Source organism: Falco biarmicus, chromosome 2 (assembly GCF_023638135.1).
Source record: "Falco biarmicus isolate bFalBia1 chromosome 2, bFalBia1.pri, whole genome shotgun sequence".
Classification (NCBI taxonomy): domain Eukaryota; kingdom Metazoa; phylum Chordata; class Aves; order Falconiformes; family Falconidae; genus Falco; species Falco biarmicus.
Genome location: NC_079289.1, coordinates 67840169 through 67912257, shown reverse-complemented (window position 1 = coordinate 67912257; position 72089 = coordinate 67840169). Strand labels below are relative to the sequence as shown.

Below are 72089 nucleotides of genomic sequence, written 5' to 3'. Positions count from 1 at the left end.
TAGGATCATAGCCCAACTTTTGCATCTTGTCAAATGTAACTGCAGGTGATTAAATATGCATAAAATATGGAAAAGTGGAAAAGATGATGTTAAGGTCATACATGTGATTTGTATTGACCGCCCTTTTCATGATAACCCCGTCAAACTGGATCTCTAAGTTGAAATTACATATTTGCAACCAATTTTTAGCCCTCTATTGTACAATCAGAAGTCTTGGATTAATACTGTCAGGTGATTTATAAGAGAGGAGATCTTGGCAGTTTTTAATTTTCCTTTTTTTTCCCCCTTTTATACTCATTTGTTTTAGTCAAGACAAAAATCTCAGAGAAAACACTGTGTAAACTTCACTGAGAAAATTTCAGAAGAGACATCATGTATTTTCGATTTTTGTCCTATCAGCGGAGTAGTCCTTTAAGGCAGTGTTCTTTGGGAAAAGAGAAGAAACCCTTATACCACCAAAGGGTCACACAGCAAGTCAAAACACACCTCTTTTGTGTCTTAGCTGAAGTAGAGCAACCCAAGAACCTTGCAGCGTTTCAAGGCTGATGCTCTTGTGTGTGTGTTATAGCAACCACACTGGGTCGAGCCAGAGAGAGAGAGAGAAAGGGTGTGGGGGTGAAGGCAGTGGGAAGGGGAGAGAAGGGGGAGCTGTGGGTGCCTTCCCTCAGGAGCCTGCTGGTCAGAGGACTGTATCTTGGCATCCACAGTCATGTATAAACCTGGATTTGATATAGTCTGTGCAGACTTTGAACGTGCCAGGCAGGGAAGCTTGCCCTTCACAGTACGGGTGCGCTTTCAGCAGCAGTGATTGGGCTGCGCCTATTCTGATTTGCTCGGAACAGCCTTTTCAGTGCTAACCAAAACCAGAATGAGGATGGGAAGGAATGATGTTGATTGCAAAGTTCACATCTCTGCTGTGTGCCGGTGCTAATGGGAGTTTCTCCTGTGATGGGTAGGACATAAAACACACAGCTGTAGAGACTGTGCAGGGTGAACAAATCAAAGAACTTAGTAATAAAAATGATGTGTGTGCCGATATTATTTAATATTAACTTGTGAAAACTGTTGAAGAAACACATCTTTGTCATATATCAGAATTGGCTCTAAAGCTGAATCAACGGATTAATAAGGTTATTTGTAATGATATTGTCCATGTAAAGGCTTTATTATTTAGGAATCAGTGTTGGAAATTGTAATTTCTTTAATGATTTTTCATCACATAAATTAGCCTGCCTCAACTCCTCCGTCTAGAAGGCAAGAGGAGAGGTTGAGCTGGTCCCCTTCTTCATTCTTACACAAAATCTGCTCATTTGGATGGATCCCAAATTTTAAAGAAACAAGTTCCTGGAAGAAATGCAGAATGCCAAAGCGCACAAGACTTTCACAGGGCATCTCGTTTCAACACTGACTGCCTGCATTTTATCGGAGTACTAAAGGACACATTGAAATTATTTTGTTCTGGCACCGGCACGCGTTGTGATGTGTATGCATTCAATTGCACTTGACAAATCTTTGGGGCAAACAAAATGGTCTAATGTAAGGAAATATCTTAGCATATTCCAAAATGACATTTTTAGACCAAACATGTGTTCGATTGATTTGCCTTCTCCAGAGATCACTTTTGAATCCAGGCCAGTGATAAGTAGGGGGGCAGGCTCTCGCTGAAGGCCAGGCGGGTCAGCCGTGCTTCCGCTGGTATTTCCTGCGCCGCAGAGTCCTGTACCTAACTGTACAAATAGCTCCACATGGCATCCTGAGAGCGTGCCAGGGAATTTTATGATCACTCGCCAAGTATGGTTGTCAGGTTCCACTCCACTGCTGTGTGTGTATGTGTGTGCTCATATGTGTGTGTGGCTGGAGCTAACTTCAGACTGAGTAATTACCATAATCCAAACAGGGCCTTTACCATCTTATTTGCATTCAGCCAGCAGTGCTGTTTTTATCAGCACCACTACTGAATTGTTGCAAAGTTTTAATTATCTTGACAACTCTCCTTTCTTTTTTTTTTTTATTCAGGGTTTGGTGGTGGGTTTTTTCCCTCCCCCCTTGGGTTGTGTTTGAATTTCAGCAGTCAGCCCCCTACGGCAGCAATCAGATTTCTGCAATAGGAAGCTTTCCCACTTTTTCTTCGTCTAGTAGTAATTTATAGTACCCCACCTCAAAGGCTGCTCAGAGTGGGGACAGAGGCAGAGGGAGGTTGTCTTAATTAACTAATGCTTAATATTTTTCACAGCAAAAGCCCCGCCGAATGCCTCTCTTCAAATCGCATTTGAAGCCCTGGTGTAACTTTACACGTGTGTAGGCTTGCTGAACTGAGAGAAACCATTTCCTATGCAGCAAGCTACCCCCTTGCATAAACATTTGCCAGACTAGAGCTTTCGTTGTCATGTTTTCTGTATTTCCATAATCTTTTGATTTAGGATTAGTATAAAATGTATCATGTCACTTATATTTGCTCTTTCTCAAAAACTCCGCGTTTCAGTGTTGCAATGCTAAGTTAGACAAATTCAGCCTTGAAATAAGACACCATTTCCTAGCAGGATGGGTAATTAAGCACTGGAAGACCTTACCGAGGGAGGAGGTGGACTCACCATAGCTTGGAGTCTTTAAAATGAGAAGGATTAGATATCTTTCTAAAAGACATGATTTAATCCAGCTTCTGGGGAAAGATTCTAGCGTACGTCTACTGGAGGTCAGATGAGATGATTGCCAAAGACCCTTTCAACTTCTGAGCCTGTTGGCCTAGAAATCTGAGGTCAGAGATGTTTTGGTTCACGTGTTAAAAGATCAGTTATAACATTTACATACAGAAATTGTCTTTGGGGAATATTAAGATGAAATATTTTTTTTTACTTGTACTGTGTGCTGCAAACAATAAGGTTGTGCTTCTGTTGTGATTTAACCCTGGCCAGTGACTAAGCGCAAACCAGCCACTCACTCACTCCCCCCACAGTGGGATGGGGGAGAGAATCAGAACAGTAAAAGTGAGAAAACTCAGGGGTTGAGATAAAGACAGTTTAATAGGTAAAGCAAAAGCCGTGCACACAAGCAAAGCAAAACAAGGGATTCATTCACCACTTCCCATGGGCAGGCAGGTGTTCACTGCCTCCAGGCTCCATCACACATAACAGTGAATTGGGAAGACAAACACCATAACGCCAAATGTCCCCCGCTTCCTTCTTTCCTCAGCTTATATACTCAGCATGATGCCATATGGTATGGAATATCCCTTTGGCTAGTTCAGGTCACCTGTCCTGGCTGTGTCCCCTCCCAATTTCTTATGCCCCTCCAGCCCTCTTCCTGGCAAGGTCTGAGAAACCAAAAAGTCCCTGACTTAGTATAAACATCACCCAGCAACAATTAAAAACATCAGTGTGCTACCAGCACTGTTCTCACACCAAATCCAAAACACAGCACTGCACCAGCTTCTAAGAAGAAAATTAACTCCGTCCCAGCCGAAACCAGGACAGCTTCCCAAGTTTTGCATTGCCTTTTGTTTTGCTTTCATAAGTAGTCAAAAATCACAAAGCTTAATACCCCAATATAATCTCGTTACGGAGGAATAAGAATAGAAGGCTTTAAAGCCTACAGATTCACGAACTGAACAAATGCAAAAATGATTTCTAGTTTGTTAGTTTCTCAGGTGCAATAAATGTTTTAAAAATAAGCACAAATAATATTTTTCCAGCCACAAAATACTATGATTGTATTTATCTTCCCATCTTTTATGAAGTTTATGCATCAGGTTGCACGTAATTGCTATTAAACAGTATGGTAGTATTCTATTTGTCTGAGAGGTAAACAAATTCTGTTTAACAGCTGTTAGACATTTGTCTTGCTGCAGTTTGGACTTTTGAGCACCTTATCCTTGTTTTCCCTTTAAAAAGAAAAAAATTAAACATAAGAACCATTAGGGATTTCTCTTTAAATCCAGCAATCTATGCATACTACTAAGAATCAATGCTCTGTAAACTGTCTGGTGCTCTGCAATAAATTCTAGCTTTTATAGACTTTTTCTGGGCCAGGTAGCTGCTAATGCCATAGAAATTGATTATTTGTGGTGTTCTTATCACTGCTTAAAATATCTAATTGCTTTTTCTCCACAGATTTGGATTTGGCTTGCTTGATGCTGGACGATTAATGAAGGAAGCCCTAACTGGACAAATGTTGGTCTCCTGAGACAATGTGTTGTTGATAATAAGTCTGATTTGAGCAAGTCTAGTCAAATTCTATTTTAATAGTATTTAAAGGCACATGCAGGTCACATATCACTGAGTTTTGGGCTGATTTGTTTGGTTTTTAAGTCTGTTGCACTACCAGAGTTTATTCCCCTTAAGTATTAAGCTTTGCAAAGCAGCAAAGACACGTCTGTCAGCTGCAGAGACATGTGTTTTGCTTCAGTGTAGCAAGTTTTGTTCAAAATTTGCCTTTATTCTTTCACACTTAGGCAGACTGGGGTATGTAATTCAACACTGTATGATTGTTCCTGCGGAGGAATTACTGAACTCTGATTATTTTGAACCCTAAAAATTATTGACAGGAAGAGACAAGAAGGTATTGCAATCAGTTCTCAATCTAGTGAGGGCAGCCTTCTTTAAAGGCAGCTAATCCTTAGCCTAAAAGCTGTACACAGTTTCTGCTGCTCCCACAGGATTTTTCACGTAGCTATGCCAGTGTCATTTATGTGAAGTTAAGTACGAATCGTTCTCCACTGCACTACCAAATCAAGATAACCACCAAACATCAAGTCACTGTCTTACTGGATTGCTGCTTTGAGTGTGAAATTCAGCTCACAGCTCAGTCACAGCTCCAGCTGAGGAGGAAAAAGATCTCTCATCCCACCAGAATACTGGACTCGAGGATGTTTCCCTTCTGCATCAAGATGAAGCAATGACATCTAGAGTCAGTAGGGTCTAGAGTACTTTCCTTCTTCCAAGAGCTCCCATTTTGTAGAGAGAAGTAGAGGGAAGAGGGACTTAAATCCACGCACCTTGCACCCCTGCTAACCATGGTGCCAGTCTTTCTTTGTCCCCAGAAGGGGTTATTTGAAGAGATACTAACAGCTACCTCCCTGAAGGCCTAGGCACAGCACTGCACATCATTTTTGAGCACCAGTTTGCAGAAGCAACTGCAGAAACTTGTGTTTCTTGTCTTTTCAACACTGTGTAGGGAAAGGTAGAAATCTGAGTGGGAACCAAAACGGCTGGACAGGGAAAGGTTCAAGCATGAGGACCATGCTCCAGCATGTATCTGTAATCATGGCCCTTTTCAGCAATGTGGCCCCCAGCCAGCTTGGAGCCTGGAGTTCTCTTCTTAGGCTGACACTAGCAATATCTGATTCAAATAAATTAATAACCCCGTTTTTGCCTTTTGCAGCATTATCACAGTCATAGCAGTGATGCTGTAAACTAATCTTTTACTAACAGCCTAGTAATGGTTTAGGCAATGTTTCACATATGAGGACACCCCAGGTCACTTCTCTTTCCAGCCCCAGGACAGTCAGCCTTGTCACTGCCACCTTGCAGAGACTCCCCTTAGCCACAATCCTTTGAATCAGGGTGTTCAGTCCCTGTTGGAAACGCGACACACTTTAAGAAAAATTTTAAGGTTTATTGGTCTGGAGAGAAAAAAAAAGAGGTACCATAATCTATTGGGTTTTTACCTACTGTGTAGGCAGAGAGAAGTTACCTAGGAGGAATTCATCCCATAAGCCAAGGCATGTTATTGCTTGTCTGGTTTAGGCAGTAATGTTAATATAGGCTATACAAAGAGTTGTATCCATGGCTTCTGCATGTTTTTCAAGCATCTCCATAGAAAGGGCAGGACTGCACTAGAAACATGCGGTCCTGTGGGACGGTTACTTCCAAAAGGTGTCTCCTCCATGCGATGGCTGGGAGTCACACCCCTGAGGGCTGGGAGCACTCTCCCTTTTCTCTGGATCAATGTTATTGTGTAAAAGGCACAGCCAGAAAGTTTGTTTCTCAATATTATATCTACTAGAGGCTTCTGAAAGTGTGATTAATTAGGTGTGAATAATTAAACCACAAGTCATGACCTTTTTTTTTTTCCTGTCACATTACTTATAAACAAGAGGGCAGTCAGTGAAGTTAAATGGTATAGGCTAGTAAATTTAGAGGAAATAAAATGAAATTAGTTGTGTTGTATGTGGTCAACCTATGGGATTTGCTGGTACAGGTGGCCATCTGATAAACAGGGCTCCTGTGCTGGAAAGATTAGTTGTTAATGCTATTACCATAATAGATGGGACCAATCCGGTATTCCAGGAACTTCTGGGTGCACTGGGAAGGCAGAAGTGAGCCCTGCTTGACTAATAAAATAAGAGCAAGTGCTCCATGTGCTGGGAAGTCAGGCAGGAATGTTGTTCTCCACGGACAACAGCACTGCACTATTAGCTTGATCTATGACTTGCCATTTCGTGGTTTCGTTGTTTGTTTATTTGTCTGTCTTTTTAATTCCTCTGGAAAACACTCTACTGGCTCTCTCTGTTGACTGAATGTCCAGGCTTGGGCAGAAGATATAGCATTCTTCTTCTCTGACCTTTATATCAAAATTGATTAACAATAATGCTTTTGCAGAAAAAGATTGACAATAAGATGTGGATGTTCATCTTTAATGAACTCTAGTTACCAAAGTGGAAACCAGATAACTTTGATGGTGTGACTGACCACCTTCTCAGCAATAGCTGAGTATTTGCTCCTTCTTGAAATGGTAAAGTAGTGCTGTATCCATAGATAAGGTGAAGAACCACCTGTTGCTCTAGTACTTTTTCTTTCTCTCCCTCATATCATTGATTTCTTGGGACCTTTCTCATTACTGGCAATAGCAGGATGTGCTGGCTAGTATTTGTGCAGTCAGAAATGGCATAACTTAGAATTAGAGCCTGTGTAATCCTGTCAAGTACTCAAAATTATTATGTTTATGTATTTTAATCTTTGTAAAGTAAGGAGTCCACTCACAATCTAATTGTTTTTGTTTATTATCAAGTTTGCCATTTTACAGAATAGCTCACTGGAAGGTGCCTACTTTATATTGTTTTCACTTCCTAATAAAAGATCTTATTTAAAAGTATCTTTCTTTTCAATTATGAAAATACTTTCCTGATCTCATTAAGCCCAAAAAAACTGAAGTGTTATTTTTCCTTTTTATTTGTGACAATACAAATTAAACACACCTATGGCAACTAATTACTATGATTATTTTTTTTTATACAGAGCAAGCCTGTTAACTGTGGACGTGAAGAGATGAAGCAAGCAAAAAACAAAGAGAAGTGTGAAGAGCTTTGCTGCCATACCGTCTATGACACTGTATCAACTCCTAGTTTTAGGATCGATGAGTGAATAGGTACGTAAGAGAGACACTGTTATTCTACAAAGAAGGGTTATTTCAAAGGAAATAAAGAAAAAAAATTTAAAAGGCATGTAAATACATTCTTAGACACTATATGATGGCAATATTAGAGAAGGAGCTTCATCTGGTTTTCTTTTAATTTCAGATCTTTACAGTGGAACAGTATTGCACAGAGGTCTAGGTAATAATGTCCTTGATCTTATCAAGCATTGCCATAGTACTAGATTGCCATTTTCCTGTTGAGGTTACTCATGTGAGTGAAACCACTCTGTTGCACAAGTTAAAGGTTCACATTCTGTCCTTCATTTTTGTACTTAAACCAGACCTGGGTATTTCGATGTTCATGCAAATTGCAGCATCTTTCAGAGTTGTACACTTTACATTATAAGACACTTTGTTAATTGTAGAGGTAATAGATATCTTCACCTTTGTTTAACCATGAAAGTGCTGATTTTCAAATTACTTGAAGTTTTAATTATTGTGATTAAAACTCAGTACTGCCTCCATGACATTTCATATCCAGCAGTTACATCAGTGTAAACCACTTGGGGTAACAGACAGAAATAAATAGCTTTTTCTCTGTATATTCATAGTGTACTGGAAATTGAGAGGCCAGGACTTCTTACAGAGAAAACCATTCATTGCTGTTGTTTCCCTCCATGGACATCTATGCTACCTACATTCCCCTCCTCCCCTACACACCAGAGTGAGTAAACCAATTCCCTCACTAGCAGGGATTCAGTGGTCTTCTTTATCAGGCATAAGCTTTAGAGCTGGACAAAACCGCTACCTTGGAGAAGATATGAGGGATGTCTGAAATAGCTGCTTTATCTTCCATTCCTTCATTTACCCAAGGCAAGGGAACACACTTGACCCAGGAGCCATCACCTTGCCTTTCTTCAGGCCTGGCCCTGACGGCCAGAAGTAGACATAAGCTGGAGAGTTCGGTCTGCATGATATTGAGTCCGTTCACATAAAATGGCCTTTGTCAGCTTTAGGTGCTGGCACTAAATGCCAGCAGTGGAGGAGTTTTGGAATGAGCAGGAAAAAAACAGTAGATGAATTTGCACTTCACAGAATTTTCTGTTAAAAAGAGACAAAAAGGAACTAAGTGAGTCAGGAGGAGAAGCAAACACAGAGGGGAAGACATGGCAAAAATCAAACATTAAATATTTCCTTTAACTGCAGTCAGAGATGGAGATTATATTTGACCAAACAACCAAATCCTCCCGAACCCGTCAGGACTAAGGCTGACTTCATTTTTTATTTCAATGCTCTCCATAGAAAGGAGCCAGTCAGTTATTCTCTGGGCGTTGAACAGTGTACTAGCATCATAGAATCAAAGAGTCATTTAGGTTGAAAAGGACCTTTAAGATCATCGAGTCCAACCAATGGTCATTTTTGAAGGCTGAGGACTTCACATTTCCTTCAAACACCAAAATAACCACAGCCACCTTCCAGGCCATTTGGAGAAGCTTGACCTCTTAAATGTTGTGCCACAGCAGTCTCTGTAACTCTGTGACATCCAGTGTCCCATGAAATCTGGATTACCACCTTAGGGAAAGGGTTTTTAGAATCGGGATCTGTGGACCCCGGAAGGCATACGGAATACACACAGGAGAACTGCTGTAGAAGGTAACTAGGAAAAGCAAGCCTAACAGCCAACAAACTGCCATTTCCTATAGAGGGTACACCAAGCAGATGGTTTTGTTTTATTGTCTGAATGCTGTAATATTTTACTGTAAATATATAAATAGGGTATTCACTTGCCTTATACAAGTTCCCAATGTACTTTATAATAAAGCAAGTAATTTTGACAGAAAAATGTTGACCAACCCTAGCCTAACACCATTCAGACAATGAGCTCAAAGCTGGCACAAATCCCATCCATTAAAAAAAGTCAGTGGCATTACATTTACTTTTACAATTTGAAGGATAAAGATAGAAATGTAAGAGATGGAACAATAAGAACCATGTGGTCCCTCCTCTTCAAGGGTCTCATCCAGAGCCTATTAAGTTAATGTACATACTCCCTTTGATTTTAATAGGCTTTGCATAAGTCAGAAATTATTGAAAATGAATAGCAGGAAAAAGAATTACCCTGTTTACATTTGTTGGGTTATATCCGCAATAAACTTGTAAAAAATGAAAACAGTAGAAAACATTAAAACAGATGCAAATACTAACTGTATTTTAGTAGTCAAGATGACCTCATTTCCTGCTCCAACATAAGCATGTGATGTCACAAACATCACAAGATTTTTTCAAAACCTTTACTGCAAACATTCCTCTTCCCATCATCAAATACTTCATCTTGCCTTCTTCTGTCAGCTGTTCCTTCTAGAGACATGTATCTTTGGGCAAGCAGTTATGAATATGAGAGTAGTCTGGAGCACACCACCACCTGGGACACCAAAGGATTACAGATTGCTCTCATTGGGACTGCTGGGTGGGAGGTGGTGATGGGTCATAAAAGTGTCCAGCCAGAGCAGAGTGCCCAGGAGCGCCCCAGGGATCAGAAGCAGGGCCAGACACCAATCTTCCAAACAGATTTCTAAAACTAACTTAAATTTTTCATTTCTTGCTAGAGCAGACAGATTTTATTCTTATAGTGGATTTTTAACACAGATAAAATCAAGCATGCAAAAGGACTGTAAGATTAGATCCTAATTCTCTGTTTCACCAAAGGAGAACTGAGGAAAAGACAGATGGAGTGATTTAGAAGGCAAGTGATCAGGCAAGCAGAGCCCTAGGTGGAACCAGATCCCCTGTCCTCTTCAAACACTGCCCTTTGCTGCCTGTGATGTGGAAGAAACATAGCCATTAACAGGCACCTGCAAAAGCCCTCCACCTGTTTTTGCTCGGAGTGACAGAGCCCAGAGGATGATGTGCATGTTCCCCACTCGTCTGTAGGGAGCATTGTCTAGCTGATGCAATTGCCGGCTCGAGCATACCTGCAAGGTCTCATTGATCTGCTACTCAGTGCTCTAAAAACTCAGAAATCTATTATCAGTGTGAGCATGGTCTTATTGATCAGATTACCTGCTTCTGATCCCTGTGTTTACCTTATTGTACCGGTGTACTCACACACAGAGATGTAAATATGCACACATGTATGCATATATACAGGCATGCACACAGAGGTTATTAGGATGTGTGTATGTTAAAGGCTTTACATATTTTTTTTGTTTTACAAAACTGTACATAAATAAAAAGAACGGACCTTCTCCATGAAACGTGAGTGCAGCAACACTCACAAGTGGCCAAGAGCTGCTAAATAATTAATCAATAGAGCAGCGTGGCAGTTTGAAATGTAAATGTGATGGATGAAGGTGTGATGCTTGTCATCAAGCAGAAAATGATGTGACTGGAATGGATAACCCACAGTACCTGCTGACTGGCAAAAGCTTGGACACAAAGATAAAGTAAAGCCATCAGAAAGCAGCCCTGGCAACCCCTAATTCTTGCCTTTGACCCACAATTCACTTTCATGTCCCTGTCCCAGAAGAGATGTTTAAAAAAATGATGAAGAGAGATCTTGGGGTGGGAAACGGGAGAGAAAAAAAACATCTGAAGAAATGCTACCTGACAAGGCTGCGGGCTACATTCTTGAGAACACCTTTCTTTTCTTTATGTTCTCCTTCTCCTGTTAAATAAAAATGCGGCTCCTTTTTTCCCTTTCCTTTCTTCCAAAACTCTCCTGAGCCGTTCCTGCAAGTGGTTCTGTGACTCGGGAGCTGACAACAGCCTCATGCAAAGGAACAAAGAATGAGAGTGACAATTCAGAGTGCATGCAGGTGAGAAAGACACCTTTTACTTATCAAACTAGGCTGCAAAAAATGCTCTTTTTACTCAGCGAGCTAGAAATAGTGGTGATCTAACAAGGCACTGATCCAGATTCTTCATTTGTGCTGAGATGTAACGCTAACAGGATTTTTAGGTTGACTAGTAGTCTGTGGCCCCTCCATTCAAGTAAGGAAGCATTCCTGTGATTTGGAAAGAGGAAAATCCATATAATTACCGTATATTATATGACAGGAAAATGTAGGCTGTGAAGGCAAAAGGTGACAGAAAATGTCCATCAAAAACTTGGTTTTCAGGGACTTACTACACCAGTCATTGCATTCTCTCTGTGGGGAAACTCAGCTTGATGGGACTCAACTCAATTCTCCAAATTTGAGAGAAATTAACTTTTGTAAAAAAGGGGATTTTTTAATCCTTTTGTTTTCCCCTATAAAATCGCAGGCCTGCAAGTAGGATTTAGAAGTTTGATGGCTCTCTCTCACTGGAAGAGAGAATCCTATTTCTCAGTAAGTACCATTTAACAGGTTGTCTTTTTTTGCCTCTTTTGTTATCAAAAGCCCATTCTTTTCAGCAAGTGAAAAATACCACGGTTTAACATTAGATTTCCAAACTCCCTGAAATATACATTAGCAGATAACACCCACCAAAAGTGAAAGCTAAATATAGATATATAATAGTGCTTTGGCATACAAAATAGATGTTTTACCATTTCTTAGACATAAACCATACATACAAATATTCTCTTAAAATCTTCTGGGGTTTTTTTAAGACCTCTATACGCGTGAAGTGGTGTAAAGAAGCAGTAGATCTCTGGGTGAACTGGCCAGTGTTTTCATGCTTCCTCAACTGATTATTTTCACTTGTATTTTGTTGGTTTGTTTTTGGGTTTTTTTTTTAATATTTATATTACTGCTATACAAGAGACAGTGAGAAAACACTTAAGTATTTATACAAAAATAAATATGCCAAAATGCATTTTAGAAGTCAGAATTAGAGCTTACATTAAAGTAGAATCCTAGTTGGCCCAGCTTCATAGTACATAACCTGCTTCTAGTCTGGGACAGGTTACTGGTGTAATTCCATTGAAGGGAAATCTTTCCCGAAAGTTGGCTACATGGATGAGCTTTAAGCAGAGTGCCAACTGTCTATGTATACAGGGAATCACCACACTCCACAGAAATATTTCCCATTTAGAATGACAAAACTGTGGGCTGATAGGTAATTCAGTGTGAATTTCATTTCTGGGGAGTTTTAAGTTGTGTTTTCAGATTTGTGCTTTGGGAGCTTTCTCCTAGCTCATGCCAAAGCCACTCAGCTGTATATGTTTACCTACATTCCTATGTATTCATTTTTAGTCCTTTTACACAGCTTCAGGAATCTTCGTAAGTAGGAGTCAGACCCCAGAATTTGGAGCAATCTAAGTACACTAGTCTGTGGGATGGGAGAATGACCCTACACCTTACATCTGATATGTTTCTGGTAGGAGATGTTCATAGATCTTGCAGCAGTAAAAGGGAATTTGGTCTAATGGTTGGCAGACACTGAGGCTGTGTAAGCAATTGTTGGATTGCAGTAGCGTAGCAGGACTTCTATTCCCCCATAAACTGCTGCAGAAGTTGAAAAGCACCATCTCATGACTTGTGAGTTGTCACTAAGCTCATAGAAGGCCATTTCTGTACCTTCAGTCTGTCTCAGCTAGAGGGGAACTTGTAATAGAAGAATGACAGATCAGGCTGCAAATGTGGAACAGTCATCCCCAGCCTCTGGAAAGGGGACCCACCTGCTCAAGCCAGAGAGAGCTGTGATGCACCCTGTGCTGTGTCCAGTCTGGAGGACCAGCTTGCTAGGACTGTGGGACATACTGCCACATGAGCTGTGCTATATAGCTGCCCACAGGTGACATAAAGGTGCCTGCCAGCCTAGGAGTGGGAGCAGTGGTTCACTGTGTTAGGGATTGTACAAACACACTAGCAACTACCCACTAGTTACTAATACCATAGAAATATAGAAGCGCCAGCATGACTTTCTTCCCCTTTTAAATGTGCTGGGTGCATAGAGGAAAGGAACATAAAAATTGCCCTGGCAAAGGAAAATCTAAGAACCTGTGTCTTAACCCCAATGGCGGCCACCAGCAGCTGACTACAGAAGAGGAAAAGAGGGCAACCTCATAGCAGAGTGCCCCAGATCACTCTCCCAGCCTTCAGCAATTTGCAGCTCAAGGACTCCCCACACTAGAAAAATTTGCCTACCTTGCTGTAATGATGGTTGGTAAAATATGCAGCAATGACTCTCCTGTACCAGCAGGCTTTGCTTCACCCCAAGTGTTATGGCAAACTAGTTGTATATCATCATGAAGAATAACTGCATTTCCCCAGAGTTGATTTCCTATGGCACATTTTACTTAGATTCTTTCTCAACACCCTTGCAAATATGCCATAGATCTAACGCACAATCTCCTTTTCAAAATGAATGGGTCTGATTACAGGCGTATTCATTTTGTAAAAGGTACAAAAGGATACAAATGTGCCTTTCCATCTCATATAATGTCAAAGTAAGACCCTCTTGCCCTTTTATTTCAATGCCCGCAATCTGAAAATAAAAAAAAATGACTTGATTATATGTTTTTTACCATTAAGTGTATAATTGCTTTTGTGTTTTGACATTTAATTCCTCTTACCAAAATACACAGTAGGAATTAAAAGTCAAAACTTTTATGTATTTGATGTACAGTGCCTTCCATGTATTTCAATGAGAGAAACAGAACAGTGAAACTTTACAGCAGGTACAGCAAAGCCACCTGAAAATGAAGTCACTTTTATACTGGAAATCTGACTCTGGCCCTGGTTCTGCCCTCCCTTATCTAGGTCGATGGCTTTTTGAGATTGCTAGAAGGCCTGAATGAGTCAAAACCGAGCAAAACCTGCAGGACTTGACCTTTAAAATAGAGCTGGGATTATACTGTGCCCTGTCAGGCAGATTTCTGGATTATAGACCAGTCTTGAAATTACTTTTGAAAGCTATAAGACAGAAGCTGTCCAAGCACCCGAGTGTACTGGCCTGGCATGGTACAACAGCAGAGAGGAACAGAGGTGCCAGCAGAGAGGGCCAGGAGCAGCCAGGGCACCAGCCTGGTGTCCGGGCTGGCCCAAGACCAGGAGGGGGGCTCTGGCATTGAGAAAGAAGTTGCACTCTGTGGTCCAGCAAGATGTGGATGTATGCGAAGGGAGTTGGATGGTTGCTTGTGGATGTGTCATGTGGGTTTTGTCTCGCCTTCATCTCAACTTTCCCCATAAAGTTTTTCCTACATCATGCACTGGAGCAGCATCCCTTTTTCCCTTCTACTGCTCTGTCACTCCTTTTCCTCTCCCTCTTGCGTTCTGCCACAGGAACTTTTCTCCTTCCCTCTACTACGTTCTTCCCCTCCTTCTCATATTTTTCATGTTTCTGCTTTTCCTGTTAATCTATCTCCCTTTCACTACCTGTGCCCTTTAACTGAATTCTCTCTCACTTCTTTCTTCAATGTATGGCATGCCAAATTCTTCATCTTTACCTTAATTTCTGTTCATACTCATCCACAATCTACACACTGATACTTTGTCTGGCTGTATTTTCTCCCACGGGTCACTCCACCGTGATTAATCCCCACCCAGTTAAGTCCTAAAGTGACTTGACCCTACAAGCATAGCTGGGATTACATACTGCTCTGAGATTCAGATTTATGGAGTCTAGCACTGTCTGCAAAAGTTTTCTGACAATCCAGGAAGAAGATACTAGCCAGGAACTCAGGTGGACTGAGCTTGGAACAAGCTGAGCCAGGAATGGTAGTGGTAGGCAGTAATGGTAAATGAGAGCTGAGCAACGTTCTTCCCAGTGTTAATATTCTCACCCACCAATTCTGTCCTGCCTTCACTATATCCATTAATAAAAACTGCTGCTCTAGGTGAATATGCTCTTGAAGTAAGATTCATGCTGTCTTTCTCCTTTTCCCAAAGCCACGGACAAAATTTTTCTGTCTTTCATCTCAGGAAAGACATCTTTACAAAGGCAAAGGACAATACACAAAGAGAAGTAAAGGGAGCAGGAAACAGTTGCATCAGGAAGATGGAAGTCAGAGAGAGAGACAACAGAGTGTATCTCCACACAACGGTTGTAGTGCCACCGTATCTCATGGAGACAACTTAGCTTCCCGTAATGAAAGCAGCTTGCGTTGCGTGGGTGCCAAGTGCACGGATGCTGGAAGATGTCTCCCTTTGACCATCACAGGCTTGCACTTTGGCAGGGGGAATGAGACAGCCTGGAGCTGCTCCAGCCCAGACACAGCTTTTGAGGACCTCCTTTCCCAGCATCCCTGCTGCATCCTACTGCTAAGATTGTGAGCGTGAAGCACTCTTCAGGTATGTGTTAAGGGTATGTTTAGACACACACACATGCACCTGCATTTTTCCCATCGTTGTTTGCACATGCAAAACCTGCAAATTAAAAATTAAAAGGCAACGGAAGTCCACAACAAGTAAATCACATAATTGGCCCCAGTCCATAACTTCAGGAGAGGCAGAAGGTAGGACTTAAAACAAGGTAATGGAGCTCATGCCATTTTTGCTAAATGAGTAACTGCAAGTAATAAAAGTAGTGGATTTATACCTGTGTGGTCCAGTCTTTGAAGAAGTGTCTTGATTAAAGCTCAGGATCAGGCATCCAGAATATCTTAAGTTTGTTCTTGTGAGTACTATATTACCCACAAGGTGGGTGTCATTTGAAAAATCTGTATCTTTGCAAATCTGTATCTTTGCTCAAGGGCTCTGCTTCACAGTTTCAGGATAGTAATCAACTCAAGGAGATGCTTCAAAGTTAACCACTTTTTTTTTTATAAATAATCATGCAATCCTGAAATGGGGAGATTCAAGACAGGTGCAAATTATTGCTTTCTTCTAGCTCAGGGTGACCGAAGTCTTCAACAGGTCACCTTGGATGTTACAGTTCCTCAGAACACACTTGCATACAGACAAGATTAACTAAAGCTACTCATAGGGGATTCTTTACTCACACCAGTTACAGAATGGCTTCGGGGTCATTCATGCTGCCCTTTTAAATATTTTTTTATGGCAATAATGTCAAACAACTACAGAATTTACTGCTGCTTTGCCTGAAAGGGAGCTGTTTCTCAGAATTGGGAACTTGGGGAAGATGTTTTCACTAAGCTGGAAGTTTTATGGGGCAGATTTCATTTATGGTCGAGAACCAAATGTCAGCTCCCTTGAGATTTTGGAACTCGATGTGTGTTCAGCCCCAGAAATCAGGTGATGAACCAGAACTTCAGACTCTCAGAAACCAAACAATTTGTGCTTCTGAGAGATTGGGTTTGGTTTTATTTTTTCTCCATTTTTTTGCCTTTTTCTTTAATTTTGATGGATGATGTTTTGTTCTGCAGTGAGTTTTAATGCGTGTTGCTGTGGAACAATTTCAATTGTCGAAAACAACAACAACAAAAAGCAATATTTCAATATTTCTCAAGAAGAAGCTTCAAAGGTTTCAGATCTTTTTAAAATGTTTCTGCTTTATTTTGACGTGGCATAAAAGTTTTGTACGCATTCTAGCATCCGCTATTGTGACAGCTGTATTTAATGAGTGCAAAATGATCAGAAAAACATCCTTTACTGTGGGTTGCCATTGCCAGCAGATGACAGGAGAGAGGCAGTACTGTAATAAGAGAAGCGATGAAGTAGTTCATACTACTACTGATGAGGTGTTTTTAACTCAAATCCCTAGGTATGCCTTTTGAAAATAATGTGTTGGTCATATTACCTGATAGTTTAATCAGACTTTGTTTCCAAGTGCATTTTGAAATAAAATTGTGCATCCTTAGCCTCAGGTCATGAAGTGGTTGGTTGCGACATATTATTTGTGGATAACACAATCAATTTCCCTAAGATGAAGAAGAAAAGGTCCTAGTCTTGTCTATAAATACCAGCCTTTCCACCAAACTGATGCTAAGCATGAAACGCAGATCCGTGGATATGCTAGAAATGAAACATTACACAATACGTTTGCTTTCTATTTTATATGCATGTTTAATATCAGAGCATTTTAGTCCAAATTGGAGACAGTATAAAAATAAATCTAAATGGATTTGAAAGGCAGGGTATTTCTTTTTTCAAAGCTTTGTCGCTCCTGACTTCCTCTGGTGACTGTTAGCTTATCATGCCTTTGTACAGGAGATCTAAGTGTTTCATTCTCTCTTGTGTCTCCATATGGTACCACTTCCCAGATAGTCTTCCTTTGGTCACAAGATGACAGTGAGAATGGATTGTCAAACTGGACCACTATGACAATTTACTCAGGGGGAGAAAATCCTGCGGGTGTTTAGAAGCTTTACTGTAAGTTATATTTGATTAACTTATCCTACTACTGACAAATAATTAGGTCAGCAATTAATTTCAAAATGCAAATGTGCTATAGACCTTCATGTTTTAAGAAATTCCCTTTGTCTTTAGTTTTTACTTGTGTTAAAGTCTTAATGGATTTAGCTGGGTGAAGGAACAAAATTATGTTTTCTAATGCTTTATTTACTAGGATGAGTTGGACTTTTTTAGCAAATATTGACTGCAAATGTTTGTTCAGAAATGATCATGTGTGGTGGAATTTAATGGAATAAGAAACCAGCAGAGTAATGATGGACCACTCATTTAAAAATATATATATATTCACACTTCCATTGCAAAATATTTATCTACCTTCATGGATTAGGAATAGAAAGACAAACCAGAGGTTCAGGAGCAGATCATGGTAGCAAAGTCATTAGTACCTGCTTAAGCAGTCTAAGAAACCAGGGTATATCAGAAAGAAAAACATGCTTAATATTGCTACAAGTGTGGCTCAAAGAAACCTATCTACCAGCCTATCTCAGGGACTTATTACTAAACAAACACAGATTAAAGGCTCAGACCTTCCCAAGAGAAGCTCAAGGGAGTTTTCTGTTGACTTTAAGGGAGTGAGGCCCCTAAGTCTAAGTTGTCTGTGACTAAAATAATGCAATTTTTGAGAAAATATTCAAAATATGCAGCTGTAAACAAACCCAACCAGCTAGCCTGATATAAAATCTGAATGAATTTACACAGGTGACAGACTTATATTAGAATTTCCAAACAGTTTATTTGCTTAATTGATTCAAGTCAAGAAGGAGAGTATCTGCTCTGAAATTGGGTGAGGGTTTTGTACAAATTTTTTACTGATCTTAAGGTGAAGTTTTAAACAGATCATGACAAGCCACATTTTTTATGCTTAACTATGCAAGCCACTTTGGATAAAATAATGATAAAGAAAATAAAAAGTAATATTGGAGGAGGGAGGGACATGGAGGGGACAGGATGGTGCTTTTGCTTAAATTAGTAATCCAAATAATTGCACGAGGAAAAATTGAAAAAATTAAAATTAAGCATTACATTTTTATATTTTCAATTCGGAAGGAAAAACAAAAGGAGAATTGTATGGGATCAAAATTATATGTCTCACCTATGCAAAGCTTGGTTTCCAATCTCCTCCAAAGGATTATGCCCAGGACCCTCTTTCTGTCTTAAGCAGCATCTGAAGAACTTTCCAGGTAGCAGTGGGCAACACAAGGCTGAACCTTCATTTTGTGTGAGAGAGAATTTCTTTCTCCCCAGAGCCATAGGAGAGAAAATCAGAAGCATAACTGGTTACAAGAGGGCTAAGTTGTTGGGAGCTGTGCGCACAGAAGTTTTCTTGTAAGATACAAGGCAGTGTTCATGCTGCTCAGCTGAGCACTGGCATGGACCCTGTTAAAGCACCACATTTCAGGGAAGATACAGCTACCTTCAAGACTGTCAAAACAAGAGGAATGAGAATGATCAGAAGATTGAGAAATGTGGCCTGCAAGAAAACCTGAACTGGGTGATTTCACCTCGAGGAGAAGAAAATGAATGGAACTAAACAACGAAGACCACAAATCTGAAAACCTCTCCTGCAAAGAGGCAAGGAAGGTCTTGTTCTTCAGGTCTACAGCAGAATGCCAGAAGGTAACAGCTCTACATTGAAACAAAGGAGATTTGGGTCAGACATTGGCAAAAACTTTCTGACAGTGAAGACATTGAAGCTGTGGAAGGGATTGTCTGTGGAGAGTGTGAAGTCCCCCTCACTGAAGACCTTTGAGAATAAGCTGCCCAAACTGCTTTCCAAAAAAATGTGAATCTAGTTTCTGGCTGAAAGCAATCTCTCAGCAGTTATTACACTGATATTTTTAATTGACTTTAAGAAGCTGATGGAACTCCTACTTATGTGGTAGTATCAAATAAACTTCTAAATTTTTCTAGGGCAAAAAACATGCTGTGAATGCCCAGCCCAGCTGCCATTATGAGTGAGAACAATTGCAGAGAGGGTTTATCTGCAGAAGCAGGACAGATAGAATGGTCCGTATGACCAAAGGTGAGTTCATTAAAATAAAAATAAATTTAAAAATTGATAGAAGCTTTCAGCGACAAGTAATTTGGCATTGAATACTATCAAATAAAAGAAGTCAATATGTCAGAACTTTTTCATGGAAGCTGAGGTTTATTCAGCATCTTTTAGGATCGCAGGTCACTATGACTGTGACCAAGCAGAGAGGTACGAGGGAAAGCAATCTCAGATTCTGGCCCAACATTGGTATAATAGCAATTTGGCAAAGATACACAGAATGCAACTGGAATAATGCACGCTTAAATGAGAATGATTATTTCTTCCAGGTAGTATCTGTTTATTTTAAGAAATAAATAAATAAAATCCACATTACTAGAACACTTCACTCTTAAATTTTAAAAAACTAAAAAATGTCACATAGGTCATACTATTTAAAACATAAATCTTTCAAATCAGAATGATCTCTGGAGTCATGTGCAAAAGTGTTAAAAAGTACATACCACGCTAAAAGGAATTTTAAAATATTGTCACACTCTAAACTTAGCACAATTCAAGATATTTTATTAATGCATTTGTATGTGTTTACATTGAAACAACAACACTACATATTCTAGCTGCTTTACAAAAGCCTTCTGCTGGCTCCCCTTCCCTTGGCTGCTCGTGTGCTATCGTTCTCTTTTCTGTCTCAAACACGGAGTGACATAACCCACCTCATGCAGTCTGTCTTTCTCTCTTTCTATCATCCTTGGGAATGGAGGGATCTTCCTTATCCTGTAAAATGGTGACTGAGGATTGCCGTGTGGGGATCAGAGGGGCATTTCCCTTGGGATTTCCAGGCCACGGTGCAGACCTGGCGAGTGTTTGTTCCTCCTGTCATCCATTCTGAAGGGCATAATCCCAAGGAAATCATTGGGGAGTTTTAATACGGACTTTAAAGGCCAGATATGCCTACAAATACACAGGCAATTAAGAAATTATTCCACTGAAACTCTCTCAGCAATCTGGGGCTTTTCTTTGAACAAGAAACCAAAATAAAAATTCCTTGCTTTGTTCTTCATAAATATCGAGTGAGAAATCTTAGCTTTTTCTTATAGCCCAAACCAATACAGCTGCCAATGGTTGTTTCCAACTTCAGGTAAACTTGTTACACTAAATCCTCCCAGTGGTGTCATTTGGATCCCAAGTGTAGTTTTGATTCTTTTCTTATGTGGTTTCAACTCCAGTAAGACTTGATCCTGTGTATATAAACAGTGGTACAGCAACTGTCTTTTTCAAATAAGTAGAATTCACAAGCTTTACAAAAAAAATTTGACTTTATAAGCTTTTTTAAAAACCATCTTATCTAACATCCTGCTTTGATAAAGTTTTCTCTTTGGCATAGTACAGCAATGCCATCTCAAAGCTTGTATCCCACCCATACACCACAAGGTTTCTTTTGGTGTCTCCCAGCTGCTTGGGCCCCAGGTGCCTTTGTTTCAGGGTCCAGATCTCCCAAAACAAGGAAGCAGACACAGACTCTGAAGGACACCCTGCCTTTCAGAACACACTTTCACCAGAATGAGGAGCAAAGTGGTGGCTTATCACTCTTGAAAAACCTCTTCAGCACCCCAGAAACCCCACTCTAAGTGTCATAACCACTTGCTGGCATCAGCATCACTTTTATAGCTGCCACTGAAGATGCTGAAGAGTAGCAGGGAGAAGAAAGATGCCTTAAATCAGATGGGACACTCTACTTTTTTGAGGAATGGTATAACTACACACAAGAGCCAACCAGCAAAGAAGCAAGGGTAGGGAAACAGAGGAGAATTCATTATCTGGAAATCACATACATTGGTCTGGGAAAGGAGGTGAGGGGAGCAGCTGCCTTTCCCTCAGAAAACAAATCTTTCAGCATCTTCATCCTGACAGCAAACAAATAAGTATGAAACCTTGAGAGTGATTACCTTAGTGCTGCTCTCTTCCCCACCGCCCAAGCCAGCCACCCATGACAACTGAGCCAGTTAGAGAATCCCAACCAACAAAAGAAAAAAAAATAAAATAAAATTTCACACTCCCCAGCTGCAGGCATGATGGAAAAGTGCCTCAGGCCCCACACATGTGACTTCACAGCAAAACCTAGAGCCAGCCCTGAGGGGTCTGGTACAGACAGCAAAGTAATGTGACTGTGATTAGGACATGTGAAAATTAGAAGCCCTCTGGTTTTATGAAGGTGGGTTTTCTACCAAGCCTGCTCTGTACTTATTTCAACTGTATTGTGAACAAAGGCTGTCTGTAGAAGACACTGTATTTCTCTACGCAGTCTATGTCACTTAGAGCTTTTTATGCTAGGCTGGTTTTAAAAACTTCAATTTAAACCAACATGAAAGGTCCTTAAACAGTAAATAGCATATTATATCAAAAACAAATAGATTAAAAAGTGAACAACCATAGCCAGTATATTTCTTTCCAGAGGAGTTTCACTTTCCACACTAACTAAAACTGTAAGACTGGCAGATCTGGGCCAGGGGTTTGTAATGGGCCTTTTACTTTTTTTTTTCCCTTCCCTCTCCAGTGATAAATAATCAGTTTCAGAGAATTGATAAAAAGAGACAAGAATGAAAAGTGAATATGACACATTTATGAGACAGATTTTTCATCTGTTTCTTAAATACAGCACCTTTATTTCAGATCGTATTAAAAAAAAAGATGGGAGAGCCGCCCAATTTATGTTGTGCTGCAGTAGTGAATACATATGAATATATGGAGCATAGCCTGTGAGAGCCAGAAAATTTGCCAAAAATTTCCTGACAAGTTAAAAAAAGTTATGTTATCATTCAAGAGTAGTTTATTTAAAAGAGAAAAATAAAAAACAGTCCACATGACTAGAAGCAGCAGAGGATAAAAACACATTGTTTCCAGACAAACCCCCATCAAAGACATATGACTGGGGACTGTAAAGTCATAATATCTTCATATTTTACATTTCCATGAGCACTTTCAAGAAAAGCTGGAGTTCTGCTATAGGATTTGCTACACACTTTCCACTACTGATTGATAGCAAGAAGCAGCATTAGCAGTATTTTTCCCTCATCGTTCCTCTGAAGCTAATGGAGTCGAGGATTTGTTACTTGATCTAATGGCAATAGCTTTCCAATAGACATGCACAGAATCATTGATTAGTTTGTCCTCTCCTTGTTTGCGTTGGAACACTGTTCAATTTACACCAATTAAAGAATGCTTGGTTTGTGTATTGAAGAATAATTAAGGGATGGAATTCCCTATAGGCTACTAAAAATGACATCTGACTGGAATGGTGATTACAGCATGAAGGCAGCATTAGTATTTAAATAGTTTGACTGCTATATAAAATCATTACAGCACCTCACCATGAAAAAGAGCATTAGTTAATTTTGCCTATAACAAAATTAGTTGTATGTATTTGCCTGGTCACTTTAAGTAAATTTGACAAGGCTAATCTTAAAGCAAGCGTTCCAGGTTTGGTGGAAGGAGCAGATAGTGCACTGTTTAAACTAATCATCTTGATAGATATGTATATAATCTTCAACCAAAATACAAATATGCACAAATTAATAGCAGAGCTTTGCCAGAGACGCTCAAATCAAATTTAAATATTAAAAACACATCGGTTGCTGAGACTGGAAATCCAAGGGTAACTGGCACGTTAATTATACAACAATCAAGGTTTCACAAACGGTAAACACACAAGAAATCCTTGTTTGTTCCACCCCTGTGGTTCTCCAACTTTTAACACTCTTTCCATCACTGTATGGAACAAGGCATCAAGGGAAGCAGACAGGCATGGTGAAAGGAGTCATCCTTGTGTGTAGGACTCCCCTATGAAATATCCCAAAGAATTAAGAATATTGAGGTAGCCTAGCACATCCATATAACACTTCCTTAGACAAGTGTTTTTTTCCTTTCCTTTGGAGTACAAGGTGGAGGAGAGGCTCATACTTGAAAATACTTCTGAGGAAAGAAGGCTTTTTATCCTCTATTTAACTTTCTCCCGTGCCTGTTAAAGTCTATCTCCTAGCCATTGATTATAGTATCTATAGTAATGATCTATCTAAAATGTGACAGTAGCATTACTATAATATAAACTGCTTGGGGCCATTCCTGGAGCATATTTACCTTTCCATAGCCTACTTAAATATAGTGTGTTTCTTTTACTAAACTTAGATACTGTACTGTTTTATAAGGTCATCCGCCTGCTTCAAGACCTCACATTGCAGCTACTATCCTTCCTATGAGAATTTATGCAGTTCTGCTTGAAGGTTGTCAACACCCTCTTTAATTCATTAAAGAGTTCTCTGTGAAGGAACGTAAGACTTTTCCATTTAAGCCTCTAAGGGGAATGAGACTTATTAGCCCATCTATATTGTGCAATGCACGCCTGTGTTAAAGATGCCCAAGCTCCCAAGCCCAAGTTCCAAATGAGGTGATACATCTGCACAGCACAATATACCCTTATTTGCCTGGCCCAGACCCCTGGCCAATCTGCAGTGCCTCTCTGCAGATCAAATTAGGTTTTGGCACTGTGCGGGTCTCTTGACTATGCCTGGTTCTACAGGTTCCTTATGGATGCCTTCACTGCACCGTATCTGCCCTAAAACTAGGTTTGGGACAGTACACTTCATCACAGAGTACAACCACTGACTTTCCACCGGGTTTTGTTCCAACATTTAAAAAGTCTTCTGTTCTGGCTTTTGTTTTCATGTTGCACAAGTAGTTCTTGCTTCTGTACCAGACCTCCTGTTGGGATCTCCCACTATAATCTGCCTGACTAGACCTTGGGCTTTCAGGAGTGAGACTAACGCTTCCTTTCAATGAATAATCTTCTTTTGCAGCAGGGCTGATATAAGGGTGTATTCTTCCCTCCACCCATGAGAAGAATGTCCATTAATTTCAATAGAAACTCTCCATGCAGAAAAGGGAGAACTGTACCCTAGGGAACATTCATGGAAGATTAATGGTGAGGAGAGAAAAGTGATACAGTACAGGCAGAACAAAATCAGAACCCACCACACAAATAAAACCGGACAAGGGTTCATTTTTTAAAAGTCAGTCAGAACGGCAGGAAGGCTTTGAAAAAAAATCAGGGCTGTTTCAGTGCACTTTTGCATACATTGGCTTTCAGAAGACATGAATAGAAATCTAACAGTAACTCTTTTTTCATACCTCCTTTCACAGGTCTCACTGGCAAAAAAGGATTTAGCACTTAATTCCTGTACTTTTATGTGGCAAATTAGGAATTTGCACCTTAAAAGGAAATTGCTTTTCAAACTCCCATAAATTCTGGATTTTATTTTTTTAAATGGTGGAAAACATTCCCTACCTTCATCCCAACACATAATAAATAGCACTCTCCATTACTTCTCCTCAGAAAGGTGTAGGAAAGTAGACCTGGCCAAAGAGAGGTGTTTATCATTCCTTCTGAGGAAAGGCTATGGGTCTAGAGTATGTCCTTAACCATTTCATCTCCTCAGCCCTTTTTAGTTTAAAAATCACACATTGCTCTCTCCATCAAAGTCAAGTGCCTGTTACGGAAAATATTTAACTTGAGACATGGTCATTTGATGAAGTAGGGCCCACTGGCACTGAATAGCCCAGACCAAAACTGGAACAGGAACAGATTTGCAGTGTGTTCTACTTTTCAGTTTAATATTGGCTAAAAGTAAAAAACATACAGCCTTTTTTCCATCATTTTAGGTAACAACTGGCTGGTTTGTGACTGCACTGAGGCAGGAGGAGGCTGGGGAAGCAAACTGACGCAGCGCAAGAGCATGCAGCAGGCGGCAGTCAGTGACGCTCCAGGAGGGAGCACTGAAGGTGTGGCTGGTTCTGCTGGCCCCACAACAAGGTCCCTTCTCTGGCAGGCTTGAGGGTGAGTTGGTGCCCACCAGAGTGGGACAAAGGACATGATCAGAGCACCTCTGAAGTGCTTTCCTTCCTGGAGACAAGACAAGACTGAAAGACAAGGAAGTTCACCTACAAACCAGTGAAGAAGCATTGTCTCACTATGTGGCACTACGCTGGCAACCGTGGCTGTCAGCAATACACCCTCTGTTCTGGCTGTCAACACCCAAGTGAAGGTAAGCTTACAAAAAAGTTAGTACGCATCCCAACTTGATTTATTTTTGAGTCAATTTTGGCCCGGTTTCTTCCTCTCCGCACTTCCTAGAACAACAAAAGGCCAGAGGCAGGTGTTGGGATGGCACTGGTTTTTTTCATTTAATCCGTGAGGCACCATATAAAACAATCAATGATCATGGAGCATGCTCTGGATTAGTCTAAACGTAAGTGACTCAAATACTAACACGTGAATTTAGTAGTTAGAGTCTGTGGAGTGGAGATAAATTACAGCAGCAATTGAAGCTGAATGTGATATAGAAATCTAACCAACAGAAGACTGTCTGGAAACAATTATTCAGAAAGCTGCTGACCCTCTATTTCTTTAAAGAGTTAAACATTTGGATTGGTTAACTGGCAGCCGCAATAATAGGCATATGCTCTAATCTTTGATCCGTAGCTGAATTTGCAACTCTTTGTATGAGAAGCAGATCACAAAGATTTGCATATTTTTAAGGATCTATAGAGAGAAAAAGAAGAACAAAACCTGCTCTTCCAGGATGCCACTCTGAGATCACACAGAGTGTCATGGGTCCCCCCAAGTACACTAATGTTCAGAGCCAGTTGCAAGACTCAGATTTTATAAATGGCCCTAAACTGTGACATTCACATCTGAAGTTTAATCAAAATTCCTCCCAGAACAGAGAATTGCAAGTTGAGGTTGCATCGTAACTCTTCACAGAGGTATGTACATCTGTCATTAAGATCTCATTTCCATATCTAAATTTGTGTCGGAACTTTCCTAAAACCTGAAAGAGTCCAGAGGTAATAGATTAATTAGAAAATGTTTTCTGACTAAATGAGAAACTGTTGTCCAGACTTAGATGCATAAGCAAGTAACAGATGCTCTGCAGAGGTCTTGACATCATCTTAGTTTTGGCAAAATTCTCCAGTGTTGATGAAAATTCTGCCGGCACAAGACAACCATGAATCACCCCACGGGTAGAATGGATGCCAAATAAGCAATTTTGTTTGTGTTCAAGGTTTGTTTCTTGCACATCTCTGTTTTCAACACCAACTGAAAGATGTTTACTAATCATTCATTTTCCATCAACAATCATGTCTATGCCACAGGAGATTTCCTCCACTTGATCATATTCCCTCAGAAAGTAGCTCCTACCGACAGAAGTGACCGGTATATTGAGTACTGTGAAGAGGTAGTCATCCCTGCAAATGTTCTCAATTGTGGGATGATTTAAGATAGTTCTTACTGGATTTGAAAGGAACTCCCGTCACTTTACAATAAGTTTTCTCTCCTGGTTCACCTACAAAGCACTCTTTCACATCCACAAAAAAAGATGATGACAGTGGTTATTTGTCATTTTCCCATGGATCCTTTCTATACATCCCAACCAAAAATATGAATTACTGCATAGGACTATACAGATATGTGCAAGGAAGGCAATGCAAAGAAAGCACTCTCCAAAAAATGTTCTGTCTAGCTTTCTTACAGTTCCATGCAGTAAGCCATATGGGGGCATGGAAGAATGATAAAGAAGGCAGACTAGAAGCCTGATTGACACCAGAGGCAGTGCTTCCAGGCACTATCTGCCTTGTCCTGTGGGCAGGCAAGACTTTGTAATGTCCTGGCATAAATGCCATGAAGAGGAGAGGAAGGTGGTGCACATTTTTGAATAAGGTGTAGTTAGAAGGTGAGGTGATGCAATGGTGTCCAGAAAGCCTCTTTTGAGAGTGTTCAGGCCATGGACCGGTGAACCATAACCTGAGCCAGCAACAATGGCTTCAGTATCTTAAAGACGGAGGGAGGGTATAGAGAAAGAGAATAGCATATGCCTTTCAATGAGAAAAAGTATTTGGTGATGCAGAGTTTTTGAGGAGGGACTAGCCATTCCACAGACTTAAATTCCACAGGTTAAACAGACTCCAAATGTAACCCAAAATTCAAGGCTAAGCTTTGCTAATTTTTGCACCTTGCCAACAGCATTAGTGACAAGAGGTGCTCTTCTGTCACCCGTGGGGCCATGTAACTGCTTTTTCAAACTCTGGAAGCATGGTGAAAATAAAGGACCAAGACTTGCCTTGCTTCTTTATTAGGATTGTTGTCTCCCTTTTGCTAACTGGAGTCATGTTGGAGATCCCAACACGAACAGATACCTCTCTTTCTGTGTTTTGTATACCTTTGAGTGTCCCTTCCTAAAGGTCTCTGAAAGATTTCTGATCTCTCAGAAACTTACTTTTTGGGGGGTTGTGTAACCTGCTTGTTTTGTGAGAAGGCAAGGTGCAAACATGGAGAACTAGAAATTGCCTTAAATGCTGTATAGTACGATTTCAGTTACTTCACTTAGCTATTGCTAGCCATATTTTATAGATATACACACATCTTACTTGTTCTGGCCATTGAGATACTTTAAAACCAATTTGAAAATGTATTGTGATATATTTTGTCCATGTAACATTGTAACTGTACAAAATTGGTTAATATCAGTTAGAAGAAAACACTCTAAAACTGCCTTTCTACAGTCTATTCTCTGTATCTTAACTTTGTACTGACTATGAGGCCATTTGCTGAGATTTTGCTCCTGCACTGTGAAGTGGGATCCTAGCGTATCACTACATTCAGTCAAAATACTGAAAGATAAAATGAGAACACCTATAGGTGATGAAAATAAGACCAAGAAAGTAGCATTTCTCTTCACATTGTGTAAAGCAGAAAATCTGAAAATCATTTCAGTAAAAACAGGGATGTTTGAGAGGCATAGTCATAATTGTGGACTACAGTAAAAATAAATATATATATACCAAATCAGAATAACACTACATTAATTTAAATTAAAAATTACATTGAACCAAGAGGTTAACAATGGGATAATGTCACCTTAGTGGTTTGGTCTAAGGCAGTTGCCTACCGTCCTTCTGTAGTCAAGAGGGAAAAAGACAGACTCCACCAGTGAAACCTATTTTACTGTGATGGTCTGAGATGCCATCCTAAAATGGCCACATGAAATAGTTGAACTGAATGAGATCTGGAGGTGCCACCCACAGCAGACAAAGAAAAGAGTCACCTAATACTAGATAGCTAATTCTAAGACAGCTACAGCGAGTTATAATGAATCCTGCCCTACATGTGAATTCCCTAACTTTAGGAAATTAACGACCCTATTAATTTCTAAGGATTTGTTCATCTATTTAAACAGATGTGCTAGGGATGAGCATGCCAGTTTGTATCTTGACATAGATTTCATAGGCTGGACTTTAACTGACAACTCTGGAATTATGGATCTTGAGACATATTTAATGTCAACCTAGAAAGGTTAGGAAGTTCAGGGTCTTTTATTTATTCCCAAAAGCCAATGAGAAAGTAGAGCTGTTTGAAATAAGAATGTTAGTGAAATAAGGATACCCATCACTCTTTCCGAAAGCTAGGACAACATCAATAACAGCAGAAATACTTTTCTCATTGATGGATGAAGCCATGGAGTTGGTTTCAGATATAGTTTCCGTATCTGTGCCTTAGGTAGTTATAGTTAATGTCAATTTCAAACCCATCCCGTATCAAAGCAGTGTTTCTCTGTGTCTCACATCAGGTATATATATCTTTAATGAATATAATACAGATTAAGCTAGTTATCTTGGGTATGATTCTATAAACAAACCAAGTAATGGTTGTGAAAATTCATTGAAATAATTTTTATGTCACAAATCTCAGTAGTGTTGTGAGCACGCATCCTCATAAAACTGACCTTCTTTTGAAACATCTAGACTGAAGGCCAGCCTACACTGGTCAGAGAATAAAATAGGTCATGGAGAATGTTTGCCCCATTTCTGCTGTTCTAGTTCTGTCCTTCACAATCATTAAAGGCTGGATTGGCTGTACGGCAGTTTCTGTCTTTCTTAAAACAGAAAGGGGGTGGGAAGAAATAGAAATAAAGATATACAAAAGAAAGAGGGGAGAAGAGAAAGGATTTCTGCAGCCCTCTGGCATCCCTTTGCCAAAGCTGCAAGACCAAAAGGGTGTTCACTTGGCTGAGGGCCAGGCTGTGGGCTAGGATGTGGGTCCCGCTCCCCCTGGGCTGTGGCACTGAGCACTCCACCTGCCCCTTTGCCATGACATGCCAGGGGGTCACTTGCCCAGTGCTAGAGGAGGGGGCTCCTGCAGGACCAGCTCCTCACCTGAACACCTTCCTAGGGACAGTGCCAGTTTGCATGGGTGAGGATCTAACCCACTTGTGACAGACGTAGTGCAGAGGAACGGGACTGGGCTTAATAAGCCAGACAGATAAGATGTGGTGAAAGTGGCTGCGGTAATGCACAGAAAGATCCTTCAGTGGAGCAGCGAGAGAATACCTGCTGAGAGCCAAGCCTCACCTGTTGGCGAATGTAAATCTTAGGCTGGGTTATGACCCAAACACCCCAGAGATCCCCACAAATGCATGTGAAGTGGGTCAGGAGAAGAGTGCAACAAGCTAGCAGAGGAGTTAAATGAATCTCTTGCATCATGTCTGCTGCTGAGAGTCATGTAGAAATTCCTGTGCCAAAGGCACTTTGCAAAGAAAATCAGAGTGTGGCCTTTATACAGATTGAAGTCTCTAAGGAGGAAGTTGTAGAGTAACTTGAGAAACTCAAGTGTAGTAAATCACCACAACCGGATGGTGTTCATCTGGGAGTTCTGTGGGGAAATAAAGTGAGAAAAAGCCAAGATACTGACAAGGAGATGCCTTCTTCCCTTGAAAAATGCATCAACACAAGAAGGCTGGGGAGCCCTATTATGTTGCCTGTCTTCAAAAGGAGATGAGGAAAATCCTGGGAATTGCAGAGCTTTGAAGTTTACCACAATTTTAGGGAGCCCAAGAAACCAGTTCTGAACAGCAGTTGAAGAGAATTTGTTGGACAGGAACACCCCATGAGGGTGTTCAGTCTCTCAAACCACTGAAGCTGATACAAGGGGGGAAATTACCTCTCTATAGCATTGGAGTACTTTGAAAAACCAGTGGAGCAGCCTTCAGAGGGACAGTGGGATAACAGGGTCTTCTCAGAGGAAAGTGACCGAGTGATCCAAATGTTCCAAAGTTTTTGCAAAGGTCACTTTAAGCAAGTGTCATAAAGGATGTTAAGAAATCAAACAGAAAAATATCTTGAAGATTATTTGTTCCTGGAATGAACCACAAATCAGTCCAGAGGAAGTAAATATGCAAAGCATTTATCTTTCTAGTGAGTGGAAAGGTGAGCACCCTGTAGTGGGTACTAGAACTATTGTCATAACAAATAAATGAGTCTGAATCCCACATCTTAATGCATTCAAATTAGCATAGCCAGAATCCACCCCAAATCTGGATCCAAGTCACACATGTGGTTTCCATCTTAAAAGAGGACAAATCAGTTCCTGGATTCAAACTCCTTGAGCTCTGAGGTTTGAATCCTCCATACCCAAAGACCATAGCTCCAGCCTACATGACAGTTACATACCAAAGGGGGGGGGCGGGGAGGGGAGCAGGGGACCGGAGAAGTGCATGTGTACACATAGCATGCAAAGGAAGCAATCAAATGACACTGAAAACAATTTAAAAAATTATTCATGCCAGAAAATGCTCTGATGTACAGACTGCTTAACATGAATATTCGCTCTTGACATTAACTTGCTGCAGCTAGCTGAAAGGGCAGAAGATTACAAGTAATAGGACAGTGGGAATTTTTCTGGGTTTGGTGAGCCTGCTTACAATCAAACATTTTAAATTATCTGGATTTACAGGGCTTTGTACCCTTTCAGTTTCTCTCCTGTTTTTTTCAGTTCCTGCAGGCCCAGTGCACTGAAGGTAAACCTACTTCACTTTTAATTCACTCTGTCTCTTTTGATTTCATTAGATTTTGAAAGCTTTCAAAGGAAGTCAGAGGCAGGAATTAGATAAAATATAGAAAGTGGGACATTTCTGACTGGTTTGTATGCTTTCAGTTTTTTCTTTCTTTCTAAAAAGAAAGCATTTTTTTTAAGCAAACTGTAGGAGGGCTTGTAAAAATAGATATTTACATTTACATACTGGGACAGATCCTCAGCTGCCATGGATCAGTGTTGCTCCATCTTCTTGAACAGAGCTAACCCTAACCACCACAGCTGAGAACCCGCCTCTCACACATGTTGCGTATATGTGTGAAATATGTTTAGGATTCTGTATTTTTGCAAATGCACAGAAGCTGCTTCTTCCTCCAGGTGCTTTTGCCTGTGCACTAAGTTGTAGGAGTTAAAGCTCCTCTGTTTTTAACTGAGGGTCGTGTCCTCAGGGAGGCAGGGTGAGGAGGAAGGATGAAGTGCAAGAAGGACACATGCACAAAGGAATCAGCGCAAACAGAGAATTCCAGAGAAGAAGGTAGGGGAGAGAAACAGGAAAGAAAATTACGTCCCACATAGCCATACTGTGGTCTAAGGGCATTACTTCTTGAGAGCAACTGAAAACCAAGCAACATCTGCATTCACAGCAACGGTTCAACAGTTAAACTGTGACTGAGCAGCAACCATGACTTTTGGAAAACACCTCAGGTGTTTCCTGCTAGATAGCAGGAATAGTGGGAGACCTGCTATTGATAGCAAGGTGGAGAAAAAGCAGTTCTGCACTCAGCTGTGCTGTTGCTAGAGTCATGTAACACAGGACAGAGAGTACATGTTGCACCAGATAGTGTTAATAGGTGCCAACAGCCACCTTCGCTCCTTCCCCCTCAGTGTTTCCCAGAGTGAGTCGGGTGAGTATCAGTGTGGAACAACCGTGTACTCTCCTGCACGCTTCTGCCCACACAGTGGGACCCTGGTAGTCATTCAGACAGTACTGGACTCCGGACACATAATGAACACTGAATATCCATAATAAATAATAATTACCACAGTAGGGGGCAGCAGCCAGCTGTGGAGGAAAAGTAGGGCCAGCTGCTGGAAAAGATGTAGGCATTGGCTGAGCATGCAAGCCGGGCACTGGGGAGGGCGAGAGGGCCGTGGCTGGGAGCCAGTGGCAGCTTACTGCCAAGAAGAGGGAGATAAAAGCACAAAAGAGGTTCACCAGAGGGAGCTGCTTCTGGCTACCCCTCAGCAATTGGTAGCGGCCCTGATCCAGGAGGGAAGGCTGATGGCAAACAGGAGCATCGCCAGCCAGACTGTGTGGCCAGCACTGCTCACACATAGCATGCTGGAGCTAGCAGGACGAGTGTCGGTAAGCCAAGCAAGCCCGCCGCAGTGAAGCAGCCCTGCACAAGCCTCTGGTTTGCAAGAGAGCCATACCTCCTCCAGAAATGAGCACAGACTCATCCTGCTCCCCTCAGCATCTCCCCAGAGGCACCTCCAGCTGAAGCAGGGTCAATACTCCTGAAATGAGTACAGCTCCCCAAGAGGCTGATAGGCATCTGGTCAATGCTTTTCTGAAGTGCCTTGATACCCAGGTCTACTTGATTTTATTTGGAGAGAAGGTCCGCGCAGTTCTGAAGATCCCCGAACAGCAGCACTTTTAGCTGTCTGAATTACTCTGAAGGTCTGATGCTTAGCACTTGGGGTCCCCAGGTGATATGATAAATGAAAAACTGCTTTTGAACACGCTGCACACACTTAGAAGTCCAGTGCTACAACTAAAATTTATCGTAGATTTGAAATATTTTCCTAACCACCCTGAAAAGTCATGTCTAAGGCCAAATCAGTTCACCAGCCTGCTTTTCACAAGATTGTTCATGGCATGCTCCCCACATACTGGCTCCTCAGCAAAGTCAATAGCATCCCAGGGTAAGCTCCTCTACTTGCCCCATATGGAATACTTAACTATTTCACTAGCACAGCATAACGATTAATTAGCACATGTTCTGTGTAATAATTATAACAGCGTGGCACATTTCACTCAAATTTAGCTTAGTGAAATTTAGCTTTACTTATATTCATGTCTTATCTTCAAGCTTGTTTTCTGTGCCTGGTTATTTTTCACTGAGTTCAAATGCAAATAGATAAACCCTGTTTGCATTTCCTTCCAAAGGAGAATCGTGTTTATTTCCAGATTCTATATGCATCCACCAGGAAAAGTCACACAGGACAACTGAAGGGGGGGCGGGGGTTGCTGTGTTCCTAGTTGGATGAGCATAGTGGGTGTGATGTGGGTGATGTTAAAGGGAAGCCACTTTTCCTCCATTTCTCAACAGAGAGGCTGAGGGATCTTTTTGGTCCCAGTAAAAAGAGCGAGCTACTGTCTGGATCTCAGTTTATGTAGCCCACAAGAGAGTGGAGAACTCCACAGAAGACAGCCTCAGGCATATAGGGCATGGTATCAGGGAGAAACATCAATCGCTTTTGCAGGTAATAGCCAAGCATAATCCATGTGTGAGCTCAAATGCAAATTCATGGGCAACAAAGAGTCTATGTGCTGAATGTATATACAGTTCAAACATAAAGAACCAGTTTCTTTGTGAATAACTTTTATCTGAACATCTGACCTTAAGAACCAGCCTCAGTCAAGTGCTGGCAACCACCAGGATTTGGAAGTAAGTTAGGGGTGTTGCACTATTTTGAAAGCTCTGTTTTGAACCAGCTGTCATTACGGATGTCTGCTGGTACCCCATCTTAGCATACAGCCTGTCGCTGTTGAGCATAATGGGAATGAGCCAATGGAGTGTATTGAGCTATGCTTTCTTGCATGTCTTTGTAGCTCAAATTATCCCTTCACACAGCCATAACAGGTAAGCTTTGAAACTGTTTATGCCACATTCTAATTGGTTCCATTTAATTTGTGTATATGTCTCTCTATGTGTATTTGTATATACATATATGCATATTTATATGCACATATGTACATTTGGACATCATTATTAAATGTAAATATGCATATTGTCACATATTATTGCTATGTTCATCGCAGATTCTTAGAGTAATTGGCTTTATTATACAATAAAACAACCGTAGAAAGTGAATGCCTTCTTTAGAATAAAAAAGGAACACAGGACTCATACCATATACATTTAATGGTTTGGACATCTCAGTGCCCACATGAAAACAAGGAAGCGTATATTGGAATAGGCAGTATAATTATTTCAGCAAGGAACATCCATCCCACACTCCTAGAAATATGAGATTCAGCATCACGAGATCCTAGCATTATGTCATCAGCTGCATGAGTTTCACAGCTTATCTTTCTGATTTTATGTTACAGAAGTAAACTCCAACAAGAATGTATAACACTGCCAATTTAACAGCACATTTATGTTAATACTAGCTGTAATGATTTCAAGAAGGTGAACAGGATCAGTGTTTCTGTACACATGTATGCATTTACGCATATATATGCATACACACATATGCACATACAAATGCATGCATGTATGTGCACTACATATATAAACTGTCTTTAAAGATACCATTATTTTTAAAGGTTGATTCCAAGTACATTAGACTTGAAAACAATGTTCCATAAAGTTGACCAATTTAAAGAAGCCCCTGCTGGTGCATGGCAGACCGAGCTAGCTGGTATCATTAAACATCATCAGATGAGGCTGCAGGTAGCTGAAACGTTCCTTAATGAAAATTTAAAGAGAGCAGATTAAAATGATATTCCTCCAATCCAACAGAACACAAAGGTAAAGACATTCAATTACAACCAAGATCTCATTTAGCACTAAAGAAGTGTTGTTTGTTGATCAGAATTTATTGCCTGAAGTGAACAGCTAGGCTTGTGACTACGTATATAATTATTTTCTACAGTGTACTCTCTCTGTACTCGGATATAGTTATGGAAGGTGACATCTTCCATAATTTTAGACTGTAATGTCCATGACCAAGAGTTAGAAAATCTCAACAACAGCAACAAAGATCTTTTTATCTGCGCTACCCTATCTCCTACCATTGTGAGAAGTAAAATAAATCCATAATGGCACGTATTTGGGTTTTGATCTACTAGGTTAAGTGTTTCTATAGGTTTTTGTTGGCCCATAGAATAAGTGGCACCAAGGAAGTGGTTTGAGCAGGATACTCTACCTGTGTGTCTCTCCAGAGTGCTGGCAGCTTTCCCCTGGGCACATCATGAGGGTTTTTCAGTGAGAAGACATTGAGGACACTCAGCTCTATACCAGATCTGTCATTAGTTCAGAGAAATGCATCACATCTTTAAAATCTCATAACTAAAAAAGATACTGACAGGCAGGGGTGTGACAAGAGGAGAGGAAGATTAACCAGGAGACTGAAAGGACTGATTTGTTAGGGAAGATTAAATGAGCTAAATAGCTATGGGTTGGCTTAATGTTAACTAAACACAACATCACGCTAGTTAAAAGATATTGAAGGAAAATAGCATCAATGAAGGAAAAGAAGGAGATTTGCAAACGGACATTACTAGGAGAAATATGATGATGTTAAGAAAGGAAAAAAAAAACTTCTGACAACAAGATACTCTAGACAGCACAATCTCTCCCTAGGGACATGGCATCACTTAGGACATTTAATCTAGGCACACAAAACAACCGAAAATATGCCATAGGAAACAATCTCATGGTGTCAGGGAGCTGTACTGGATGACCTAAAAGGTACACTGCTAATTTGTGTGCACCTGTTATCTGTGATTTTCCTTGCTTGTATGGCCAACTCATTGTTACTTGTGTGTATTTGGTTTCTCTGGGCCCAATCCAACTCACGCTGCAGTCAGCAGAAGTTTCCGACAGGAGCAATAGGACCTTTTCCATGTCTTTGCTGTTCTAAAAAGAAAAGGAAAAAAACCCTAAAAAACACCACCACTCCTGCAAGAACTATTAATGTATGTTGTGTATGGATGTATATACAACTAAACTAGATCGGTCCCTTAATATTTCTTGAATATTTAAAACTGTGTTTATCCTTAGAGGTATCTGAGGAAATGTGTGTTTGCTTTCATACAGTGTATCTAAAATGTTTGCTCGGGAAGAAACTTACAGTTATCTAAGAATAACTTTTGATGAAAAACTGCCTTGGTCAAGGCAGAATGAAGACAATTCTCTACACTAAACTAAAATATATATATATTACACAGAAATGGCAGAGCTCTTTCTATTGCTAAAGCAGAAATGCAACTGATGAAAGCAGCTAACAATGAATTCTGTTTTCAAACACTTTTACCCAATATCTGAGTGTATGTAATCACATGATGCTTACATTCCAGCTCACTTGCACATAGGGAATCACTGTTTTGTGGCAGCTCGGTGTTGGCCCCTTGAGAGGCACAAATTTCTGTGTAAGTGAGGCTGAATGTTCAGGGGTCAGGGCTGTGTGTTGGTGTTGTCCATATATCTAGCAGCTAGTATTGTAAATCTTTAGAGCAGCATTTCTTGAAAATACTAAACAGACATTTTGGTAGCCAGTATTAAGCCTGTGGCTATACTGCTTCAGGCTGTGATCTTGTCAGCTTTTACAAGATAAGTAGGGTCAGGCAGGGTCAGCACTTGGATTGGTAACTCTAAGGAAAGGCAGTAGCTGCAGGAAGTGTCTTGGGCAATAGAAGAGACATAACTGTTTTCCCTGGGCCTTTTCTAAAACCCTGATGAAGGCATAACACCCGGCTGTGACATGAGAGTGACATCCTCACCGTCTGCAGTTATCAAGCACCTCATTTTCAAAGGGGTCTTCCCTGAGCTGGTGTGGAGGTGTGCAGTACAGCGAAGAGGACACCACAGAACTCGGGTACTGCTTGCACGTGTGTGTGGTCCTGGTTGAACGGCATGTAAATACACGGCCCCAGCATGCTTCATTGGGAAGGAGGTACAGGTGAAAGACATTTCTGACATCTTTGGGGATGCTGACAGCTCTAAATTAAGTCTTTGGCTGTGTTTGTAAAACAAAAGACAAGTCTATTAAGCCAAGACCTTGTACCAACTTTCAGCCTCACACATTTCTACAGAAAGTATGGAAGGGCTGATAATTAAATCTTTGCCCAATGGTCTACATTGCCAAGAATTTTAAATTGTAAGTTAACCAATTTCTCCTCTAAAGTTCAAACAATAAATAAAATTCTATGTGAAAAATGGAGCCTTTTATTCCTTTGTCGAAATCTGATCAGAGTAAACTACAGATGTTAAAAGGCACTGCAGTTCAAAGAATTAAAAAGAATCTTATGGGGTTTGTACGAAGAAAAGAGTTTTAGAGAATAATATGGGAAATATTATAATGCTATTATATAAATCAGTGGCACATCCTCACTTTGAATACTGTCTTCAAGTTTGGTCACCTCATCCCTGAAAAAAGGAAGTAGAAAAAGAACAAGTCCAGAGAATGGCAACAAAAATGATAAAAGTCAAAAGGATGGAAAATTTCTTGAGAAGAGATAAAGAACACAAGCACCAGCTTGTCTCTCAGAGAACATTCACCCTCATAGGACTGCAAATCATACATGAACCCTTTCCATAAACTTGGAACAAGAGCTGTTGCCTGAGATAATCTAGAAGATGTCCTTGGACCCTAGCAGTTCTTCTGGAAGGCTTTGGGCCCTTGCATGAAGCAGACATCATTGCAGATACTTTCATCAGTGTACGCTGTTCTCTTTGAGGACTTTCAGCCACTGGAGGTTAATGTGACCTATGGATAGTGGACAGGACACAGAGCTACATATTAGCAATACCTTTTTTCCTTTGCTGACTATATCCCAAACTCATTTTTTAGTCTGTTTTAGAAACTTCACTTTTCCATACCCTTCTTTCAAACTTTGCATGAGTTTTTCAGAAAAGCATAGGTGATTCAGAGGTACAAATCCATTGACCTGCGTGACAATCTTTCCAGTTAAATCACTCAGCTTCCTTGAAAATGTGCCATTTGTCTATTCAAATAGTCCCAGCCCCAAAGGACTTGCACAGTCTCCCTCACTTTGTGTGATGGGATCCCCAGGCTTCATCAGAGCTCTACTTAACCATGACTATAATATAAATAACATGTTGTCCTCATGATCTTCCAACCTAATTAGCAGCAAAGGGGAAAAAAAAAAAAAAAACCAAAAACAAACCTTTCCTATCCTGCAAGGTGAAACAAAGATGTATCAAATTTCAAATGGAGAAGAGGTATTGTTTTTCTAAACACTATACAGTTAATGGAACTTGCTGCTGCCTGGATAGTACTGAGAGAAACAGCATCATATTTATAAATGGGGAGGCATTTTTAGCCATAAAAGCAAATCTTCACACAAAATTCAGATTGGGTTCAATTCAGTAGCATGTAATATGCAGAAGATCAGGTTAGGTTATAATACTGGCTGCTCCTAGCCTTCAAAAAATCTGTGAGTTTTTCTAGCATGCTAATCATCCCCATGGTTCTTGGCATATGTCAGTCAATAGACAGGGTCAGGAAGGCATCTTCATACGTGGTTAACTGTTACACTGTTAAACACGCGGTGAGGAGGGAAAGTCTCCTTCCATATTGTCTAGTATTGGCCTCTGTCAAAGTCAAGGCATCTTAGGATTGACCAGGGCTAGTGAACGCTAAGGAGCAGCCAGGAAGGCATCCTACTACACTCAGAGCAATTGCAGAGCATCACTGAACATCTGTGTATGGGAAGTGAGGGGCTGTCTGACCTGCTGATGGATTATCAGGAAAGGTATGGATTCCTACATAGGCCTTCAGAGGATCAGGAAACGCTAGGAGGCTTTTCAGACTGGTGGCTGTTCATGTCTCTTTCTAGAGCCAGACAAATTTTCTCCAACCCTGTGTGGGAACCCTGGAGGCAACAGTCATATTCACGCTAGCACGGTGTGCCTTACAGCCCTGTCTGCAGATCAGGAAAAAGCAGACCAAGGTCAATACAATCTTGGGCTAAAGAGGTTTGGAGGAAGGTGAGGAAACCAAAGGCTCAATGGCTGCAGCTAGCCTTCTTTTTTGGTCCATGTGACAGCACACCCTGGAGCCCTACTGCCACATCACCCAGACCAGCATCCCTTCAGAGTGTCCCCAGTCCCTGTGTAAAAACAGACCCACCCACAGGAGCCTACGGAGACGTATGGCCCATCCTCAGCTGCCTGTGGCCAAATGGTACAGCTGAACCTCTGAAGCAGGGCAATGCTCCCCGTGGGCACATGCACTCTGTGGTGCCCCGGCACTCTTTTCTGCTTCAGATGGGACAGAGACCAGGAGATCTCACTTGCCCTGAGAAATGTTGCCTTATTGTAGTGACACATGATAGATACCTGGTTCATCTCTGAACTGTTAAAAAGTTCTTAATGCTAACAAGGTACCAAAAGAACAGAAGCCCTTTTTTCCGTGATCGCACTTACCTACAACTTCAGTCATCTTACAGGCCCCACAAGAAATCAGGGAGGATGTCTTCTAGGGAATAGCTGTGCTGGAGTCATTTCAGTTATGGGAAGCTGTTTCAGCATTGCAGGTTAGAAAAGTTATCTACTGGGATGGAAGAACAGAAAAAAAACCAACATTAAAAGGAGCAAATCAGCTCCTTACACTAGCAGTTTTACACCAGCAATCTGTGCTTTCACATAAAGATGGAGCATGTACATAAAGTAAGCACAAAATGCACACACAGTTGTGATTCCAGGATGTTTGTAATGGCAACTTAGATTGTAAATTATTTCTTTGGGGGGCAGAAAGCACAGTAGAAAAAATGTATATTATTCATAAAAATGATTGTCCTGTTCACTTGTATACCTCTGCAATTTATTCCATAACAGCTTTTTACTTCAAAGAAATCACTAGCTAATGACATCTCCAACTTAAAAAAATCCACTTATTCACAACCCTGTCCCTGAGGGAATTCCTGCATGTTATCAGAAATTTTTCCAAAGATCATTAACAGATATTACAAACCAATTGAAACTGAGTATTTTCTTTGCAAATTACTTTTAACTTTAGAGCTATTGAAAAAAGACATTGAGTGATTTAATTTACTTAATCTGTCTACAGATTGCAGCTATGTGCATATCCTGTGATTGCATTTCCAACAAAAAGCATACATAACTATCCCTAATAGAGATATTTTTCTAAATTATCGTACAAGATCAGTAAGATCTCTGAAGATATTAATGTTTACTTTTTCATTTAGAAAATTGCACTCAAGAAAGAAATGGGCACCTTTATTCTGTTGTTATCTTAGAAATGATAACACACCATAATACTTATTCTACCTGATATTTTAATTAAAACTCTAATAATCATCACGTCTGTATATCCTTTGAGGATGTGTTCTACTGATTTTTCTGAAAAATCACTGTATTTTCATTAGGCTGTGAAGCCAATATTTTAGAAACACCTTACGCAGCAATGAGTATACCAAATAAGATCCTCTGCCTTGTACCAATCCAAAACATCTAAGTGCAGAGCAAGATAATTCAGCAGAGGAGGGCTGGAGTAGGTATCTTATACTCCACCTTATTGCCTCAAACTCCTCCCAGAGAACCTTATGCATATCGGCACCACTTCTGCAGAAAGTACGGAAAATACCTTCCCCCACGGACTTTTAGCTTGTAGATTCCTGGTTACGGTTCCTGCTCTTTTTGTAGATAAGAGATAAGAACCTCTTGAAGCCCAGGTGGACTTTGAGGGCATTTACCCTCAGTGACAGTGAAGGCAGCGGCTGTACTTAGTGTACTGCTCAGTTCTGAGCACGTGTTACATGTGTTTTGCCAGGCCACTCTGTGGACATGCAGGCAAAGCAATGCATAGTTTGAGGAGGTGAATCAGGATTAGCTTCTGAGAAGTTCAGCTCAGCTGAGTTCGTGACTGTCTGGCCAAGGGGCATGAGCAGAAGAAGGATTTTAGATGTCCTAAGACCTTTATTAGCAAAAATGTGGGTGATGAACTTAGCGGGGATGTGGATTGGGATCCTGGACTTGGACATCTATATCCCACAGGCGTCTCAGTCATATCCTCTTGTGGCTTTGGGCCCAGAGATGGCTATTCAGAGAGGGACCCAGATTTGTCACAGCAAATAGGTGCCTAAACATCTTTTCATATCTTGCTTAAAATGGTGTGAGAAGTGTGCGGAAAGGGTGACAGGATTTGAGGGCGGTGGTTACTGTCTCACCTTCCTCAGATAGTCTGCATCTTCCCATCAGCTGGGTCAGAGGCCTGGGACCAGCCTACAGACCTCTCCATTCCCAGTACTGTTTAACTCACTATTCTGCTGTTTTCCTTTCCTGGGTTACACCGAAAAGATCTCACAGTGAAAAGAATTTTTTTCCCAGTGCACCAAAAAGCATGGGGTCAGTTAACTTGAGCCAATTTTGAAACTGTGTCAGTCGCTGAAAAGATTACTCCCTGAGCTACCGGGGGTCCAAGTTTGTCCTGTGAATGTTGAGACCAGAAATCTTTACAAAGGTCTCACACCATTAGCTTGGCAGCTTGTTCCTTTCCACCATCCTGTGGTGACAAGTGGGCATGAAAAAGGATATGGGGTGGCTGCTGTTGAGCAAGAAGGATCTGCACAGGTTATTGGCTTGGTTTTAGCCCACTCTGCACTCAGATGAATGCAAAGGGAGGATAGTATGTCCTTTATTTCTCCTGGTGAAGGTGCAGCCTCTCAAATTTGTCACGTTCCTGCTCTTCATTCACCCACATGACCTGCTCAAGACACTTCTCTACTCATGGTCCAAACCCCTGGTTTACAGCCATAACAGCACTGTGGGTGAAAGTAGCTGCCGTTGCAAAATCCTGCTGCTCTTTCGGATCCCCTTTTTTTAGATCTGTCTCCCCCACCCTTCTGTCACATGCATGCAACTGGCATTACAGTGTCCGTTCAGATGGTGCACTCGGGAAGCCAGAGCCCCAGCACATTTTGCTGGTGGCTTTCACTTTGCACTAACAGCGCAATCTCTCATGCATACCCGGCTCCAAGGATGAGTCAGTTCAGCGCTGGAGCATCCTCCCCCTCTTCCCTCCCCGCCTCCTCCTCTCCCAGGTGCCTTACATTGCTTGTGTTTTAATACAACCGGCTGCCCTGCGCTCTGGGACTCCTTCTGTGTGGGGCCTGGCAGCAGAAGCCACTACCATGCCTCCATCACGGGTGACCTGGACTATCCACCTGCTGGCACTGGGTACCGTGCCATCAGCTGCCAAACTGGCACAGCTCCACTGGCCACGGTGGCTGAGCACCTCTATTGTCACTCAACCCAGGCCATCTCCATGGAGTCCGATAACACATCTGCTAATTAATGCCAGTTGTGATCATTGGTCAGATCCACAACCGGGATAAATTGACACAGTTCCATTTAAGCCTGTGACAATTATTGTCAGCTCAGAGCTGACACTGTGGCTTCCTTTATAATGTGGATATATGTCTTGTTGAAAGTGAATAAAACCCACCAACTAGTTGCATATAAACTACCAAACAATCAGAAAATGAAATGATTGTCAGTAACTCCCAGTCCAGGACAAATTACAGTGGTGACAAAGAAGTGATAGCCCCAGATATGTTAACAACTCTCCAAGCTATCCAAGCTCCTTATAATAAAAATAATTAATAACAATAGATGTGCTTCTGGATACATTCACCTTTCTGCAAGGAAACCCTGATGAGTCTGTCTTTTAAAAAAGAGACTACCAGGAAATTCATATGTGATTCTATTAACTTATAAGCACAATGTTTCACATTTTAACAATCTAACAGATCAAATCTATTCTTGAATCCAATTTTTAAGTCTTATAAGCAACACCAGTAAGCGAAAAGGAACAGCCCAATAACTTTCTTGGGTTTCTTTTTCTGCTGTTTGTCAAAATTTCATTTCAACCAGTACTTCTACCCTGTTAGGTTGTATCACCCATCCTCTCAACCACAGTAAGCAGAGATGTAGTAGGTATTAAATCCTAACTAGAGGCAAGTAAGGCACTCCTGGAAATAAAGCAAAAGTTTGATAGTTGTGTCAAAAGGAACGGCTGTTATTATTATAATTTATTATTTGTTAAGCACTGACAATATGCTCAGTTCTGCTGATTAAGTTCTTCTGAGCAAGTTCTACTGATTAGCTTCTAAGGACAACACACTGTACTACAAAGAAGATATGTGACAGCTATCAAGACTTTTGCTTTCAAGGCTCACTTAGCAAAACAATTACACGCCAGTTATGCAGGTTTTATGGGAAAAAAAAGAGAGAAAATGCATAAACTGAGTAAATATCATGACTTTTGTGTTCACTAATTTTCCTACTCCAGATCTCTCACTTCAATACTGCCTGACAACCTCGAAGTTACACTAAGATTTGAGGAAGATCTAAAGCCTCATCCCTGCTTATATTCAGTTTTAAGAATCATGCTATATTAAAGGCAAGCACAGAGGTTGTATTGTTAGGATCTGTCTTTGGATTTGGGACTCACTCCCTGGGAAGGACAGAGATAGCTGAATGGGGCCAGCCTGAGACAGACAGAAATCTGAGCAACTTCAGTCTCACATGCACATTTCCTTCACAGCACAACACAGACTGGACAGAGTTAGCCAGTGCTCCACTCGTAGGTGCCGACCCAACCTTAGGAATACTTTTGGGGGTGCAGGTGCCAAATGTTTCCTATCCTGCTGGGCCCTTGCTAGGCTGCAAGGGCTGTTTCTCTAGCAGACCTATTGTTAAGTCTCTCTACCCTGAGCTGTAGGCACATTTTTGCAGGGCATCTAGGAGTCAGGATGTTGGGTTTGTGCTGGTCTAGAGGCACTGCGGCAATTCTATTCCTGACAGACCCAGCGAACTTTGTACCTATTTTACATCTACTTTACCATGGAAAGGAATCACAGTTTCTTCTCACATCCTTACCCTTAGACCATTTACATGCAGTTTACCTCCAGGGTGGCAGATTCCCAAGAACAGGCATTTGATGGCAAAATAATGCATGTACCTCTGTGTATACACGGCAGGGCATGGGGCTGAGGACTGCTCTAAGAACTGTTGGCCAAATTTGCCTGTCAGGAGGGTGCCAAACAGACATCGTCCCTTGCCCTGGCCAGGCAACACCTAGGCTTTCTAACCACAGTGCTGCCAGAGCTCCAGCTGTGCAGATGTTCTTAGAAGAAAAAACTCCCTTTTGTCTGCTGCTATCCTCTAGCCTGCACACTTCCCTAAATCCCACCAGCATGCTTTTTTTTTTTCATAACTGACAGAGAGAAGTGAGTTCTTATATAAATCCTTTGTGTGAAGATCAAACTGCGTGCATGTAGAACTATTTTTTTTTTTAGGGGAAAATCTGCCCTAAAATAATCATTCCATGTTATCCCCACAGAGCATCTGCGCTGCCTTTCAAAACGCATCCAAGGCCACCCTTAAAGACCAGACTCAACATTGGCAGGCAGCAGGCTGTAGCTGAAGTCTCCACGCATATGGGGAGGGCAGAGTGTGGGCAGCCCGGGGCAGGACTCGGGTCAGGGGCAATGCAGCTGGAAGGGGCCGTAATCTGAGTTGCTCCTTACAGACAATGTCAGCCTTTGTGCTGATAGAAACTTGTGGGGCAACGCAGGAGCCAGACCGGGGCATGTGAAAAAGGTGTTTCTTTACCTAGCTAGCTTGGACTCCTCAAGCATCCAGCTCACAGAGACTGTCGTTTCAGTCAAAACTGGGAAGTTAACATTAGTTTGTTAATAGACTGAGGAGTGGAGGATTTGGTTGAGAAAACATAGCCTTTCATTCATAAACTCAGAAACCCTTGTAATGGAGAGAAGAATCAGCAAAAATGACCATCTGATTACAGTACTAAAAGGAAATTCTTTAAAAAAACAAAGAAGAAAGAAGAAAGCCCCCAAATGGCAGCAGAACAGCAGTTTTGGGATTAAGTTCAGTGTGGCTTGGTGTTTGACTATTAAACAATTTGATGATGACTAGGTATTCGGTATAGTGAAGCCCCCATGTGTGACACCAAGGAGTAATATGACTCACTGTAGCAGCTTATCTTTAGGAAAGCCTCCCTCTCTCCTTCTTTCACTCTTTCTGTTCTTCTTTCTCCCTTCTTGTACTCCCAATTTGCTTGAATGCAACACAGTCAGGGTCCTACAGCCAGCCCTAATTTTCCCAGAAGGTGCAGCTTTTAAAAAGCAGCACAGGTTCTTTTACTCAGGACCGTAAAAATGGGCTTGCACTCCAGTGCAACCATGTAAAAGGTGGATAAACCAATTCCATTAAAATAAAAACATTCTACCTGTGCCCATCCCCCTGCAAAGTTTTGGTCAAAGCTGGAACTAAACCCTAATCTAGCCTTTATTAAAGTAGATAAAAACTTCCTCTTATTCCCCCATTCGTTTTCTGCTGCTGTGATTTTCTGCATTTCAGGCAAGCCCGTGACCAAGAGCTGCAGGGCCAAAGGGGGCTGGATGTGCTGTATTCCTGGCCCAAATGGAAGCAGGAAATACTAAACATCTTGCATGGAAGCCTGTTCTCATCAGGTTTATAGCCCAGCTTTTTCCATCAAAAGCAGTGAGGATGGTACAGACACAGTTCAGAAATGCATCCAAGCATATGGGAGTATATCTACACTAATCCTCCTTTTGAGCTTCATCCAGCACTAAATCAGAGCCACACCAGAGAGAGGAATAATGCAGTAACTGGTGGAAAAAGTATGGTTCCTCTCTATTAGGACAGAGAAAATTAAACATGACTCACTTTTCTCCTTAAAAACTGTTGGAGGAATGTCAACCGCACAAAGCATGGCAGAGACTGGAAGAACCAGAAGTCAGGTACCACTTTAACTTGCCTGCCCTGTGGCCGTACACCCCTGTGCACTGCAGGCTACACCTGTGGGGCAGCCACTGCTGGGACAGCCTTGGGAGAGTAACACAATAACTGTATGGGTGACAAAACTCAGCTGCGAGGCTGTGAAAAGATCTTTTGGCAGGGTTAACCTGCAGCATGCTCACGGCAGCACTGTGGCTGCAGCCACCACCTCCAGATGTTCCCCGAAAGCATCGCTGCCAGAGCTCAGGGGAAGAAGGGGTGCGTGGCCTTATTTTCCCAGCCAGAACACAGGGCGCTCTGTCTGAGGGAGGAAAAGGGCTTTGCTGAGCTCATCGGAGGACAAGAGGGCCCTATGGCTGTGGCAAGGCCCGAAGGGTATGCCATCGGCGCTGGCTCGGATGTGGGAGCAGAATAGGCGGTGCAGTGACACCCCGCTCCCCATCACGAGCTCTGGCCTCTCCTACTGAAAGCAAAAGCAACAGAAAAAGCTGCAAGGCAAGATCTGCACCCAGCGCTTGGGATGCTCTAGCACATGCTGACTGGGGCTCAAGCTCTTCATCGCTTTTTTCCTGTGCCCAAAGGAAAAAAAAAAAGATTGTTCTAACAGTGCCACCATGCTCCACAGCCTACAAACACCACTCTCTGGACCTCAGACAAGGGGACAGAAAGAAAGGCTTTCAACAAAGCTTGCTGCGGGAGTGCTGATGGTTAAGGAGTTTAAAAAAAGCTGTCAGCTGACGAAACGAGGTGGGTAGTTAGGGATACAAGTTAGGAAAGGGTTTGGCTAACTATTTAGCAACAGGAAAAAATAAATACTGCTCCACATACACGTGCAGAGCCAACCTACGACTTGCAAACAGCCTATTATTTCCACACATAAACTTCTTCAAACTAGAATTTTCTTGGTCACATTTGTTACCTTTTCTTGTTTAAAAGTGGAAGAAATCATATTCATCTATTTTCTTAAAGAAAGAAATATGACTCAGTGGAAAACCCTCTACAACATCCCATCCTTTAAAATTACTGACTTGAGTCTCATCTAGCGTAACTCAGCCTTACAATCATAGAATCATAGGATGGTTTGGGTTGGAAGGGACCTTAAAGATCACACAGTTCAAACCCCCCTGCCATGGCCAGGGACACCTTCCACTACACCAGGTTGCTCAGAGCCCCATCCAGCCTGGCCTTGAATGCTTCAAGGGATGGGGCATCCACAGCTTCTCTGGGAAACCTGTTTCTGTGACTCACCACCCTCACAGTAAAGAATTTCTTCCTAATATGTAACCTAAATCTACCCTTTTTCAGCTTAAAGCTCTGTTGACATCTACAAAGCAGATTCTCTTTAGCTCATGTTAAGGTCTGCCCCCATAAGCTGTTTCTCTGGAACAACTTCTCGTCCCCTTTTTTTCCACAATATCCATTTGGTTTAAGGTGACTTTTCCTTTCCCAGTATATGGAGCTGAATGACTATGACGATTTACATTTATTTTAAATCACAGCCTATTAAATGGAAAAATAAATGCTAGTATGATTATATGGTTTACTTTTGAATGAATTATTGATATGAATGAGTAGTTGCAGCTATCATAATTACTGTTTATTAAATAAATATATTTTGAATTAGAGACCCTTGATTAAGAAATCACATTTTTGTCTGAAAATTGTTTCCTTGCTGCTAGTATAAGAAATACCTCGCATTACTCTAAATAAAAATTAAAAAAAAAAAAAGTTGGTGAAATTATTCTATTTTTTTTATCTTTTCCTTTGCTCTGTGAACTTGGCAGTGCTTTGTGCATATTCCCTTTCACTGCTTCTCTCCTCTAATCAGTTAAGTGAGGCTCTTTCCCCTCTGTTGTTTGTGTGGATCTGTCACATAGCACCTAGAGACACAAAAAAACATTTTAAATAGGAAAATGCAAAACACAAAAACTAAAGGATTGAGGATCAGATACCTGAAACTCCTCTCAACATTTTCTTTCAAGCTGAGCACGTTTCATATTAATGGTGTCTCTTTAACATAAATAATGATCTAATGAAATAAATATGAAATCGAAAGAATCATAAAAAGAATTTTACATTTAAGAATGCCATCTGTGTAACACTTAGCCTAACAATGAAATCATTTCTGTGCCAAAACAGCTCACTCCGCTTCCAGCACAAGTTACAAGGAGAGGGTAATGGTTTTGCAGAACAGGATAGAAGTCTGAGTTCAATCACAGAAGGAGCACCTGGGTTCAAACTTGCGGCGCTTCACACAGACAAGGAATCTTGCACGTGAGTTTTGAACCAGCCTCTGCTAATGTTTCCACCTCGAGTCATCACGAATTTTTCATGAGGTTGCCGATCTTTATGACAAGGAAATTTAGATATCAGAAGAGACAATTTTGGGGATCAGTACGAGGGCATCTCGCGACAACTATGACACCCATTCTCTGCTTGCCCACCGTGCAAACTGTCCTGCAATCCAGAGACAGGTTTGCCTGACTGAAGAGCACAGGACTCAGAAACAAGACCTCCTTTAAGTATGTCTGCAGCCAGAAAAGTTCTCCCTATAAAGCACTTAGGACTTAACACCAGACTTAACGTCAGCTTTTAGGACCGGTGTCCTACACCTGGGTTGCCCGGGCATGCAGTGGGAAGACCTGTGTCACGGGATGGAGATGCTGTTCCATGAACTGGGAAGCCAGGCTCTTGCTGCACGCGAAGCAGTGCAGCACAGCCCTGCTGCACACAATGGAGATTGTTTGTTTACACCAGCCGAAGAGAAGGGAACATATTTGTTTTGAGTGAGCTGTGTTAGAATACATATTGTTTTATATGCCCAGGCCTCATTACGCCGTGCTAGTCTTCAATATGGATCAGATCCTAAAACTGCTCAACATACTGAAATAAATGTGAGCTCTACCCACAGAACATCTCCAGACTTAGGCCTCATGTCTATCAATGTCATCTCAAAAAAACAAATGTTCAAAAAAGAATAACAACAAAAGTATCTTAGAGACGTGAAGGATGCTCACGTGTGGTAGATGCCATTCAAGGAGATGCTGAGGAATTACTTGCAGAGAGAGAAATCCACGTAACAAGCCTGGAGAACAGAGTGGGCCTGAAAGAAAAGGAGAGATAATTAAGGTTCACTGAAAGAAATATGATTAGTACCAGTCAGGTTTGTATTTTAGGAGTTATTCTGAAACTGAGAGGAAATTCTTCCTTCACGTCAGCGATGTGGACCCATTAACATCTCCCCAGGCAAAGGTGGCCGCAGCCTGTATTTTGCTTAAAGATATAATTGTGAGAGCATCCACAGAGGAAGAGTTAAACCACTGGTTAATAAACAACCTGAAGTGCTGTACGCTGTATTCATATAAGGGAAGGTATGAGCCAACAGAGAGAGATGTTCAGCTGCAATCAAAGAGGATCTGAGCCTAACTGAGCACTCACATGACAGTTGGGATCATTTCGGATCCCTTCCAATGAAGATAAAATAGCATCAAAAGCAGGGAGGCTTTTTTCTTTCTTTTAAGGATGAAAACACAACATCATTAGTCAAATTTTCTCTGAACTTCCACCTCCTCATGTTGATTTGTACTCAGGTTGAGTAAACATATCTTTCCATCAAGGTAAATAAATGTAAAAGCCTATCAGTAACTTAATTGCTTAACGAAGGATGCAGTGTAGGGTGTAACACAGGTTTTGACTATACTGTTGAAGTTAACGACCTCTCAAAAACACCTATTATACAGCTTGGCAGTAAAAAATATCTGTTCCTTCTTGAACATTTTCTTGTAAAATTTCAACCATCTACTAAACATTTTTTCTAGTGGTGGGGAGGGGGTGGAAACCTCTGAGGACAATTTCCCAAGTGGATTGATGTAAAATGGAGTTTATTCATTTGAGATGCTGTCCTTTGGGAGCCTGCATGCCACAGAGAAATTAAGGTAGAAAGAAGCAGGGAGTCCGCAGTAAGGGCAGAAGTTACACAGCGTGGGGGAAATATCTCCACATGAAAATGGCCACAGTACTGAGTGGGACCATTCGCTGGCGGGGGGGGGGGGGCGGGGCAGGGCAGAGGGGATGGTTGCTCAGCCCACGGATGTCAGGCAGGAGCCTGATCTTGGATGCGTAGCACACACCTAGGGACATCTGGGAGTGTGCCCTCCTCTGTCCTTGCACACCTAGTGCCCTGGATTGAGAGGACCCGTGGGAGAAAGCAGTTGTTCCCATTAAAATCAAGCCATTTAATAGAGGTGCAGGCAAAATCAGCTCTCCGGCGAGAGGACAGGGAGGGAGGAGGGTATGCCATGCGTCTGAGATCGAAATCTGGCTCACGGTGGGCAGGCAGGCAGAGTGCAGAGGCACAGCTGCCAGCCTGACATGATGGATCAGAGAAGCTACTAAGGAGCTGCAAGAGTCCAAGCAATTGAAGCAAAGCAAAACATGGAAAGGCAATAGGTCAGCCCATCTTTACAATCTATCAATTAAACAATCATCCATTTCCAAAGGTGTATGATGTCCTAAGCAGTAGACATCCCAGCACGTGATTATTACTGTGATGGAAGGACAGGCTTACCAACAGGAATTAATAATAATAATAATTACTAGGAGCACTAATAATTTTGGATAGGTCGTTCCATCAGTGAACCCCTCTGAGGAAATAACACAGTTGGGCATTTTGGCCTAATTCTATAGTGCCGTATCAGCTTTACTCAGCCCGTTGGAAAACAAAGGTGTGTTCAAAATTGTCCATTACGTGGGAGGCTTTTGCCAAAATCTCACCCTCCTTTGGTTAGTCAGCAGTGGTGAACGCTGCAGAGTCGGCTTCAGCTGCTTTCTCCAAAACCCCAAAGCTTTCAGAAACGTTCATTTCTGCTGGCATCACTCAACAGCTCATTGTTAGGATTTGTTCTCATTGGCATGCATGAACTGAGACTGATGTATGGGGTAATCCAGAGTGACAGCCTTCAGCCCCAAAAGTGGATACCTGCTTCCCTTAGAGTCCAGGGACTCACACTTGACTCAGAAGGATATACACAAAAATTATCTTTCCTCCCTCATTCGCCTGTGTTAAGCCTAAGCGTGTTCATCCAAATTAGCAATCAGGCAAACTGTGCATGCAGAAATCTGCACTTGTACAAACTGTGCAATTTTTTTGTAACATTCCGAGATTAAATATCTTGACAAAAGATGAAAACCCTTTAACAAATCTGCCCCTAGAGAAAAGTAACATTTTTTATTCCATTTACTGTCAAATGACATAAAGAAAGTATAGCTGAACACAGTCCTATAGGTTGATTTGTTGCTTTAAATAATGTCACTAACATCCAGATATAAATGTGACGGTGCAGAAAAAAAAGTTCACATTGAGCTAGATTCAATTACAGACCTAGAAATTGAAATTAAGTCTGATGCTACATGCTTAATTCATGTTTGTGTGACTGAGAAAGGGAGTATCTGGTTTACCTTGAATTTCCTGCCTTAGTGTGGTGACCCACACGACCCATCACATTAATTAAAAAATAGTTTTCAAATGTAGCCTAAGTGGTATTGCACTGGCAGGAGGAGACAAACACTTTTTTGTCCTCAACATGTTATGTGATATAAAGGAAGCTGTTCAACGTCTTTTTCCTTGATTCTTAGGCAGGTCTTACAATTCTCATTGAAGAGTAGGGAAAAATACGATGACTTCTCACAGCAAGAAGCCAAAGATTCTTCTTTAATAAAAAATTACACATTTGCCCCTCAAAACCCACAATCCTCTCCTGACCACATAGTTTGAAGCAGGTGCACATGGGCAATTATCACACATTATACCGGTGTACACATGTAGGTATTACACCCAGTATGGCACATTTACATTTAATACTCCAAAATACTATATCAGATCAGTGGACTTTCAACCAGCACACATTTGACTACTGATTTCACATATGGGGCTGGGACTAACTTTTTTCCTAATATGGTGATGGCACAGGCACTATTTAAATGATTCCTGAGCCTTGTAAATATACACCAGATGTATCTTTTGTAAATGTTACATTTTTCAACATCTCAGCATTTGTGAATAGTTGAAAGCGATGCCAGCCATCCTTTAATGGGGCACAGAAGCATACTGCATTCAAAGAAATGGCACACCATTGCAATAGTCAAAATTACAAGTGCTGTCAAAAAGCTACATTTTCGCTTTATTGATTAGCACCAGGTAACGCAGCGCCTTGCATTGCACCCTCGTACGATCCTCTTTCAGCTGATGTTTTCCTGCACACGGGTACACAGAGAGGGATGTGGAGCTTCCAGGGACCCAGAAGGGCAGAATCCTGGGGAGCCAGACATGCCCCCCCCCGGATGACCAGAGGTGGAGCGGGAAGGGGTGCAGGGGCTGCTGCTCTCGCAGCCGTGGTCACCACCCATTGCCAAGAGGCAACCACAGGGATGCACCCACCTTCCCAGGGCTGGGGAGGAAGCAAAGCGCACCTTTCCCACCGGCACTGGTGCTGTTTGAGGCTGTGCTATGTTTTTCTGCAGCTCGGGCTCCTGCTGGTTGGTTGCAGAGGTAACTCAGCCCAGGGACAGGCATCTCCTGTTCGGGACCTCTCCTGGAGCACAGGGTGAATTCATTCAGCTGTAAGAAGCAGCCGCTGCCTAGGGTTTGCTGGACCTCTTTCATTCCCACCCCCCCAGGCCTTTCCTGGCTTCCCTGTGTCACTGCAGAGAGCTCACAGAAGAACCAGGAGCATATGTGTGATGGGCTATGGGAAATGTCCTCTCCACGCTTTCTGCCTCCTGGCACTTGTCCTACCCGTGACCACCACAACCCAATGGCCCCAATGGTCTCACCGTTAGTGTCAGGCAGTAAAAAGAGCCCTCAGAAAATCAACCATCACATTTGCCTGAAAATTTGCCTTTGCAAGATTTGCCCCCCAACTGTCCCACAGGTAAGAGGAAAGGCCTTTGCAACGTCGCACAGTTACTGTTGTTTGCAAGGCTGGGGGCTTTTGCTCTGTGAATTTTGTGCTGGAGTTGCACGGTGCACCTCAGCCCAGAAGATCAGCTAAAATCAGAGCTAGGTGACACAAGACAATAAGCTCAGAGGGTATGTGGACTAGATGTAATGCCCCACTACAAGTATTATTTCCAAGTTCACAGGCTTGCAAATTAAAATGTCCCTGGATCGCTGCCATAAAAAAGAACATTAAAAATCAGGGGAAGAGGTCTGGGCATCTGTTAGAAGCATCTAATATATACCAAATGTGTATGCTGAGCTTCTTAGATATATGTGTTGTTGAAATATAGCCTACAACTAATGTAAAAGCAGAAATATTTTAATTGTATTTTTCCATTTGATATTCAAATGAAAAAAATATATCTTATTAAACACAACACTTGGCTTTGCTATTTTAATAAAAAATAAGTTGTTGAGGAAAAGAAAAGCAAAACTACTGATTCCTTTCCTTATGATGATCAAATGAGCCTTTCATGTTTGTATCTTATACTTCACTTTTTAGCATTTTGAGGCAAATAGCAGATATCAAAACTTAGTAAATAATCAAAGACTTATTCAGTTTTTCCAAACTGTCATGCTGCTTATCTTGTAATAACTGATCTCTTAGGTAGCATAAGCTATTTAATTGCTACTGAAGATTATTTGAATGAAAAAAGAGACGACATTCTCCCTTACCCCTCAAAAAGACAAAACTATATTCTTCAAAAAGACACATGCCGACAGATAGATTCTGATCTCTTCTACACATGCACAAGTGCAGGAGCTAATTTTACAAGATTTGATAGGAGCTGCGTATCTGAGATTACACCCTGTCCTCCTGCCTGCACATTCCACATGGAAAATGGCTTAATTTGGAAATAAATTTTGTTGCTGATATATCCAGACTCCGTAGTCTCTGGGCATCCAAAGAACCAAACCTATTAAATTATTTTAAAAAGCAGCTAAGTATGCACAGCAACTGTATTTTAAATGGACTTTTTACAGTGTTGGCAAAGTGCGTATTCATGTATCCCCCCTGACATGATAGACTGTAATGGCTTCGGTCTGTCATGTCAACCATCTGCATATTAAACAGTCCCTAAGTACACATTGACACAGCAGACCCTAATAGCTCTGAAGCTGTAACAATCTATTGAGTCAATAATATGCATGTTAAAGAGCATCTCCTGTACTTCCATCAATATCTTTTATCTTTTCCCTAATTTGTATCTTCTTTTTATATGTATATTCAGAGTCAAGGTTTTAGGAACCTTTATCCTTTAACATGCTGCTGCAGATGTGAAACATGTGGCAGAGAGAGGCATATGCAGTAGCAAAATCCTCTAGTATCTGGGCCAGATCTTAAAAGGAGGACTGTAATATTTTGACACTGGCAGCACACGTTCTTCCAGATAAGGTGGAAACAGCCCCTCGTTTCTGCTGGGCCAGGTCTGGTGCTTATGAAAAGCCCGGGAAAAATTCCTGATGATTTCACAGGCTTTGGACAGAGCCCAGTGTGATGCTACTCATTTCCTATTATACATTTCCTTCTAATTAAATGAAATAGGTCACAAGGGGAAAATGAAACAAAAGACAAGTGTATTTATTTACAGTAATATCAACCCCAAAAAAGAACAATCCGAAACAAGAGAAAAGATAATACAAAATACACTGTCTCTTCATTAACTTGAAATGACATCTGGTACCATGGTCTTAATTCATTCCTGTGTGATCCCAAGATCTTTTATACCGTGGAAGAGGGAGACTGTTATTTAAGCATAAGAAAAGGGTGACTTAACTTCCTTTGTCTACATAACCACAGAGCAAAAGCTTAATTTGCTTTTCCTCAGCTTCACATCACTGTACGGCCGTGCAGTCCTCTCACACCCTGCTCACAGGACTTTCCCATCTCCTTCTGCTCCTCTTGCTTTCTGTAAGCATCACAATTTGGCTGACACTTTTAAAAGAGAAACCAAAGTGGAGTTTGTGTTTCCAAAAGGCAGACCCAGGGACAGGGAGGTCACTTGACCCTATCAGCAGATCTTACTGGCCTGAATTCCCCTCTCCTTTCCACTAATTTGACACCGATGTGTCTTTGAAGCACATGTGGATTTATTCCAGCATATTCTCGATTAACTTTCACACCAGTGAGGGCAGAATCGTGGTACTCCCCCTGTTGCTCTGCCTTGCACCATTTCATGTCCCTAGGCAGACCAGACCAGACCAGACCAGACCAGATCTTCTACATCTGTGTCTCACTTTAGGACAGCATCCCCTAGCCGCATGACAAGCACTGAAGGCACCTGCAACTTTCTTCTCGTAGCCAGCAGACTCTTCTTCCCAATGCAATGGCAGAAAAGTCAATCAGATCCTCCCTCTCACCACCACCCCAACCATGAGGCAAGTCCTTCAAGCCTCAGAGTAGTGCATCCACTTCATCCTGCGTGCCACCATGTGTGTTATCAGGACAGGACTTTCTAAACAGTGGGTAACACAGTGCTCACACAGCCACAGTATTCATTATCTGAGCTTACCCGTTGAATATCTAGCAAGCAGATTTAGTTTTGGGCAGGAGATGTTTTTTGCTAAATTAAAAAAGCTATTGAAAAAATCAAAGCAAATTAAAAAAAGCTAAAGGATGGGTGCCATAAAAAACCCGATAAAACCAAAAGTTACTGGAAGTCCTGCTGTCTACATTGCCAACACTATTTTCTTTAGCTGAGGGAGTCAGCCCGAGTGGAGCTCTGGAAGGGCTTGTTCCTGAGGGAAACTGTTCATTGCCAGCCCCCTTCTGTGATGCTGCAGTTTATCACCAAATAATAGATGAAGCGCAGTCCTCTCTCTGCAACATGATGGGTACAGCCTTGCTCATTTGAGGAAAATGTGTCCTCGCTGCAGGAGCTCTCCTGTGCTATTCACTCTAGTCAACCCTGGTACTTGCTGTGTAGCAGCCCAACAGCCAGGACCAGTCGAGCCCTGGTGACGGTAGGAATGCCACACAGCAGTAACATAGCAGCTCTGCATCATACACGACACCCACCTGCTCATCTGGCTTTTCCGTTTGCACTTAAGGAGCCCTGTAGGCTTTCCTGTTACTTACCAGAGTTACCAGGCAATGGCAAAGAAGGACAGGAGAAGGGGGGCTGCTGGCCACACAGCCAGAGAGTCCTTTAACGCTAATCCTCTGCACAGAGGATTAATGGGTTGGGTAATGCTAACTCTGGGTGGCCAGGACTTCCAGGAATTGTTCCATTGATTTATGAGGAGATGTCGCCCGGTCCAACCCTATGTTAGAGTAACTGATACCTGCCACCAGGTGAAAGAACAGTCACCAGCCTCAGTCAGTAAATGAGCCAGCTACGGTAAGGATGACGGAGAGAGGGCGAGCGAAAGAAATGCAGTGCCGTAATGGGGTGCTCCGTGTCTCCCCAGCAGCCGCCTTGTGCACGCTGCAAGTGCAAGGTGAGGTCTCCAAGAAGGGCCTCGCCTCCTCCCACCTCATCCCCTCCTGCACAAGCTTGCCTCAGGTTTGCCTGACCCCTACCCCACCAAAGTCAATGGGAAGATTCCCAATGACTCCAGTGACGAGTACCCTCAGGCAAATGCGGGAGACCAAAATTTGGGCAGGGCTATGATTTCACTGTCTGTGTGCTTAGGATGTCTCCTTTCCCACACGGAAAAATGCTGGCCACCCTTCCCACTTTTTTGGTTCTCAGTGTTCAACACTGCACCTGGAGTTATCTCCCATTTACCAGGGAGCTGATTTAAGTGTCTGACTCAGTCACATATGTTTGGCTCCCTTACCCAGAGTAAGATTTGGCCTACTAGCTGTGAAAACAGCTTATATCACATGTGCTGCAAAGCCTAGCCAGAACAGGCTGAATAAAGGATGAAGTTTAATCATGGAAATGTTGACCTACAAATAGAGAACAAAATGTTAAACCACATGGTATAGGGTGCTGCACGCCCCAAATATCAAGGAGAGGAAAGAAGAATTGAACACATTTGGAAAGTAAAGCTTACTGTTTGGGGTTTGTTGTTTTTTTCCTTTTTCTTTTTCTTTCTGCAGATTCGGAGAGTCAGACCCACACTGTTCCCGCTCGCGATGACACCCTGGCATCTGAAGAACAACATGACACCCACCACAAAATGCTGCTGTTGGCTGGCACCATCTAAAGTGGCGAGGTTTGGTGAGGGAGGTGAGACTGCCAAAGGAAGGCAAGTGGGGGTGTCACAGCGAGTGGGACCCGGCCACCAGCGTGACTCGAGTCTGTGGGACTGCTACAAAGTGGGGAGAGGCAAACGTGATGGGAATGAATGCCCCTTTCATCCCGCATCCTTGAAAACTAGCCATGGGTTACCTCTAATGGCTGGGGGGGGTCTTTGTCGTTATTTTCACACCACCTTTCAGCCGGGACATTCTCACCTTTGTGGGTTTCACACAAAGAAGGGCAGCTTTTTTGGCAGAGAATCCATTTCCATTTTTAATCACAGCCATCACACAAACAGTTCATCTCACAAGATGAACTTTATTTATCCTTTATATATCACAGCTTTATTTAACATCAGCTGGGGGGTTGCAAAAGACAAGAATTTTTTAAATCAACAATCATCTTGCTTTCAACAGCTTGCAGGCTTTGTCTTTAGGTACGCTGCATTTTAGACAAACGTAGTTAACAGCAGCCAGCCAGACCTGACTGACTGACAACTGTTTCTTTACAGGATTTCTATGTGCCAAGTAGCTGGACAGTAATATCCATTTGGTATTCATGGAAAGTACTTGCAGAACAATAATGACAATAATTGCTTCTGATTCTTGTGTTTACAACACTGCCAAAGTATCATTAGAGCCTTATTTATAGATAATAATGCTTATTAATCACACATATTTGAATTTTGGAATGTATTAGATTAATATTCTTTTGTAACTTGGTTCCGTACTAATGCTACGAAAAGCACTTTCTGAATGCAGCCCACTGGGAAGTGCTCGCCTCGGAAAAGTAAAAGTATCCAAGCCATCTGCAGGTGAGGGACAAAGGGCATACCTCTTCCTCAGCAGGCAAACACGGGAGCCGGACACGCAATTCCCGAAAGCAGCTCCTTTGGACTAAAATCAGGGGCAGACTCCTGAAAAAAACATACCATGAAAGGTGTGATAGCAGTGTCATGCTTGAGCTTCCTTTTTGATGCTCTACGAGAGGGTCTGCTTTCTACCGCTTTATAAAGAAACCAGTCGGGGGGGGGTGAGGAAGGGGTCCGTCTGTCATCTCACTCCTTAACAGCCCGCTCTACCCCATGGGTGAGTTTAGCCTGGACCTCAGACTTCTTCATCAGTTGAGAGGTCGGTAATGAGAAATATAGTACAAAAATCACTCCTAATTTTGGTTATTAAATAATTCCAGCTTTTCTACATCAACGTCTGCTGTGATTCAACAGCATGATAGAAGGAAAATGGATTTTTAAAAATGACAGTTACAACAAGCAAAAATGTCACCCAAACCTAAATATCAGCTGCCATATATTCATATTCTCCTTTGTCTCCCTGTAGCCCATTACAATGCGGAAAAATACACCAAAGCAACTGCAGTACCAAACTCTCCAGTTTTTGGTGTATGGCCAGCTCCATAAATTTGCTTTTAAACAAATAAAAAACCGAACACTGTAGTATGTCTTTTTTTTTTTTTTTCTTTTTTCTGAGATAGTTCTTCAAGCAAATTTAGAGGCTCTGTCAGTTTAGGGACCACATTTCCGTCTGCTTTTTTTTTCTTTTTACCCACTGCTGATGTAATGTAACTACTATAAATGCCAGAAATTAGAGAAACTGGGAAGGAGTGGGGGTGTATGTGTTGTATTTTATTCTGTGTGTCCACTTTGTGTTTCTTATGGTGCTCCCTGCGCAGCCAGGATAACCTGTTCCTCAGTGTCACAGCCCCCATTGTCTCCAGGGATCTTTCACAGTGGCAGAAAAAAAAAAATAGAAATAATTAAAACACAGAAGCCTTAAATTGCAAAGAACACTTGTGGCTTTGCTGCAACTCCCCCAAACTGCCCCTAGCCAATATATTTTAACAGATGAAATTACAACGTGATGGTGCCCCTTTAAAATGTTTCACCGATGAATATTCCAGTGTGCTTTGCCTACTCTGTTTAAAAAATGCCAGTATTGAGGTTTCCCAGGAATTTCAAACCTATCAAGACAGCCGGTTCTGAGCACAGCCCAATCGTTTCTAGACGAAGCCAGGATTTAAAATGAAATAAAAACCTAGCAGCATTGTTAGAGATGAAACCAAAGAGTGAAGTTGGGGCTGGGATGTGGAGGGGAGCCCTGTCCTTACGGGTTGGGCACAACAAAGAGGGTCACCGCTCCTGCCCCAGGGACCCCAGCTCCTGCCGGGGGGCGTGGTGTGGCTTGTCCCTGGTTTTTGCTGGGAGGAGGGTCATGGCTTCACCCACCACTAGGAAACAAATTATCCCCCAAGTACGGGCACCAGGGGCAGGCTGAGCTTTGCACTGGGTCCCTTTCCCACTTCCAGCTTGACATCATCCAGCCAAAATTCATCCCAAAACTTGATGGTGCCACACTGAGGAGACTTTAAGCGATAACCGGTAATGGGGTTTAGTTCTCCTGCTTCTCCTCTTCTGAAGAGGAGCCCGTAACCCCAGGTGCACACAACCTGCTACGGGGTTCACAAGCAGAGAGGCATCTACAGCATATTCTCCTCTCCCCAACCATTGGCTGCTCTTCAAAACATTCGCTGTATTTCCCTTAGGTTTCAGCATGTTACCATGCAGAAAGCTGTCCCTCTAACAGGTCTTTAAAATTTGCATATCATTCTTTCCTAACGGTGCTAAGAAATAGCTGGAAGAGTTCTGTACTAAGATCCTACTTTCAGAAAGTCAAAACATGAGCATTTAAAATCAGAATACAGCCTATGCAGATTCTAGACTTCTTGTTTTCTTAATTGAGTAATGAACAATAATTTCTATTATAGATGTCTGTTTTTTTCAGGGTGGCAGTGGTTTAATCATTTCTCCTACCTCGCTGAAGGAAAAGGCAGAGCAAACAGTTATCACATGGGGAAAGGTAGGTTTGTGCTTTACATCCGTAGGGCTGATGCTAAACCTATGCAAAGATAAAACCAGAAATTTCCAGCAACAACATTTTACCATTTTTAGATATGATGCTCACGTTTGACTTTCTAAAGAAAAGTGGCCGTTTTCTTCTTTTTTTTTAAATACTGAGCTTTCACAGTTCTCACTGAAGTCAAATGAAGGGGTAAATGTCCAGTGCTCTTGAAAAATAGTCCCCTTTCCTGCACTACCCCTTTCCTGTGTTTATGTGAACCCCCAGTATGAAAAAGCTGGCTCTCCTGCTCAAAGTCAGTAGATAACTCTACAAACACTGCTCACATACCCCAGCAATTTCAGCACACAAGTCACAGCATGCAAAATCAGATCTCAAGCAAAACCCAAGCAACCAACAGAAAAATCACCTTCCTAACATGAAGTGGGGTTGCTACAGGTTACAATTTTGGATTTGTAGATATGGGATATGAAAATCAAGACAGAAAAGTTTTGACTAACTTTTTCACTAACTGTATCTCGATGGTCACAATACATTAGAAAGGAACATTCAGCTGGAAAAAATCTAAACATAGAGGGAGCTTCTATTGAAAAAGTATCTTTTTGTTGTATCATTTTATTTGCTATATTTCTCACTAGAACAATATTGTTCTGTTTGTATTTAGCATTGGTTTTATTGTCAAATAGTTATTCTTTCTGCTATCAGATTGCATGATTATTGTGTATTTATCCCTCCAGATATGTATCATGAACATTTCCTTATTTTGATATCATTCATAGCTACTAAAATTTGGAATTTGTAGTTTCACATCATCTTCATAGAACTGTAAGACACAAGCAGAATAAAAATAAAAACATACCTTTTCATCTGCCTACCAAAAGGAGAAAAAATAATCTGTATATTTCTAAATAGTCCTGTAGGAGTCATATACTTTTACTATGTGCTATATATCGTATAGTTTCTCTCTCTGTTATGACATCTCTGATCACTTAAAAAAAAAACTTTCAAAAACGTTAAGGCACAAACCTTTGTATGGAGTACTTTTAGTATGCTTTTTATTCTGACAAGATTAATAATTATCCTATAAGCATGACACAGTGTTTTAAAATGTTGTTTCTGCTATGAGTTAGCATTGTGCATATGGGTATAAATGTGGAAAGGAAGGTTATTTCACAGCAAAGAAATGTATATTTAAACACACGGTGATAAAATGGTAAAACTGTTTAAAAAGGAAAAGCAGGGGGGTTTCCCCCATCACAGTTATTCTGAATTTAAAATATTTGCAGTGAGTTTCAGAAGGGCACTGGGCATTCGTAACAAACACGAGCTACTGAAATTAATTGGAGATAATTGGGAGAATCATAGCAAACCAGGGCTTTGGGCAAAAGTGGCCAGAAAGAGATCTGCTGTGTAGAAGGTGACAAGCATGTCCCCTCCCCACCCACAACAAGCTGCTGCCTTCTGTGGCACTTGTGAATAGCTCCTGGTGGGAATCAGGCTATGGACTAACCAGACTTTTGCTGTCCTTCAACAAGCTAGTTCCTAAGCGCTTACAGTCCTCATGACAGACTCAGTCCTTCCTTGAACACGCAATGGCCCTTTCTACAGAGCTCATACGCATCCCAGCACTCTCCATTGGTGCAAAGGCACCTTTTTTTGTGCAACTGTTCAAAATGCCCAGTCAATATGTATCCTATGTATCGCATATAGCGACTGCAGTTATTGCTGGCCTGGTCCACCACAGCCAGGGTGAGTAGGACCTCACCCTCACATGGCTTAGGCATAAGGGCAAGGTCACCGTGGCCCTCAGACCTAACTCCATCCACATCAAATAAACACAAACTTAACCCCTCCATTGATATTAAAGTCCAATGGAGATAGACCAGGGTGTGGACTGAGGGCCAGATCCTGCTCATTCCTATGACACAAAACTCCAGCTGGCTTCAATGATTGGGACAAGCAGGATTTGGCCCATCTTGAGGAGCACAAGGTTTGGCTGCCAGGGGCTGAGCTGCACCCACTCATTGGAGCAGGGCAGTGAAACACTGGAGTCAACAGACCTTGTACGAAGGAGAAGACGAAGGGCTATGCTTTCTCCCTGCTAAAACCAACGGCAAGGCAGGTGGTGGCACCACGACTTGCCCCTGAGCTGTAGAGCTGGGCATCAGCCCTGCTACGCTGTCTGCGCTAACTTTCCTTGCAGAAGTGATTTTTAAGTAATGTAATGCCAAGTGCCAGAGGGCTCACTTTTTACAACATCAAGCTGAATCATATCAACTCCCATTCTAAATTTAAAATAAGATTGCATTACTTGACTTCATACTTTTTATAAAGGTCCCATTGTGGTGCGGTTTCATGAGGTATAAAAGCTCGTGCAGGTATTATGGGCTGTATCAGTTCATTTCATCTCATTAATCAGCTACTTAAAAATGTTTTCCTTGCAGCACAGTAGAAAAATAAAATAAATGTTCTTTTTTATCATTTCCCAAATTAAATTCATATTCCATAATGACCGTATTTCATGTGCAAAATAACAAAATATGCTTACAAACCTGACTTCACTTCTTTAGTGAATTGCTTCATTTGTAAAATATTGCACATAAAATTGGAACCTAAAATGAATTACTTGTTTTTTCTTGATGTGAAACCTTGTTTAAGTTCACAGCAATTTTAAATATGATACATTTAAAATATTAATATTTCCCATATATTATTCACTGACTTTCAGGTTTCATCTCAAGTTAGTGGCACTTCATATTTCAAAGGAAGAAGTGTTTCTCTTTTCAGTACTAATGTTCTATTAATTCACTTTGTAATATCATTCTGGTTCAGACAAATGAAATTGCACTAAATGGCTTATGCCAAGAATCATGCTAAAGTTGTTGGCATTATATAAAATTCTATATTCCATTACTATTTTATAAGTTTTTTATCTCAGTGGCATCTTTTTAGGCATAATTCATAGCCCTGTTCGGTTAGTTCTAGAAGGACAAATATATGCACAAGTATTTTTATGCTGAGATTGGGGTATATGTAGATATTCACAGTAAAGTCAGTAACTGAAGTGACTTTTGCAAGGCACCAGATACAAACTCCCAGTGAACTACCTTAACAGCTTTTCCTTTATGAACATTTTTTATTTTCAGTAGTTTTCTCTTCCAGCGTGTATTTCATCACACAGGTGTATAAACATGCACGGACGCACACATATACATTTGTGAAAAATAAATTTGTGCGTGTGTAGAAATACTTAAAATGCTTCGTATGCATATTATGCAACATATGCCATTCATGTAATCATTATATATATAAATAAAATTCATTTCATAGATACAAATAAAATATGTGGAGGAAGTCCTTAAAGGACCTATAAAGGCCTAAATGTAGACAAATTCTTCATCACATCCAAAGAACTGAAAGAACTGTGGATATAAAACAGAATCTTTTTATATGGCTATGTATCTTTTATAATGTTTCCATAAAGTCCACATGGCCACGTAACTATTTCCAGAGATGCCGATGGAAGTTACACCTGGACAGGCTGAAAATCTTTCATGAGTAAAGCAACATCTAGTCCTATGAAACGCCCTTCAGTAGTGAAACAATTAGAAAGCGCTGGAGCAAGAGTAGCAAACAGCATCTGTAAAATCACCTGTAAATAGATGTAAGGAACTATAAATATACCTCAGTATTTGTATAGCTGACTTTCTCTGACTGTCATCAAAATTAGATGCTCAGGAGCTAGAAATCCAACTCCCAAGTTATGAAGATTAATACGTTTTTATAAATATATAGTCTGTGCCTTTAAGTTTGCAACATTGTTAGTAATGTATATTCCTTTTTTAAAGCCTGGTATTCGCTCCCTTTGCAATTTTTTAAAAAATAAGATTTTTTCTTTAAATTTGATCCAAGTCTCAAAAAAAAATTAATTGCAAAATAACTGATGCAAATCCCTGTCACTTGTGAATACAATGAAATTACACAGAGAAGAGCAAATACAGGAGAGGCTTCTCCTCAGCAGCAGCAATGAATGCCCTGTTCCTATACGGACCTCAAACACCAGGATTTTGAAATATGAATTAAACCTCAAATGCAAATTAACCTCGGAAAGGGGGGGGGAAGAATCAGAGAGACATACCAAGTCAAACGCTCCTTTTTCTGCCTATCTCGTCCGCAGTGGTAAAATAGGCTAAACAAAACAAGTGCACATCAAGATAGAGCCAATTAAGGAAAAGAAAGCGGGGAGGGGAGGGGGGGGAGGACGGCACCTTACTGAACACATGGGGAGTGGGAGCGCAGCACCCCACCATACCTACCTTATGAGTGTTCAAAGGAAGACAACTGGGGTAAATTGGAAACAGCTTTGATTTTTGTCATCCGGCTACACCCGGGATGCGGCAGGCGGGGGGAGAAGGGTCGTTCTGGGTGGGGGTGGAGGGGGGATAAAATGAGTGCGGGGCGGCGGAGGGGGGGGTACCGGGCGAGGGAGCCAAACGGTATGCAAATGAATGGGGGTTTTTGGGGGGCGGTGGTATACGGTTGGCTTTTTTTTTTTAGGGAAAGGCGGGGGGTAGAGGAAAAGAGGCACCGTCAGTGGCGGGGTGAGCGGGTCCCCGCCCGCCCGCTCCGCACACGCGTGGGGAGCCGTGCGGGGCGCGGAGGGGCGCGGAGGGGCGCGGAGCCGCCGTGTCGGCGGCGGGCAGGGGCGGGCGGGGCGCGGGCGCTGCCCCTGCCCGGGAGCGGGGGTGCTCCAACGGCGGGGGGTGCGCGGGTGCGGCGGCCGCCCCCTCTGCCCTCCTTCATTCATCGCCTCTCTCGGCCCCCCACCCCTCCCACCCCCCGCTGCTCCCCCGGCCCCGCTGCCTCACCGCTCCCGGCGGCTCCCCGCTTGGAAATGGAGATCGGCAACTCTCACCAGAGCTCACCAGCATCCCACGGTCCTGAGGAAGGAGTTTGGGGCGGCGGGGGGGAGTGGGGGAGCGGGCGGGCGGCGGGGGGGGGGGGGCGGGGGGGGGAATGTTTGAGAGTGACGGTGAGGCGAGGAGGAGGAGGAAGGCTGGGAAGAAGGGGGTGGGGGGAGACGGAGCTCCTGAAATGGAGCCAGCCCAAATGGGAGACGATGCTGAAGCAGGGGCTGCGTCATTTCGGGGCTGGGAGAGGGCTCAGCGCCCCCCGCTCCCCCCGCCACGTCCCTGCCCGCACACGGCGGGGGGGGGGGGCAGCTACGGGCAGGGCAGGGCGCCCCCCCCCGCGGGGCGCTGCGGGGCCGGGGCCGCCTCCCCCCGCCCTTCGCCGCAAGCCCCCGGGGCCGGGACGGGGCAGGAAAACCCCGCTCCAGGGAAAGGGATAAACCGCCTTCGGTGTGCCCAGCGATGCTGGGAAAGGGGCAGGGAGCGGCGTGTGGGGCGGGGGGCAGGGCGGGACAGGTCCGGTCACGGCCACAAGTGGGGGTCCTCAGCGGGGCCAGCTCCCGCAGGAGGAGCGGGGTCCTGCGGCCGGACAGGCTCCCCGGGAAGGCAGGGGCAGGAGGAATGATCGGCATTTGTAACTGCGGGGAAAACTCGCAGCCTTTCAAAGAGTTTCAGCTGGGTGAGTGGAAATGCCTTCTGCCCCCTTCACATTTGGAAGCGCAAGGGTCTTTTAAAGGGAGGAGCAGGGGAAAAAGCAATTATTTTTTTTCTTTCCCCCCTGCTGGACAGTGGGTCTCTTTGAGCCCACTGTCATGTCCTAGGGCTGCAACTATAAACAAACTTTCCTTCTGCAGAGAGGAAGTAGCTGAGACTGAGGGTCTGAAGCTGGCAAGTGGCCAGCGGCTGCCCTGGCCTTCGCTGGCCCTCACCGTGGGGCAGGGGAGGTGGTGGCCTGGCCCTGTGCAGAGGGGCTGTGGGTGCAGCACACTTAACACCTGAGGCAAAATAACTGGCCTGGGAACGCCCTCCCTTCTTTCAGCTATGCCCACCTAGTCCAAGGCAATTCCCTTCTAAAGGTCATCCCCCTCAAAGGCTTTCTAAACTCTGCTTCAAATGCTCATGTCCATCTATTTTTTATTCTTTTTTTTTTTCCCCTTATACCCCCGCCGTGGTCTCAGCTTTAAAAAGCAAAGCTGCTTTTAGTGGGCCTGAGATCGCAGGTGCCATCGTGGAGGCCTATGGTGAGCATCAGTAAAGAGCAGGAGGAAAATAAGAGTCCCCAGGCAAGAAGATTACAGTGCTGGTACACGACCATGTACAGCCTCTTCCCCGCCTTCTACAGCACCTGCCACAGCAAAGGTGGTATATGCAAAGTCCTTAAAATATTGACCATCGTCATTATGATTATGTGCGCAGAGAGTTTAGCTTATTTTATGACTGTGAATGTGTGTGTGTGCAATATATGTATGTGTGCGCACACACATACACTTATATGTATGTATATATTCAATAGTGATGGGCCTGTTACACTGAGCAGTGATTTCTCTCCTACAGATAGATGTATAATACACACACATAGTGATGATACCTAAGGTGTTTGGGGGTGGGGATGCATAATATCTTATAAATTTGAAGTTTTTATCAGGCAGAGCAGATTACTTTAAGCGTTCAATTTCTCAGCGATCCAATTTTATTAGGATTTACTATCATTTGTGCTGTGCATCCCTGGGGAAATAATGCTTTGATTAATGTAATCCTGGGCCGGGATCTGCCACATGCCCCTCTCCCAAGAGAAGGGCCCTGTTTGACAAACAAAAACAGAGCAGCAACTATTGCAATCTGCACTCACCTTTCAAAAGCACACAGACCCACATGCCCACACGCACACAAAATATAACCCCCTCCTCCCCCCAACCCCAAATACAATAGCAGCATCTCAAAACAATGTGCACTTATTCATTTGCACACAATGCCTCTGATTCACTGTGGGCTGTACAGTCCAGCCCTCAACTGCACAGAGTCAGCCCAAAAAGGATCCTGCTGTCCCCCACTGAGAAGCTGAAGCATCTCTGGGAAGCTCAATGCCTCTCTGTATTTCAGGCTCTCCTTGGGCTCCCAACATTTCTGCCTCTTTGTTTCCCACTGCAGGCCTTGCCACAAACCGATTTCAAGTCTGCTCCTTCAACCCACCGGCAGCCCACGGGGCCCACGAAGCTGTCCCTGCAAGGCTCCCTGGCACACATCTGGGGGACGTATCTCTCTAAACGGGCCCTGGTAAGTGAATCACAGCAAGGCACTCTGCTCAGCTCACAGGAGGGGGGGACAGACACAAGGACACCCAGAAAACAACCTCAAACAGAAAGTCTTCTCACATACATTTTTAAAGGATGAAAAGAAAGTATTCCTCTGCCTTTAGGGATTGCTTGGGTTTGAGCAGGCTTTGTTCCAGTCACCCGTCACCACCCCCCCGCCCCCCCCCCCCCCCCCCCCCCCCCAAGCCCCTTTTGTTTGTGTGTCAAAGGCTGGCAGGAACAATAGCATTTAAACAGGAATAAACATGCCCAGATCAGAGCCCAGCCCCAGAGAAAGCTTTCCCTCTCTTTACATCCCTAGGTGAACCGGCCGGTGTTACCCCCTTTCCTCTCCTCCCCTCTCCCCCCCCCCCCCCCCCGAAACGACGCCCATCACCGTTAGCCCAAAAGCAGTTTTAATGTTGATTCTCCCCCCCCCTCCACGTCCCCACAACAAAGCGGGTCCCACTGCGCCTGGGGAGGACGTCCAGCCCCAAAAGAGGGCCCTGGCCGCACTTGGGTGACTTTATTCCAAGTCCGGATGAATAAATCCAGGGGAAGGAGGAGGGGAGGGATCTCCAGGCTGGAGATGAGGAGGGATGCGGTTTGCGCCGGGGGTTTCACTAAGATGCTGCTCTCTCCTTCGTGTTTACCCACTGACCCCCAATACGGTGACTCAGCGATTACCGAGCGCGGGGGGGGGGAGCCCTTCCTCCTTTTTCTTGCCTGATGAAAAACGTTGCAATTACATTTCTGCATGCTGATCTGAGAGTTCAAATAACAAGCCGTAAACGCGTTATCAGGCGCTTGTTAAGGAAGGGGGGAGTGAAGGGAAGAGGGGGACAAATGTAGACGTATATGCGTCTGTGCATGCCTGGGTGCACGTGTACCTGTATATGCGTATCCTTAGATATGTATATAGATACACATTTAAATGAAAGACTGCCATGAGATCGGCAGTTGTTCGGCCTGAGTCCCTGCACCCAGGCAGATGAGCCTCAGTTTAAAACAGCACCAACCGAACGAGGGAAGGAAGAGGCGCAAATCACTCCAGGGAAAAGTTATTTAGACGTTTCTCTGGGTTTTCGCAGCGCAAACTGACTCTCCTAACCGCGCCTGATCCAGTTTTCCCGCTCCCCTTCCCCCTCCCACCCCGGGGGGATCCATCCCTATTCCACATTTTCCTGCCCAGCCCCGGCTGCCTCTCCCCCGGCGCCCCGCCTGGGCGAGCGTTCGCGGGGAGCTCGGCGCGCCCGTGGCCCGCTGCGCGCCCGCGGAAAGGCCGGCGGAGCGGGGGCCGCCCCCGGGGCCGTCGGGGTCGCGGTGGGCTCCCAGCGGGCGTTCGGGTGTCCCTGCCTCTCCCTTCTCCCCTCCCAGCGCTTAGCAGGCAGGAAGAAATTGTTTCAGAAGTCGGATGACGGGGCTGAATTTAGAGAGGGGAGGAGGGAATAAATGCGAGGAGATGATGAATAATGTTAACTTTTGACTGTAGGAGTCATGATGGAGTTGAGCGAAGCTGCGGGGAAATATGTCATTTAATCCCAGGGCTACCGAAGTCCCTTTTATCAAACGTCGTGATGCTGGAATTACGCTGATGTAAAAGCGATTGAGCACTTAAAAGTATCCAACATCAGGCAAACACATAGACTGGGGGAACGGGTGTAAAATGAACGAGCATACAAACAAACCACACGACCGTGAAAACCCCAAATGGATTAGATAAATATAAATACATGTGCATAAAAAAAAAAAAAAAAAAAAAGCACGGTAAAACTGTAACTGCTGCATTCACGCAAGGAGAACAGACAGCGTGTGCATGTTTGTGTGCAATGCCAAAAAGAGCAGCCTTAAGGTTGACCTACTGCAATCTGCACTGAGCTCCTCAGACAATAGACAAGTTCAAATGTCAAAAAATCTAATAATAAAACCCAGAGCTGCCAAACTGCACGAACTGTTTTCTGATGTATCACAATTATTCACCCTCTTATCCACTACGAGACTGCCAGTCCTTATGCGTGTAAAAGAAAATCTATGTAATGCATATGGATCTTTCTTCTTCTTTTTTTTTTTTTTTAACATGTGAAACGCTATTGAGATGGCAAGCACGCAAATCAGAATGATATCATGTCTAATAAAAGCCGAGCTAAGGTTTTCACAGTCTCTTTTAAAAGACTCCAACTTGTAAATCCCCTTTTTATGTCACTACATGCACAATTATTCTTATAAATAAAAATCTACATGTTCAAGGAGCTGGATTGGAACTATTAATGTCTGTGGGAGCATTAGGTTGCTATCATATGTGATGTGTCTACGTTGAGCTCAAGTCAACAGAAAGATTGTTCCATTAATTTGGCAACTTTCATTACAGTCCGCATGAGGTGAACCCTGAGCACGACACATTGGGTAATATCAGAATTATGCAGCCGGGAGAGAAAGGACCCCTATTTTAAAAGCTATCTTGTTTTGCATGTGCAATTCTGTATTATTGTTCTAATTTATTACAGAACCCAAACTGCTTTGTTACGCTGAAAACAATAAATAAGGTTCAGAGTGAAGCCTTCAGAATAAAAGGTATGGATAAATGATCCGCCTGCCTATTGTGTTTATCGTTATTACCGTCAGCCTTTAAAAGTAATCTGTGTATTTTCCTATCTTCTCCAGATTGGTTAGTGTAATATCCCTAGTGCAGCTATCAACGTGGTCATAAGAACTATGAACTACAGTATGGGTAAGCTTGAAAAACCCAGAGCAGATCACATTAGCCAAGAACGCTACATATCTGGAAGCCAGTCAACTTCACGTTTGCAGCTGACTGCTGTATTATGCACGAATGTGTTTTACATATAGCAGACTGTATACGGAATATGTCTTTATGTTTAACATTTTAATTTGTAAATGCTAATTAGGCAGTTGGTCTCCACGGTTATATTAGGAGATACCTAATCATTTCCCACTATAAGTAAATGAATACTAAATACGGTAAACATTCACTTTCTTTTCCCTACCTCAGCGACAGCATCGCTTCTACATCCATTTTCCAGAGGCGTCCATTCGGACAAAATAGGTATTCATAAAAGAAGGGGGGGGGGGGGGTTGTTGAAAAAAAAAAATGCTCTCTGTAGCCCTTTTGCGATGAGGTGCCACTGCAGGCATAGCCCCGGCACCCCTGGCCGGGCAGGGCTTTTCCAGAGGCAGCCAGCAAAGTTCAGTTTTGCCGAATTAACTTGTTGCTCGTTTTAGCGTTTTTTTTTCTGTTCGCCTGCGGTACCCCGAAGCCTGCTGCGGCTAAGTGATGCGGACACACAGCGGAGAGGCTGTGCTGCTAACTCTTGTTTTGTTTAAAGTATAACGCGGGTTACACTTGGAGGGTCGGGGGAAGGAGGGGGCAGAGGAAAGCTGTGGGGAAATCCGCTCAGTCCCCAAGCCGGGATGATGAACTTTGCTGGGCTCTTTCAACTCCAAAACCGGCCGCTCCAGAGGCGAGGGAAATGTTCGCTAAAGTACGGCAAATCTCAAGTAAGCGAGCACGTTTCTGAGGAGAATTGAGCTCTGGAAATGTGTTTTACTAGTCTGGAATATTGCTAGTGTTTATTTCGCCAAATGCGGTAGGTGGAAAGTTTTGTTCATGTAAATATCTCGACCGTTTTCCCGCACGGTCGATACACACGGAGACTTGACTCCGTTTTCCAAATGAAGACCCACAAACACTTGAAATGAAAAGTGTATCTTCTTGTAGGTTGTTTTCTCTCTTTGATTACTTTTCTCTTTCCCCAGCCTTCTTTTTTCTTCTTCTTTTTTTTTAAATTTTTTTTTTTAATTTGTGTGTGTGTATGTGTTAGGTTTTTAGGTGGATAGTTCATCTTGCCAGGATCTATCATATTTATGGGCTGTGTGATTTCCAGGGCTCCAATTGGTCTTTCCTTTATGGAGGCAAGGAATAAAACTTGCCCAGTCGCACGGAAACTGCTGGGGCTCCAGCGCAGGGGAACAAAGTGACTTCAATTCCCCCCCCTCCGGCCCCGGGGCCGTCGCTTTCCACCCCCACCCCCCTCCGCCTCCGGAGCTGCCCGGGACATCCCCCTTGCAGGTGCGTTAAGGGGATGCTGCAGCCACGTTTGTCGGCCCGTGCCCAGCATCGTGCCGGCGGGCGGAGGAGGGGAGAAGCAGGGCTGCTACTCCTGTTTAGGCAGGAATACCACAAAAAAAACCAACAACGAAATTCCTCACTCCTGTCCTCTCTTGTAACCACTTAGGGAGGGAAACGGAGAAAAGAAGCGGGGCGCTCGGGGTAAGGGGCTGAAACTACTCGTTTGGGAAGGGACAGAGAGCCGAGCTGTGTCGAGCTGAGCTGTGGTCGCCGTCGGTGTTGTTTTTAGTTGAGGTTAACGCCTGCGAGTGTCCCGGCCGGCGACAACTCGTGCCCGGTGTGCGGCCGGTGTGGGCAGGGCGGGAGGCGGGGGGGTGTCCGGCGCTGGCTCTGGCAGATACAGAAGGCGGGGGGGGGGGGGGGGGGGGGGGGGGAGTGGCCAGCTTGAGGAGGTGGGGGG

General features: G+C 42.6%; 1 long non-coding RNA gene across 1 annotated transcript; it reads right to left on the bottom strand.

The window, feature by feature from the left end:
• Nucleotides 1–34631: 34631 nt before the first annotated feature.
• Nucleotides 34632–49385, bottom strand: LOC130144737 (uncharacterized). Its single transcript, XR_008820228.1, has 3 exons — nucleotides 49299–49385; nucleotides 39901–40027; nucleotides 34632–38218 (listed from the first exon to the last, which is right to left on the bottom strand). It is a non-coding gene; the product is annotated as an uncharacterized LOC130144737 (long non-coding RNA).
• Nucleotides 49386–72089: the final 22704 nt, after the last annotated feature.